Source organism: Chiloscyllium punctatum, chromosome 25 (genome assembly GCF_047496795.1).
Source record: "Chiloscyllium punctatum isolate Juve2018m chromosome 25, sChiPun1.3, whole genome shotgun sequence".
Classification (NCBI taxonomy): Eukaryota; Metazoa; Chordata; class Chondrichthyes; order Orectolobiformes; family Hemiscylliidae; genus Chiloscyllium; species Chiloscyllium punctatum.
In genome coordinates this window covers 37,300,488-37,372,380 of record NC_092763.1, presented here as the reverse complement: position 1 = coordinate 37,372,380, position 71,893 = coordinate 37,300,488, and the positions used below count along the sequence as shown (strand labels likewise).

Genomic DNA, 71,893 nt, shown 5'->3' with positions numbered 1-71,893 from the left:
TGGTAGTCATTAAGGCGTGTTGTCTGACCTTTGTTTGGCACTGGGATGATAGTGGTCTTCATGGGAACCTCACATCATAGGAAGGAAAGATTAACGTTGTCTGCAAATATGCCTGCCAGCTGGTCCAGGCAGGATGTAAGTGCAGGGCCAGGCTGTTATACCGTGTAAGCCTTGCCACAGTCGACGTGTGTTAGTGTGGTTCGTCTAGGACTTGAATTTCATCTGGTATTGTCTCTTGGCGTCCTTGATGGCTTTATGAAAGTTGTAACTAGATTTCCTGTATAGGTCAGGATCACCTGACTTGAATACCTAAGACCTTGGTTTCAGTAGGGAGTGGATTTTCTGGTTCATCCATGGTTTCCAGTTGGGGGACACTCAGATTAGCTTCTTTGGCATGCTGTCCTCTACTTACTCACTTAGGCTGGCTTCTGAGTTCTTGAATATGGACTGTCCACCAACCTAAAGCATAGGAACTTGCCAATTATATCAGACCAGCATTATATTACTTGCTATACCATTTCTTGCACTTCAGTTTCTGTTTGTAAGCTGAGAGAAGGAGCACAGCCATATGGTCTGATTTACCAAAATGTGGTGGGAGAATGGAGCTGTAGGGGTCTTTGATCTTTGTATAGCAATGGTCCAGGCTGTTTGAGCCTCTGATGGGACAGGAGATGTATTGATGGTATCTTGGCAGCACACTCTTTAGATTTGCCTGGTTGAAGTCACTGATTATGATGAACAAAACCTCGGGGTATACCATATGCCTCAGCCTATTTGTACTGGCGTATGTTTCACCAAGTGTGCTCTTCACTTCTGGCTTGAGTAGGATGTAAACTGCTGTCAGGATAGCAGAAGTAAACTCCAGTGGAAGGTAGTAGGGACAATACTTCACCATGAGGTATTGTAGGCCCAGGGAGCGATAACTCACCAGATTCATCACGCTTGAGCACCAAGAGATGTTGATTAGGAGTCAGACCCCCTCCGCCCTTTGCTTTGCCTGAGGATGCAGTGCAGTCCATCTGGTGGATTGAGAAACCCTCACGTTGTGAAACACAGGTGAAGCAGGAGTGAGCCAAGATGCTGTAAAACAGAGCATGTCAATGACAAAATAAAAAATTGCTGGAAAAACCCAGCCAGGTTCGAAGCATCTCTGGAGAGGAATCAGAGTTAACGTTTTGGGTCTAGTAACCCTTCTTTAAAACTGATTGCAGCTAGAAAAAAGATTTTTATACACTGAATATGGGATGGGGGAAGAAGCCAATGATATGTGGAGGTGGAGCTCAAAGAGAGAGAAAAATGGTTGGGCAGATAAGCAAATGGGTAATGGACAACCTGAGAAAGTGAATGGAAGCTAATGGGGACTGTTATTCGCTGATAATGTGTTGTTTATAGTAGAAACTGATGGATGGCAAGGCTTGGTGTGCGGTGGTTTGGTAAGTGCATGGGAGAAGGTCCTCAAGGTATTGAAATTGGTATTGAGGCCAGAAGGTTGCAATGTTCCCAAATGGAGAAGTGGAAAATCTTCCATCTTTTGCTGAGCTTTGCTGGAGCACTGTAGCAAGCCAGAGACAGAGACATTGGCCAGAGAACAATGTGGTGTGTTGAAATTTCAGGCAACCAGGATGCTCAGGGTCGTTCTTGCGGACAGAATGTAGGTGTCCTGAAAAGCAGTCGCCTAGTCTGCGCTTCATCTCCCCAGTGTAGAGCAGCTTATTCAATAGACTGAAGTTCTTGACAATGGATGTCATAGGCCTACTTGCAGATGCGGCTTTCAAAAGAATCTCACCCGCTGCTGATGATAGTGACACACTGGAGACTTTTCCGTCAAAAGTGCTTTCTTTTTGACATAAAGTCAGCACTGGCTTTATTCCAGAGTGCCATGGATCAGATTTTGAATGAGTTGCTATTGTCCTGTGTTATCTGGACAATGTTTTGATTTGATTTGATTGATGATTATCACATGTGCCAAGATATAGTGGAAAATATTGTTTTGTGTGCTAACTAGACAAATCATATCTTACACAAGTACATGAGGGAAATAGAACAGAAAAGGTACAGAGAAAGATCAACTCTAATATATGTCTGTTCACAAGTCTGATAACAGACTTGTTCTTGAATCAGTTGATATATGTTTTCATACCTTTGTATCTTATGCCCAATGGAAGAGGGTGAAAGAGAATATAACTGGGATGGGAAGGGTCTTTGGCTTCTGTCCTGAGGCAGCATAAAGTGTAGACTGAGTCAATGGATGGAAAGCTGATATTCATGTTGGACTGAGATGCATTCACAACTTTTTAATTTCTTGTGGTTTTGGACAGCACAGTTGCCACACCAAGCTGTGAAGCATCTAGATTGGATGCTTTCTACGGTGCATCTATAAAAATTATTAAGAATTATTGTGGACATGCCAAATTTCCTCAGCCTTCTGATGAAGTCAAGGCATTGGTGTGCTTTCTTGACTGTAGCGATGACGTGTGTAGACCAGGATAGATCGTTGGTGATATTTACTTGAAGTCTTGATCACGTCCACCTCAGTGCCATTAATACAGACAGAAACGTGCACAGCACGCTGCTTCCTGAAGTCAATTGAAGCTCCTTCAATTTGCTAACATTGAGAGAGAGAGAGAGAGAGAGAGATTGGTGTTTTTATACTATGCCACTAAGCTGTCTGTAGTATTCCTATACTCATCCTTGTTTGAGATCAACCGCTATGGTAGTGTCTTGAGCAAATTTGTAAATCACGTTTGAGCTGAATTTGGCCACATTGTTGTAAGTGTATATGAAGTATAGTAAGGGAATGAGTGTGCAGTGTCGTAAGGCACTGGTGTTGAGGATGATTGTGGAGGAAGTGTACTCACATATCCTTATTGATTGTAATCTGATTAGATTCAATTAGATTATCTACAGTGTAGAAACAGGACATTTGGCCCAACATGTCCACACTGACCCTCCAAAGAGTAACCCACCCAGTTCCCTCTGACTAATGCACTTAACACTATGGGCAATTTAGCATGGCCAGTTCACCCAACCTGCACATCTTTGGACTGTGGGAGGAAACCAGAGCACCCAGAGGAAACCCACATAGACACAGGGAGAACGTACAAGCTCCACACAGACAGTCACCCAAGGCAGGAATCGAACCCGAGTCCCTGATGCTTTGAGGCAGTAATGCTAACCACTGAGCCACCGTGATGCCCCATGCAGAGAGGCGAGCAGAGTCCAAGGTTTTGGAGTTTGGAGATGAAGGAGACCAACGAATATGTCTGTGTTATCCAGATGTTCCAGGGATGAGTGTGGGGCCAGGGAGGGGGTATCTGCTGTGGACCTACTGCAACAGTAGGTGATTTGTAGTGGATCAAGGCAATCTGGGAGGCTGGACCTTATATGTGCCATTACTAACTTCTCGAAGCACTTCATATGACGGATGTCAGAACCACTGGTTGGTAGTCATGAAGGCACATTCTCTGATTTTTCTTCGGCTCCGAGATGATGGTGGTTTTCTTGAAGCAGGTGGGAATTTCATATTGTGGTAAGGAAGGTTAAAGATATCTGCAAATATACCATCAGATGGTCTGCATAGGTTCTGAGTGCATGGCTGGGAACTCCACCTGGGCCAGTCACGTTCTATGGGTTCACACTGACAAAGGCTGATGGTCACGTTTGCAGTGGTAACTGTGAGTATATGTGGATTCGAGGCTGATGGGGCACCATTTCACTGACATTCCCTTCAAACTGAACATAGAATGCATTGAGCTCACCAGGCAGAGATGCATTGTTGTCCATGATTCTACATGACTTAGCTTTGTACTCCTTTATATCCTGTAAATCTTGCCACCGTGGGATTTATCCTGGGATACTCTGGGAAGCCAGGCAGGAGATTGCAGAGCCTTTGGCTTTGATCTTTATGTCATCATTGCCTACAGGAATATTGCCGGAAGACTGGAGTATAGCAAATATTGTTCCCTTGTTCAAGAAAGGGAGTAAAGACAACCCTAGTAATTATAGACCAGTGAACCTTACTTTGGTCGGGGTAAAGTGTTGGAAAAGATAGGATTTATAATAATCTAGAAAGGAATAAGTTGGTTAAGGATAATTAACATGGTTTTGTGAAGGGTAGGCCGTGCCTCACAAATCTTATTGAGTTCTTTGACAAGGTGACCAAACAGGTGGATGAGGGTAAAGCAGTTGATATGGCATATATGGATTTCAGTAAGGTATTTGATAAGATTCCCCATGGTAGGCAATTGCACAAAGTACAGATGCTTGGGATTGAGAGTGATTTAGTAGTTTCGATCAGAAAATGGCTAGCTGAAAGAAGACACAGGGTGGTGGTTGATGGGAAATGTTCATCCTGGAGTTCAGTTCCTAGTGGTGCACTGCAAGGATCTGTTTGGGGCCACTGCTATTTGTCATTTTTAGAAATGACCTGGATGAGGGTGTAGAAGGATGGGTTAGTAAATTTGTGGATGACACTAAGGTCGGTAGAATTGTGGACTGTGCCAAAGGATGTTGTGGGTTATAGAGGAACATAGTTAAGCTGCAGAGCTGGGCTGAGAGGTGGCAAATGGAGTTTAATGCAGAAAAATGTGAGGTGATTCACTTTGAAAGGAGTAACAGGAATGCAGAGTACGGGGCTAATTGTAAGATTCTTGGCAGTGTAGATGAACAGAGGGATCCCTGATGGCTTTGAGAAGATTTTGCTTAGATTTCCTGCAAGGTCAGGGTCACATGATGTGAATGCCTCTGACCTGGAATTCAGTAGGAAGTAGATCTACCAGTTCATCCATGGTTACTGGTTGAGGAACACTCAGATTAACTTCTTTGCGTGCAGTCCTCCACACACTTACTTAGGAAGTCTATGACAGTAGTGGCATACTAATTTAGTTTGGCTGCTGAGTTCTTGAATATGGACCAATCCACCAACTCAAAGCAGTCACATAGGAGCTCATCTGTCACCTCAGATCAACATTGCATGACTTTCTGTATCAATCCTTATGCTTCAGTTTCTGCATGTAAGCCAGACGAGGGAGCACAGCCTTATGATTTTCCAAAAGGCTGGCAAGGGATTGAGCAGTAGGTGTCTTTGATGGTTGTGTAGCAATGGTTCAGGGTGTTTGAGCCTCTGGTGGGACAGGAGATGTGTTGGTACTATCTTGGCAGCGCACTCTTCAGGTTTGCCTGGTTGAAGTTACTGGTTATGATGCACAAGGTCTTAGGGTATGCCATATCAAAGCTATTTGTAGTGGTGTATGTTCCATCAAATGTGCCATTCACTTCCACAGGTTGTAAACTCCTGTTGGGATAGCAGACATAAACTCCTGCAGTAGGCAGTAGGGATGACACTTCACTAGATATTCTAGGTCCAGGGAACAGTAATTTGCCAGGATTGTCCCATGAACAGCTGTTCATCATGATGCAGAATCCACAAACTTTACCTTGCCTGAGGATGCGTGTGGTCCATCAAGTGAAGCAGGAGTGAAAATGTCTCTGCAAAACAGAGAATATAGCAGTTTGTCCATTACTTTTGATATGTGAGTTAAACTTTAAGTTTATTTAGCTTCTTCTCAATAGCTTGAATGTTTGCGAGGTGTATGCTGGATAGGGGTCTTGAAACGGAACTGTTTCAGTCTCACACCTGTTGGCTAACATGTCTCCCACATTTCCTGAGTAAGTGGCTGCTTCTGGTCAGCTCAGGAGTCAGAGTGAATGATCTGCTGTTCCAGAAGGTACGTGAGTATGTGGTCACAGGCTCAGGTGCTCTGGAGGATCTTGTTCTTGGTCTGGTTGCACCTTTATGTTGGGACTTCATGTGTTCTGGTAGGGGATTGGATCCGCGTTGTGTCAATTCCACGGAATTGGGTCGCTGATCAACGTCTGGGTCGGGCCTTTGTGAGGGCAGTAAGTGGCTGGTCACTTTGTTGTCATGGTCATTGTTCCAGCATCAGCAGTCAGGCCCTGTTGGCTCACACTGTTGGGCACTCTGGTCTTCGCTGGGTCAGATTGGTTGTTTCTGGAGGTGGAAAGATCACCAGGTATGTAAGTAGATTTAAAAGAAATTGTCAGCAATTCTGATAGACTTACAGTAGAGATTTAAAAGAGTGGAATGATTAAACGAGATGTGAAGGGATGATCTGTTTCGGAGAGATTGGAGAGAGTCACCGTGCTCTGGCACCATCTTGGATATCCATCAATTTTGTAGATCAATTTTGATCTCTGGCTCCTTGGAAGAGGAGCATTTTGGAAAAACATAGAAGAAACCTGAAAAAGGGGAACAATAGCAACAGCAGCAATGACAAATAGATGCAGAACAGCAGCTTTCTTCTTGACCACTAGCTATTCCACAGGACAAGTTGGTGGGTACAGAGCCCTAGTTTACAGGAGATGATACCTGCAACATAGGGTATACAGACAAAGGATAGGTTTCCTGCACCTGACTGAACACCAGTGCCTCAAAAGTTACAGAATTCTTGTTGCTGATTTTGGCAGAGTTTTTAGAGAAGATTTCCTGCTAAATTAACTAATGCCTGCATTCTTAGTAGTGGTCAAGACCATCAGAATTTGCAGTCATCTAAAGTTCATGACTGCTTGCAAATGCATGTCTCTTCAAAGTTCCTCAGAATTGCATTAGTGTGTTCATCTTGCACTAATCAGGCTTCCCACAGACATTCTTCCTATTTCAAACAAAAGTCAACACAGGATTGTTGAAGACAAGGGATACTTTCCAAAGTCCATAAAAGCCAATGAGCACAAGAGTTGGAATGGAAAAAGCAATCAGGATACTGAAAATGCACTTTGAAGGACCAGACAGATCTGGAGTGCCCTCAGTTACGTACCAGCCAGATTTCAATAATGTACAACATTGTTTTTTGAACAATATTTTTCAAAAGCAAGGTGATGAGAAAGGAGTCTACCCTGGTGAAAGTCTGCATATTTGAATGCCAGAAATGCCCAGAACTGACTAATTTCAGAGAGGCTTGAGTTAACTTGAGACATTGCAATCAGCTAGTGTGATTTGAAACTCAACCAGCTCCCTCACTCACCCAGAGCCCCCAGATATAAAATAGCCCCAAAGGCAGCAATTTATTAATCTCTCACACATTCAATTCTTGTCCATAAGTCTAGTCATACTACTTTTGCAAAGTAAAGAATCATTTGACAGGTAAAGATGGGGAGGACAGACAATGAAGCTTGGCTCATAAACCTGAATTGGAAATGTGATCTTTGTCAAATGTTGAACAATGGATTCATACCCATTTGCAGCCAAAACAACTTGTTTATTTTCCAATTATTATGTGATAATTATGTGGCTTTAGCAGAGTTAGTCAGGCAGCTTACATCTCTGCTGTATCAGCTTAGATGTTCTGAAGTTCTCTGGATTCTGGAATCTTGGAGGAAGCCATCAAAGACTGTGCAGAAACTCAAGCTGATCAGTCATGAATGTATTGAATGGTGGAATGGACTTGAGGGGCCGAATGGACTACTTCTATTTCATTTGTTTGTATTCCAAGTGTACTTCTGCAAGAATAGATCCTATACTGGGAGAGGGGACAGTATGTGAAGTTCTAATTTGCAGACAGGGTAAGGGGATTGAAGTGGACTCAATTTGATTGGATCACCCTTCGATATGTTCTTGCTCCATCTTCTCTAACAATGCCAAACCACACTTCCCTACTAGCCTATGCCTGAAGAACATTTTGCTCTCAGTTCTAGGCATCTCTGGCATCCAAGTATACGGACCTTCACCAGAGTCGACTCCTTCTCCAAGACTTCAATGAGGTCCCAAGAGGTTTTAGAGTTCTAACCAAGAGTTAGAGAGAATGAAATCACTCTCAGTTGTTATAGTTATCTACTAAAATTCTTTACTATGCTTTTGCATGCAAGTATATGCAATACAATTTTAATCAAGCACCAAAATACACAGATTTATGAAGTTACAAGGAGATTATACCCACAAGCCACTCCAACTGGCCAGACCTGAAATTATGATTGATTGGTCTATTTCGCTCTCTCGAATGTAGTAACCAAACTTAAAAGTCACAGTCTTTTATACAACAAGTGCTAAGTTATTCTTCAGCAGAGCCCCTTGCCTTTGGAGGTGTCCTTGGTTTACTTTGAAGCACTTATAACATGTGCAGTTTGTTTCTAGTGTTACAACATGGCAGTGCACCCTTCTGTTAATTAAACCAAACACCTAGAAAAGCCCACTTTGTCTCATAATCTGTTAAATTATGAGTGACAGAGAACTCCCAAATTCCACTATTTAAAGAAAATAATATCAATTTATTCTTTAACTCTAAAAGTGAACATTAAACAACAACTAATCATAACTCTAAGACCTCTTTTCTCTTAACTGCTTATTACCTGCCTTAAATTCTATGACAATATCCGGTTCCAATAAAACACTTAATAAAATTACATCAACTTCATTTCAAAACCATACAGCGGCTGCCATCTTTGGTGTCTTTCGTCTTTAGGCAGAAAATCTCCCTGGGTCATCGTCTTTATTTTACTGTGAAGATGTTTCATATGAAAAGGTACCTTTGATAGAGAGTGTTTCAAATGGCAGTTGCTCTGTCTGACTTTCAAGCTGCCTGCATTTTTTATACCTCCAACTTTGGATTGTCTCGTTGGTTTGATGTTGGCAAAACAATAAATTCAAACTTCATTTGGTTTTAGTATCCTGGGGCATAGTTTAAACTGATTAGTTAAATACGAATTGTTGTCAAAACAGTAACCAACTCAGCTATCCATTTCACAGTCAAATGTTACATATTGTCAATTTTCCAGTATGCTCTGGGACTGCTAGTTAATCATATGACAGATTCTTGTAAGCTGTCAGTGCAAAACAGCATTAACTCTTTCTTAGAGGTACAGTACAAACCTTCAACTTTATAACATTAGACTGTCCTAACTTTGTGTGGAATCAAGTTGCTCCTCAAAGAATTCTCACAATTCAGCAGTTTTTAAGAAAAAAAAACAAATTGTTTCCTATAAGTTCTGATGCTTTCAGTGTTTCAAACTATATACGATCAGGTAGTTGTGCATTTATGTATGTGTAGGTACCACTATAAGCAGAAGACCCATGTAGGTTTTAACTATAACTGTGATAGTTCTTTCTACTGATTCCAGGTCATACATACATCAAATAAAATGTCTGAGGCATCATATTTACGCTAGATGTAGGGTCCTCCAATCTCTTTTTGCCAATGCTGTGCAGTGTCTCTTGAAAGCTGACAGAACCTCTCTGCTGCTGCTCCAGAATTGTTTCCTTCATTGATCACTTGTAATGTTCAGCACCTTTGTTCAGCTGGGCAAAATTTTCAGGGTCTTGTGTTCTCCTGTTGGCTTTCCATTGCAGTATCTACCTCTAGTATCTGCTCCATCCCATTTTTGATATGTGCATCACCTTCTAATAATCCAACTATCTGTTTCACTTCTTGATATCAGTTGTGCTTTTGAGTTGGTAGAGGGTGAACAATAGGCATGTGATAGTACATCCTCAGAATGAATGGCCTCCATAAGATGTTTACTTCCTTTTTCAGCACCAGCAGCAATACAGCATATAAATAAACCAGGGGAATGAAAGATATGAATTATAGCGAACAAAAGGATTCTAGGTTATTATTATGTGAATAGTTACTGACGTGACTATATAATATTTCATTGTTTCACCAGGTAGCTGGGAGACTCCCATTTCCAATGGCTTTCCTGTGGTGCTCCAACTTATCGGTATTACTGCCTTCTCTGTAGTTGTCAAGGCTTCTCTGACTGCCAGGCCATATCCTATTCTTTGCTTCTGCATGATGTTTTATGCTTTATCTTTGTGAATGGAGAGAAAGGAAAGAACATACAATTGGCAGAAGTGAATTACTTAGAGGGATGAAAGAAGATGAGGGAAAGAAAATTAATTGATAATTGTATATAATTGCTTTTTAAAAAATTTTCAGATCTGGTTCCTGCATAAAGTATTGCAAACAAGTAGCAACCAGTGCACCTAGAAACAACATGCTGTGTTTTCCATCTGCTGCAAATTATGTCATCTGAAGCCACACCATTGGCTGTTATCTGACCACTGCATACCAAAATAATGTCTGCAATATATTGAAATGCAGGGCACCAACTAATGTGATAATTGCAAAAGATTTTGATCATTCAATCACCATGAATCACTATTCTGAATCTCTACAAAATATACTCTCCTACACTAATCTAGTGCTGGCTGAGTTGTGGCAAATGTGAAGCATGTTGCTGTTATATTTAATTCAATTGACTATAATTACCCTGGGTACAAGAATTTTAAAATGGCCTCAGTTATAACTGGAGCCATGTCCAAGAAGCCACTGGCTGCAAGTGCCTGGCAACTGACTGGCACTTAAGGGAGTAGGCTAGATTTAATGGATATGGAATCACCCTGAGAAATTCTCTCAGCTAGTTTCTGCATTACTGCAGGCATATCTAAGCTCTCCTACAAGATGATGTGTTATTGATATAAGAATATTCTGAAGGATTCCATTGGGACGTAGGACTCCAGCCAAAACAGATACCTTGAACTGATTCATTGCCTATCCATTTAGGAGCAGATTAAAATGAAATCTTGATAAGTACACCTGGGAAAGTTTATGTCTGTTCTTGGCTATCCAGAATTCTCCTGCAAATGGTTTTTAAAAATGTGTATGTTCGCATTCTAGAAGTTCATTCTACATTATTGCAGCATTTGGCAGGTAGAGTGCTTCATAGTTTCCAATAAATCCATACAGGACATGCACCATCATCTCCAAAGATGACATGAAGACCTTTTGCTCATCAATAAGCTCCCTTTCATGGATGGATCCAAGTGAGTATTAATTCTTCCAACTGAGGAATGTATCAGCAGAGGGAGCTGATTCCTGTTCTTCAGCTACCACCCCTACTTACACCTCATTCCATGTTGATTATCATCCTGTTCCATCTCTTGCTAGAGAAATGTATGTAAAGGGATCCACATGGAGTACTCGGTGCCATGTCAAAAGCCACTGAAAAGTTCAGAAAACATCAACAGAATATTAAAAACACTATAATATAAATAAAAAATCTTCTAAAAGGTTCTTTATGACTTTTTAAAAGTCACTGCAATTGTCTGCCTTCTAACTTGTACCAACCATGATTTGTGGGCAGAGCACAAACAAACATCGGTGTGGCCAATTTTTAGTCTGACTCCAAACTACATATTTGAGATGCTGGTCAATATTTGGCGATGTTTTCTTGCTACCTAGATTGAGGTTTACATGAAAAATCAAAATGGCAAAATCCATGCAGTAAACCATTTAGTCAATTACTACTTAAGCCAAATATCTCAAGTTGCAAACTGTGGGACTGATGACATGAAAGAAATCCCATTATTTACCTATTCAGCTTGCATATGTTGACATTTGATATAGGAAACAGAAACATCGGATTATATAGGACCAAATTCCTGATGTGTTCCCAATTTTGTTAGTTCACACGAGCCTCTTTTCATTTTCTCTATCTAAGTCTTTCAAATAAACTTTTATTCTCTTCTCCCTCCATTCTTTTATACCATGCCCTTTAAAGCATCTCTATTATATTGCTTCAGTTGCTCCCTATGGTGGTGAGTTCCACATTCTTACCACTGGGAGAGGGGTAAATTTTTTTTTTCTAAAATCTATATTGATATTCTGAGTGACTATCTTAGTCTTGCTGGCTTATAGTTATGCTATTCCACACAAGTAAAAGCGTGGAGGTAAATTTTATGTAGATGTAAAGTGATAAAAATTTAGGGTGGCATGCACTCATCCAAAGATATGATAACATTATGTCATATACATATTTTTATCATGGTTGGGGATGGTCCAAGGCAGTGGTACTGCAATCAGAATTACTGAGAAGCCCCTTACCATCTGTTTAAGTAGATTTCCTTTCAGTTTTGAGATATTTTGAATTTATTCAGCAGAACTCAGGAATCATATGGTCATCACTTGGTTAAAGGTGGCATGACTAGCTGAGACTATATTGTCTGCTTAGCAATACAGCTTTGAAATTGGTAATCAATGCAGCAAACTGATCCTCATAGGTCTTGCAGATGTTAGCTGACATTGCTGCTGCATTCATGGTAATGGTGGGAGCAGAAGTGGTGCATGTTCATGGCAAGTCTGGAAGTAGAAGGAACATCAGCATGTACTCGGAATACAAATAACCAAAGGAAAGGTAACAACTTGGTTTTCAAGGATCAGACATGAGAGGAGAAACCAGATGACAGAAGTCTGGCACCCAGACCATGTGCTGCAAAGCAGATGCTCTCAAAGCAGACAGGGTCAGGTGCAGCCTCAGTAAGCTGATGAGCCTCAATTAGAGGAGAAACAACAGCTATCCCATTAGGAAGACCATGTCCATGCCAGAGTGTGTACTAGACATGCCTCAACTACCGGTAAATGTTTGAACAGCAGTGTAATTGAGGATTATAGAATAGAATAGCCTTTATTGTCACGTGCACTCAGTGAGTGCAATGAGAAGTTTGTAATGTCACCACTTGGCACCATCTTAGATACAGACTGCCTAGGTACAGATACTTTAAGTGTTACAGAGTGAAAAAAGTAAGCATGGGAATAGAGTTTAAAAAGTTCAGAATGATAATAAAAGTGACTATAAAGTACTTAAGTTTTATAAGTTCTCATCCTTTTCCAACATGAGTCCGTGCTTGCAAGCTTTAGAACACAAGACAATGCTACCTCTATGCACTGGCCTCGGTCCAGGACTTGCTCTGCTGCTCTGGAACCCAGCCTGCATTTGCTCTGTTCCCACTTTGGGGCTCAGCCCTTGCTTGTGTTGCTGTCTTTTCTCTGGAATTCAGTCCAGAACTTGGCCCATGCCTGCTCTGCTGCTGTCACTCTAGGACTCGGCCTTGGCCAGTGCTTGCTCTGTTGCCATCATTCTAGGACTCGGCGTGAGCTTGCTCTGTCACTGATGCAGGACTTGGCCCGCATGCTCAGGTCCTGCCCTGGCTCTGGTCATGATTGATCTCCCTTGACCTCCATTCTCTAGGTAGGGGTTAAAAGTTGTGGGTGGAGGAAGAAAAAAGTACTGCAAAAAGGAGAAAAAGAAAGGAAAAGGAACTGGTGAGTAGAAGAGTTCCAACTGGAGCATCTTACTTTGCTGTCATTTTTCAAAATCTATAGAGAGACTATCACAATGATGCCTTGCAGTGTTTGGTGAATTGAGACCCATGGCTTTGAAGATCATTGGCAGATTCCATCTTTAGCCAACTGGATTTTGTAGGGCTCGACTGCGGTTGTGTGCAGTCTCCCAGGCATCAAATCACCACTGTAGGAATTGACGAATGTGCTGTTTAGGTGGACCAGTGACTATATGTACTAATAAATGAACCTGACCCTGAGTCAGTCAGAGATGGCCATTGGCTTTGGAGCCATTGCTGGGTTTGCCAGTGCAAGATATTAATAGTCGCATGTATTTGGATATCAAGGCTCCCACGACCTAGCCAGTGGTCATCTTCAACAAAAATAGCCTCCTCTCCATTAATCTCTGATTGCCGAAAACACTGCCTACAAACTTAAGCACTGTTCTGAGAAAGCAGCTATTGCACCTACATATTCAGGCAGTCCCAGGCACCAGTGTTTTCCAGGAGCCTGCTTGCCTTCATGAATGGATCCTCAATAACGAGGGATTCTTATTGAAGTTATGTCCATTCATCTTGATGAAACTTCAAAATGCAGCATTGAACAGATACAATTCATGTCATATACTTCTATAGATGACTGTTGAGCAGATTATTTGCCTGCTGAAAATGAATCTTTGATCCTTTGATTTGGTGGAGCTATGTAAAAATCTCCACAAAAGGCAACTGTATTGTGGTGGTCTGCTACCTTCTCCGCAATCTCAACCTGCAGAAAAGGAAGGTTTTTACACTAAAAGACTATGACTGTTCAGCAATCTTCATTCAACAGGAGTGTTGTGCATGAGGATGCTAAGCAGGCAGTGCAGGGTATGAGGAAACTCAGTCAATAAAGCCAGTCAATTTTTATTATCTATCAACCTCTTTCCTGCTCCAGAAGTGGAGAGTGGGTCCTGTGCACTATCGTCTCATTTTAAGACAGAATTAAGGCAATTTATTTTTCTGTCAGGGTTGTGGAAATCTGTGGAGTACTAGAGGCTGGATCTTTAAATTTATGCAATGCTAAGTTAGAGTTTTGACAAGGGAGTCAAGGGTTATGGGATATAGACTGGAAGGTAGAGCTGAAACCACAACCAGATCAGTGACATTTTATTGAATGATATTACAAGCTAGAATCTATTCCTGCTCCTATGAGCTTATGATTAAGATTTGATAAAAAGCAACAGTATATTCAAGCTATCAAAATATTAGATATGGAGCCAGTACAAGTTTTCTCATCACCTGGCAACATAGAAGCATAAGGTTATGCATTTTGTTAGAATGGATAGAAATAAACTTTTAAAAACACATAAAGAACTGTGGATGTTGAAAATCAGAAACTAAAACTGAAATTGCTGGGAAAACTCAAAGTTGTGGCAGAACCTGCACAGAGAAATCAGAGTTAACATTTTGGTTCCAGTGACCCTTCTTCAGAATTGATTGTAGATTGGAAATGCCAGCTTTTTCCTAGCTTTAATCAGTTGTGAAGAAGGGTCACTGGACTCAAAACATTAACTCGGCACAGATGCTTCCAGACATGCTGAGTTTTCCCCAACAATTTCTGCTTTTGTTATACAGAAAGTCTTGGAGCAGTTCAAGCAGAGAGCCTCTGGCCAATTGGAGGCTGACAACTTGTGAATGAGCCTGCACTGGTTTTTCAAGGTGGAGTGACATGCTATAGTCATGAGACTGGCTTTCATGGTTGCACACCAGTAGCTTTTGAGGCAGAAGGACACACCTGACTGCAGTTAAACCAAGGGCAATTCTCCACTGAGCCAATTAAAGCCCTTGAAGTCAATTAATGACGACCAACTGCCAGTGTTGCTGTTTAACTGGCAAAGGAAATATCTCATGCCAAGTCACTAGTGACCACGAGAGGTCGTTATTTCAACGATTTGTTAAAATATCAATAGTAAGTACAGTATGGCATTGCAGTGATAGTATATTCAAACTACATGTTGGTATTGACGCTGTACGAAAATATTTTAATGCAGGCTGTTGATTTAATCAATTTCACATATAAAACGAAATAATTGCGTTTGGTCCTCACAGTACTTAACAGTAAAGTTGACATACAACGCATGTGTCTACTAAACTTCAACTTTTTATATTTGTTATTCTGAACTGTTATTGAAATAAATTATTCAATGTGTCACCGAATGATTTCGTGGAAGATAAGTTTTTTTCACATTAACCGGCTTTTTGTCTCATTTTCTGTTAGTGGGATCTTGCTATGCTAGAAACTCAGAGCCTTAAGTACTCTTATTACAATAAGCAATCCATTAGCTACGATGGATTTTGGGACATTTTCGCGATGTGAAAAGTATTCAACTTACATGAAAATGCGTTCCCACTATTTATGACACCCTAAAGAGTTTAATGAAAATTGTTGCTTAATGAAGTACATTTTAGCATGTCGGACGCGTTCTAATACTTCAATAAAGTGGTCTCATTTATAATAAAATAGATTTGAAATTGGAAGGATTGTTTATAAATCTTAAAATCAAAATATGAAATAACAGAATAAAAACCGAAAGAAGTGCGGATGCTTTTAAGTTTTGAGGAAGGGTCACTCGACCCGAAACGTTAACTGATTTTTCTCTACAGATGCTGCCAGACCTGCTCAGTTTTTCCAGCAATTTCTGCTTTTGTATATGAAATAACAATATGTTTCTACACGTAATCTTGATCGCATTACTCTACTGTGTGTACCCTCAAGTTGCATAAATTAAAATTGTACGCCAGTTATAACTAAGGAGTAAAAGAAAGATCAACATGATTAAGTTACATATATGGTGAATAATGAAAACGAGTTTTAATTTTAAAAAGTTATATAATTTTAGGCTCAATCAAATGTAAACGTATCAACACGGACGTAAATAAAAGCATGAGTCGACATTGAGAAGGTTCATAATGCGATAAGCTTTTACAGCAGGGCGGCTAAGTAACCTTGCAATATGTCACTTCCATAAATCTTCTCCAAGAGTATCATTTTGCACAATTGAATCTTGGAGTGTACTTTTTCGAATCGGAGAAAGCAGGTTCTGTTAGCAGCATCACATAGTTTAATAGTGATTTCTTAAAACTGAAAGGCTGTGCAAATGACTATGTTTTGTTGAAAGAACTGGGTTTTTTCTCATTGAAAGATGCTATACCCTTCCAGTTCTCTTTCAATTCTCTTATTGGCGTGGCAATCCTGCAGTAGGTCTCCTTTCCTTTGCCACTCAGTGACATCACTTTGGCGACCCCAGTTAGATTTGTTGTCACGTGTACTTAAGCACAATGAATAGTTTGGTTTTGCTTGCAGTACAGCCAGATGGTAACATACAAGGACATGCAAATCATAGGGTCAATGAACAGAGCCAGGCACTCAAAGTTACTGCTACATAGGTGGTGTACAAAGCAAAATCAACAGTCTAATAACAGCAGGGAAGAAGCTGTTCGTTGGTACAAGTGTTTAAGCTTTTGTATCTTCTACCTGACAGAAGAGTTGAAAGAGATTATAACCTGGGTGGGAGGGATCTTTGCCTTTTTACTTGCCTTTCAGCAGCAACAGAAAGTGTAGATGGAGTAATTGAATGAGAGGTTGGCTTAATTGATGAGCTTGGCTGTGTTCACAACTTTATGAAGTTTCTTATGGTCCTGGGCAGAGGAGCTGTGATGCATCCAGATAGAATGCTTTCTATGGTGCATCTGTAGAAGTTGGTGAGGGTCCTTATGGACATGGTAAGTTTCCTTAGCCTCTGGAGGAAGAACAGGTGTTGTGCCTTCTTGACAGTCACATCTACGTGGATGGTCTGGGACAGATGGTTGGTTGTGGTCTCTCCTGGAAACTTGACTCTCTGGACCCTCTCCACTTCAGCTCCATTGATGTAGACAGGAGTGTGACCTCCTCCTTTCTTCCTGAAGTCCATGATCAGCTTTTAATGCCAGTTGCAGTTAGATGTGGAGTTCTCCAATGTCTATTGATCCTTGGGAATTTAGAAGTTTACAGAAATAGCCCTCCTAATTTATGTCAGAAAAATAGTCTATCAGGAAGAAAAGCCCTCGTGGGCGTCAGTAAACAGTTGGTAAAATTGAAGCCAGAAGCAAAAGTCTTGTCTGGTTAAGATATTTACTCTAATTTTCTTGCTAAACTTAAGCAGTACAAAAACCATTGTTTTAACAAATCACAGTAATTGCACTGTTTCACTTAAAATTCGTATTGTTTATTTATATTTCTTAATTGACATTATCTTAGTAAAATTGAAAGATAATTAAACGGGGATACACTGTATTATCAAGAAATCGTCTAGGCAAAAAAAAGTGTTTTCGACTTGGTATAACTCCATTACTAGTGAATGAAGTTAAAGGAAAAATAAAACACTTGCATTTATAATACAGTTGAAATGAGCGCATTTAGAATGACAGTTTGAAAGGAAATTACAAAATATTTAAGAAGAAGAACGAAAACAAGTGGAAAATAACGGTTTTGAATACTTGTAACGTGTCATTCAGTGAATAAAATTGAAAATCCAAGATCAGGGTTATTGTAAATTCCAATAAATACATTAAACCGGGCTATCAAGAGCAGCAAACAAATTTTGCGAAGTATTTTATGAAATGAAAGAAAGAAAGATGAGTCATACTGCGGTGAATGGCTATGAATTTTATACGGGATAAACAAAGCCGAAACAACTGACATCATCTTATCATTCAAATCCTGTTATGTAATAACCGTTTTCTTACACCCATTATGTTTCACTTAAAGCATAAATCATGTAACACCTCAAGCGAAATGTTAACTTTTATGGCCCTGTATTGTTCAGCTAAACATTAAAAAAACGCAGTTTTAAAAAATAAGTTTTCTAAACAACATTGACATTGACTGAGCAACATAGATTGTCTACCTGGATACGGAAATTTACATTTTTGTACATATTTTGTATTTTATACCGGTTAGAAATTGCAAATACCAGTTAGAGATGTAATCGTTTCACCTGTAATGCCTAAGTCTCAATTAAGCACGGGGTGTTATTTTTAATTAACATTTGGTTAAAAAAGATCTATCATTATAAATCAGTAAAGACCAGTTTTTAAAAAAATTCATACATAATTCGTGCCAATTCCAAAGCACAATAAATAAATATTTGGATACTGAAGACTCCATTTCCGATGTGAGGCTTTGCAGTTACGAAAATGAAAAACAATGCCATATGTGGCAGTAGGTATTTGGAAAATTGCCAATATGAGTACGATCTTTAAAGCAAAGGTATGGGGTATCTCATAAAAAATGAAGTGCATTGCAAGGATTCGCAGAAAATAAATTAATATTTCAGGTCTGCTGAAACCTCGTACAGATATTGACAGACTTGCTCAGTATTCCCAGCATTTTCTTTTAATTTCAGATTTATACTGTTTTGTTTTTTGAGTGCTTCGTTTGCGCTAAGGAGCGGTAGACATAACTCCTTGCATTACTTGAGTGGCCGTGACAGTTGGATGGGCAACAGGGCAGAAGGGGTGCGTTACTCAGAATGGAAAGAGGCGACAGCGCGCCACGCCAATTGATCAGTTTGCTCGGTCGAGCCCCGCCTACTGCCTGACTTCTCAAGGCTCCGGCGGTTCTCGCGCTGTTGTTCTGTTTATAAAGTTCCCGGAGAGTCAGCGGAGGGAGCACGAGGACAGGAGAGCGCGAGGAGGCGCGGGGACAGTGACCGCTCGCCCATGGCTCTGCCGGACAACGCCAGTACAATCATGGGCAGCGAAGAGCCACCTTTCCCCGAGATCGTAGAGCTGAATGTCGGCGGCCAGGTATACATCACCCGCTACTCCACCTTGCTCAGTGTGCCCGACTCCCTCCTTTCGCAGATGTTCAGGCCGAAAAGCGGGTTGGGGCTGGCGAGAGACGGTAAGGGGCGTTTCTTCATCGACCGAGACGGTTTTCTTTTCCGTTACATCCTGGATTACATGCGGGACCAGCAGCTGGTGCTGCCCGATCACTTCCCCGAGAGGAGCAGGTTGCAGAGGGAGGCCGAGTACTTCGCACTTCCTGAACTGGTCAAAACGCTGAGCCCCAAACTCAGCAAACAGAACTCCATCAACGACGACACCTGCCCCAGCGACCCTGAGGACGGCTCGCCCAGTACGGATGCGATCCGCAGCATGGTCTCGGCCTCGGCGATGGCCAGCGGTACCGGCAGCGACAAGAGAGCCGGTTTCATCACCATCGGTTACCGGGGCTCCTACACACTGGGCAGGGACAGCCAGACTGACGCCAAGTTCAGAAGAGTGGCCAGGATCATGGTCTGCGGGAAGACGGCCCTGGCCAAAGAGGTATTCGGGGAGACTCTGAACGAGAGCAGAGATCCGGACCGGCCTCCTGAGCGCTACACGTCCCGTTACTACCTGAAGTTTACTTTCCTGGAGCAGGCGTTTGACAGGTTGGCAGAGGCTGGCTTCCACATGGTGTCCTGTAACTCCACCGGAACCTGCGCCTTCGCTCACGATCAGACCGATGACAAGATATGGACCAGCTACACTGAATATATTTTCTACCGTGAGTGACCTGTGCATCACCAACCTCTGCCTGCTCTTCCCCAAATGATTAGATCTAAACCCGATCCACCACCCTTAGAACTGCCCTAAATGCTCCTCTGTGTGCCATTGCCGCTCACCCAATTGCTCACGCTTTCCAATTCATTTGGGTGGATGAACTTTTAAAATTATGGTCTGTTACAATTTTATTTGGAAAATGATGCTGTTTAAATTGATATATCAATTTGTAAGCGAACACAAAGGTTTGTAGTCTAGGGATGTGTTTGGATGTGGTGCCCATTTGGTAATTGGCACGTCTCCCAGTGCCTTCAGCAGCCTGGTAGTGTCTGAGGTAAAAATAATTTTAAAACAAAACAAAAACGTATAGCAAGCGACAGAGGAACTTCTTCATAAGTAAACAACAATGTATAAAACAACTGATTTTTGCACGTCAGTTGAGGATTAGTGAACTGTCATTATTTCATGAAAAGCAAACTGTGTTTGTGCTCCCTACTCATAATATTTAGAGGGAAGGCTAAAGGTGGGGACAGTATTTCAATTGACTGCAGCAAGGATGCAAAAGTGAATTTTAAAGAGATTTGCCATTTTCTCACATCATAGTGTTCTGAGCTTAAAGAAATAAGGTTTGTATCTTAAAATAAAATGTTGCCAAATAACGCATCGCCTTTAAAAAAAAGATAAACACATTTAAATTTCATAGTGAAATTACTGTTGTAAAATTTTGGATCAGTCTGCATGGGCCAGGATATTTGTGCAGATATTTCCAAATGAACCTTGATGTTTCCTATGATATGCGTATGTGACATTGTTTAAAAAATAAAGCTATTTTGTGACTAAATCAAATGCCAAAGCCTTCATAGTTTAATTTGTATCTTAAATAGTGAGTTTTTGATACACAAATTTTAATCTGTTTGGAATTAATTTTTACTGCAATCATGCAGTGTTCAGTAGATTTGCAACAGTTATGAGCTAGTTGGTTTAACAATAAACTCATCTTAACCCTGATGAGCTTATAGATAGCTAGTGAACATGAAGATTTGTTTCAAAGACAGCTTATAATAAAAGTTATAGTGGGCACTTTCCTGGAAAGTACTTAAAGATCAACTCTCCCAAATGGACTATAAGGTGCCTCACATAAGCTAGTGTAATGTCTGTATATTCATGTCGTTTTTAAACCTCAAATATTTCGTAAAGTAGTTTACAAATGAATCAAAATTTAAACTGTTTTAGAACTGAAATTATTTCAAATTTCCTTTGATCCAGCACCAATGAGAATTTTATTTTGACAAAACATTGCTGCCTTGACATGGATTCACTTTGTGCTTCTTATGTTATTAATGACATAAATATTTGAAGTGACCTACTGTCACTACTGGGTTTTAGCACAAACAACACAAAAACTTTGCTTTTTCATGTTATCTGTTATTAAAAAAAAATGTTTCAGTGGTAAATGCTAGTTACATTTTTGATAACTAACTTGTAAATGTTACTGAGCCAAGCTCCATATTGATGGTTTTATTGATTTTTGGAGGGATCCTTATTAACCCTTGTTGTTTACATAAATGTAGGATAATTTGTCTTGCTCAGAAGCTGAAACTTAATTTAAAAAATCTCTTGTGTACCCAGCAGTTGTGTCCCTTTTGTATTCTGTATCAAAGCAGAAAGATTGAATGGAATACAGGTGATAGCCTTCATACATTTGTATTGTTTCCTATGCAGTTCTAAACGCCTCTTCCTCCCCCTCCCCCTCCCCCCCACCCACCCAAACATTCCATACAACTGTATTAGTGCTCAAAACTCTGTCTCTAGTATGAGACGTGAAGTTAGTTTTGTCACCTGCTAATACATGATTTCTACATGTATATTCAAATGTAATGGGTCTTCTTCGGCTCTCAACCTCACAGCAGTACTTTTATGAGATATTTGGCCATCTCAGATTGTTTGTGTAAAATAGATATCTTAGCCATGCCATTTAGACACAATGTACTAAATATGTGAGAAATGAAAAGTCAAACAAATGGGAGGTTAATGAATGGCACATTCAAAACTGCCAATGTTCCTGAGAATTCCCTGTTGAACTGATCAGAAAACATGTCTCAAGACTGATGGTTAATATGCTTCTGGCTCTGGCGTTTGTGTACTTTGTATGTTATTGGACTACAAGCTGCTTTGTTAAACATATCACTGAAACCCATTTGTAACTGTTACAAGTGTGCCAAATGGGAGTAATTAGATGTAATGTTCTTCAGTCTTCACATTCCAAACTATTTAACTTGGAAGTTTTAAGTAAAAACACAAATTGATAGATACCTGGAAAGGATTGATAATAAGGAATACAGAGATGGTATAGGAAAATGACACTGAGGTAGATGGTCAGCCCTGATAAAACTAAATGGCAGATCAGACTTGACCAGCTGAATGGCCCAACCTTGCTCCTATGTTCCCAAGCATTTTGCTTGAAAAAAAAAATTCTTTTTCAGGCACAGGCCTGGAGGGCCAGAGGGCCTGTTCCTGTGCTGTCATTTTCTCTGTTCTTTTAGTGCATTCTGTGTAACATCACATCCAAGTGGTTAATGCCTGCTTCCTTTAACATTCTGTGCTTCACTTTGAATGAAAGTTTAATAACTAAAACATTTTTTCAAGTAAGCCCGAAATATTCTAACAGCTAACTAATATAACTATTTTTGCTTCTCAATGAAAGTGTGTCTTGAAGATTTTGAATTACAAGAATTGGACTTAATCAGACAGATATTGATATGTCTTTAAGTATTTCAGAAAGATAATCTCAAGCATCATTGTCTAATTTTTTTCAAAGATCTAGTCCAACTATTTTGCTTTATTACAGACACTGATCGATTAGTTTTATTTTCCCCAGGATCAAAATAATCAGAATGAATCCAATGACTTAGTATTTCATTAATAACTCAGACCTCCATAATCGCCTTGTGTCAACCAACTTTAAAAAAACTGTATGCTCATACCATGTGTAGTTTTTGGAGTTAGCATATCAGTATAAAAATGGCACTCCCTCTCCAACAATTTTCTGTCTACTTTGTATTCCATCACAGTAATTCACCCATGTTTGTCCATATCTTCACCAACCCAAAGGATAGATTAATCTGGCTACAGATTTGTGAATACTATCATGTTTTTCAGTTGAAAATGACTAGGAGTTGATGCTATTTAGCCAGATTTGTGCTATGCCAACAGTTTGTAATTTTCCTGTGTCACTTTGTTTGCATAACTAATAGTGCAGCGTAAGCTTGTCATAGTGTATGTGCCAGAGCTTGTGGGAGGGTAATAGAAGACATATATAATCCTCATGCTGAGACATCAGCTTGCTGTCATCCTTTAATTGCTTCTTTAATATTTTACAATTTTAAAAAAACTTTGGGTCACAAACATCCTTTATCCTACAATCCCAAATGCAGAAAGATAAAATGATATAGCGCAAAGGTTTATGCAATTAATTGATGCTGATTCAGATGCTGATTTTTAGAATTGAATTGAAAAGTCAACTTTCTACTCATTAGTTCCTCCTATAGCCATTAAACCTTATTGATTTTATTTCTACATAGTTTAGTTTGCAAGACAAAGTTTTGAAGAAAAGTCATAAACAGGGCTAAGTGTGATCCATTTAAATCATGGTCTCTTTGATGAAAGTTTCTTGTAGGACGAGGAAGGAATGCAATTTCTCAGCCTCTGTGATCCAAATTCAAGTCAATTATTCAAAACAATTTATAAATATAAAGAATCTTTAACGTATCAAAACATATTAAAGTCCTTCACACAACTATCATGGCACAGCTAAATAAAGAGGTCTCAGTTATAGCAATAAAATAGGTTGGCTGTGAGGAAGGTCTTAATGGAAGGGTGAGAGGCAGATAGGTTTAGGAGGGAAATCTAAAGCATAAATGGTTGACAGCTTATGATAAGCTGAAGGGATAGGAGTACACACCAGACTTCATAGCTTGAGTTTTCTTGGATGAGGTGTTTCAGCTGAGACGGAGCAAGGCTGTGAAGGGATTTAAGCAAGAGGATGAAATTGGAAGCATTGAAGAAGCAAAAACCAATGTGAAGCTTTCTGTTTGATGTAGAATAGGGTGTGAGAAGCAAAGTTTTGGATTAACTTAACTTTATGAAAGATGAAAATTGGAGGCTGCCCAGAAGAGCATTGGAACTATCAATTCTGGAAGTGGCACAAAATGAGTGATGATTTCAACAGGTGAAAAGGGAGAATGGTGAAAAAGAGCAGTTACAGTGGTGCAAGTAATCTTATGGTGCTAGAGGATATTCAGTCTGAAACTCATGTTGAAGTCACATAGGATTTAAATGTTGTTCACAACCCCATCAAGAACATTCTTAACCAAGCTGAGAAGAGACACCTAGATAATAATTTGTATTAAGGATTGCGATTTACTATGTTTTCCCCTTGCTAACTCAGGAATACACAAATCAATTATATCTCTCATCTAGCTAGCCTAATTAACTTCAGTCAACTCAACAGAAACCAGGACTGAAACCTGGTATTCTGTAGATCAATATCAAACACAGGCTCAGTTTAAATAAGCAAGGTGTCCTAAGTAAGCTTGACACTTTAAGGTAACATTAGAATAAAAACACTAAAAATAAATTTGTGTTGCCTATTGAAATAGCTAGAAACCAGGTCATTTCTCATTTCTAAAAGATGTCACATAACTTAGATAAAGTTGAATTTTGATATAAGTTTGAGAAGATTGCCCCATAACATACGTTGTCCTAACCATCTTCAGTATTTAGGATTTTTGACAAATTTTAGATATCAACGTATCAAGTTTATCAAATTGAAAATGAACTTGATTTGTTTGTATTTTACATTCTGGATGTAAGCTACAATGCCAAAATCCTGTTTGTTCAGGTTTGCGCCAAATGTGTGTAATTTGTATATAAAGTTCTTGCAGGGCAAACAGTGGATGAGGCTGGTAACTTTCTTTCCATCTGTCATTGATGTCTAGTTGTTTTTCTGTGCTTTAATAAAGTCTCATTTCAACCCAGATCTCACTCAGTCATGAGTTAATCTGCATTGTTAGAATGGAACAAAAAAAACAGATATTTTCACTTGGTTAGAATTGACTAAGTGTTGCTGGCCCTTACTGAAAAGTATTACAACTAATGGTGCTAGTCTGTGCACTTGGGAGCATAAACAGAATCCAGCACTGCAGTTTACAAATGGTTAGTCTGTTTGGAACTTCCTCGGCCATCAAGAACAATCTTCAGCAAGAAACTTAAAGTCAGAATTGCAACTTTAAATGTATGGAGCTGTAAACATGATTGATTCTGCAGACACTGGAGTTTGAGCCTCATCAGATTTTCACTCTAATCAATGTAATGATAGTACAGTCATATAAAGATGGCATGAATAAATTGTCAACTGTTTCACCACAGAATGGAAATCAATGACATGCACATATTAGATATTTTCTCATCAACCTGTTCAGGATTATTATTACACTTCTCTAAGGTAGGTGGAACTTGAACCCAGGCCTCCTCGCTCAGAAGTAGGAATACTACTGCAATACCACAAGATCCCTCAATATATCTTTAGTCTTTAGTCAATCAAATAGCAAGATTGGTAAGAATGGTGGTAACTGAAGACAGGATGGAAAAAAAGTTATAAAACAATATTATAAACCATCTTTAACAAAATCGTAAATATGCAAAAGTGACTCCAAAGTTAGTCAGCAGAGAACAATTGGTAGAGCTTGTTTGAGAGGCAGAACAGTATGGTGAACCCTATATGAATCTGGGATCTTTTGGTACAAGACAAAAGCTGAGGTTTTTTTAAACCAGTCAAATTGAAGTCTTTACTGAATCACACAAGCTTTAATCATAGAATCCATACAGTGTGGAAGCAGGCCCTTCAGCCCAACAAGTTCACATTGACCCCTGAAGAGTAGCCAACCCAGACCCATTCTCCCTACCCGATTACTCTACATTTACTCCTGACTAAGGCACCTAACTTACACGTCCCTGAACACCATGGGCAACTTAGCATGGCCAATTCACCTAACCTGCATATCTTTGGATTGTGTGAGAAAACCAGAGCACTCAGAAAAAAACCCACGCAGACACAGGGAGAAGGTGCAAACTCCACGCAGACAGTCACCCAAGGCTGGAATTGAACCCAGATCCCTAGCGCTGTGAGACAGCAGTGCTAACCACTGAGTCACTGAGCTACCGTTGTTGGGGACACACTGGGATCAAGGTCAGGAGAGGATTTGTATAATCATGTGGAAATCTAGAAGATTAGTGTGTCTGTCAGGAGCTTTTTTACTCAACCACCACAAGCATTTCAGTTAACATATTTAATATTCAACGCACAATGTCTGCTGGATGTGATGAGGACCTGCATGATGTGATCCAAACTCCAGTCTTTACAGGGCCAATTTAATAATGCAATTTATAGGAGTTAATGATTGCAAAAATGAAGAGCAAGGTTAATATTGGAGGTGAGACAGGAAATGCCTGAGCCATATAGAGTCATAGAGATGTACAGCATGGAAATAGACCCTTCGGTCCAACCCGTCCATGCCGACCACATATCCCAACCCAATCTAGTCCCACCTGCCAGCACACAGCCCATATCCCTCCAAACCCTTTCTATTCATATACCCATCTAAATGTCTTTTAAATGTTGCAATTGTGCCAGCCTCCACCACTTCCTCTGTGTGAAAAAGTTGCCCCCTAAGTCTCTTTCATATCTTTCCCCTTTCACCCTAAACCTATGCCCTCTAGTTCTGGACTCTCTGACCCCAGGGAAAAGACTTTGCCAATTTATCCTATCCATGCCCCTCATAATTTTGTAAACCTCTATAAGGCCACCCCTCAGCCGCCGACGCTCCAAGCAAAACAGCCCTAGCCTGTTCAGCTTCTCCCTATAGCTCAAATCCTCCAACTTTGGCAACATGCTTGTAAATCTTTTCTGAACCCTTTAAAGTTTCACAACATCTTTCCGATAGGAAGGAGACCAGAATTGCACGCAATCTGATGTAATGAGTTGCTTGGGGCTCTAAGGATTTGCAAAGATATACTCAGCCCCAGTAATGCTGAAAGGAGGGAGAAATATGTGAAACCAAGAGGACAAAGCAGTGAAGACGGACTGAAGAAAGTCAGTATAACCACTTTTACCTAGATCCTGCTGTGTCCAACACCTTAAAAGCATACAACAAATCTTCAATCCGCCTTATCCTTGTTACTGTTCTCCTTCTACATATTTTATCAAATTCCCAACTACTCATGCAGCATTGCCACTCTCAAAAAGGCATCCTCTTTTATCAGGTGAAACATCTTTAGCTTATAATCACATGTTCTCTTCCTCTTTGCAGGAGAATACGAGCACATGATGAAGAAAACTGGAGATGGACCGCTACATGTTTCCCAATACTTAACTGCAGATAAAGCATTTAAGTACTTGTGTTGTTTCCTTCAAATAGCAAACAATAGTGATAGAAAAGGACAAAAGGCAAGATAAATTGGGCGTCCCAACAAAATCACATAATTCTTCCATGCCTACATTGAAAATCAACTGGGCTCCACCAGCTGCATTAAAACACAAAACAGATGACACTCTGCATGCAAGAAATTACCATCTTCAATAGTGAAGGGAAGTACACAACAAAAAGAGGCAAATGAGGTAGGGAGGTTAGGAGGTTTCTGAAAGAGTTCCAGAACTTAGGACATTGACAGCTGAAGACACTGCCAATAATTGTGGAGTTGTTAAAGTTGGGGATCCTCAAGAAGGCAGAATTAGAGCAATGCTGGTACATCAAAGGTTTGTTGAATTGGAGGAAATTACACGGAGAGGCAGGAGTGAGGCCACGAGGGTATTGAAATCATTACAAGATTGATATATTCAATCATTGACTCAGATACCTTGCAATTTACAGGGCCCACACAGACAAATATTTGGGATTTTACCTGGTGATGTCCACTTCACAAGTGACCAAATGCAAATAGTAGTGACAGTTTCAGCAGTGGAGAGCCTCACTGGCATATACAGCTCTCTCCAACTTCTCCAGAGCTAGACAGCGATGCTGTGCTCTATAGTCTGTGAATAGAAATAAAACATCATTGATCAGCAGAGAATTTTTAATGCACTGACTGGCTTTTGAAGCATACTGACCATGTCTGCAGAGAAAATGAAAGAGTTTTCGTCTAACATTTATGTTTTGGTGATGGAGGGTGCTGTGATGATGTCTTTTTTCATAAGTTCAGTGGCCAGCAACATGGACACTTAAATGCAACAATGAAATAGATGAATGCACATCTTGTCCACTGCTAAATAGACTCTGCAATGTCTATGATGTTGAAGGCAGTCTGAGATATCTTACAATGTCACATTAATCTGCACCAAAATGCATTTCAGCACAGAAATAGGAATGAAACGTAACTGACCATTGAGAAAAATACCGACAAATGGGACAAGGAAGTGGAGACTTTGCGCAGTGCTTCCACCTTTTGTCCATTTCCCCACCTCATCAATCAATAGCTATCATGCTGTCTTAGATGATTGGGTTTGCCGCTGCACAGCTGCAGTTTTAGCAGTCCTTGATGTGGTCCTTATTGTCTCCAAAATCCTGGAAGTTGCCTGACAGAGACATCTCAGCAGCTACAGCAGGAATCCGAGCAACCCGCCTCTCCATCTATTCAAGGAATAATTTGTAATTGCTGCTGGGTGTGGAATGGTGGTGCTTAAAAGCATCAAGAAAATGGGTTTCTTGGAGATTTGGGTGTTTATATAGATAGAATAGAAATGGAGATATTTATGTAGAAAATGGGAGCAGGAGTAGACCATTCATTTGATCATGGTTCATCATCTAACTCAGCATCCTGCATTCACTTTCTTTCCATACCCTTTTATCCCTTCAGTCCTAAGAACCAAATCAAAGTCCTTTTTGAAAACACCCAATGTTTTGGCCTTGATCACTTTCTATGACAAAGAATTCCACAGACTCCAAGATCACTGCATGAAGAAATTTCTCCTCGTCTGTGTCCTCAATGGCCTACTCCATATCGTTAAGTTGTGTCCCCTGGTTCTGGACTCCCCAGTCATCAGGAACATCCTATGTTTATCCTGCCTAATCCTGTTAGAATTTCATTGATTTGTATGAGGTCTTCCCTCATTCTTCTGAGCAATGGTTAACACTACTGCCTCACAGAGCCAGGGATGCAGGTTCAATTCCAGCCTCAAGTGACTTTCTGTATTGAGTTTTCACATTCTCCATGTGTCTTTATGGGTTTCCTCCAGGTGTTGCAGTTTCCTCCCACAGTTCAAAGATATGCAGGTTAAGTGGATTGGCCATTCTAAATTGTCCATAATGTCCAGGGATGTACAGGCTAGTTGGCTTAGCCATGGGAAATGCAGGGTTATAGGGTAATGAAGTGGGTCTGGGTGGGATGCTCTTCAGAGTGTCGGTCTGACTTGATGGGTGGAATTGCCTGCTTCCACATTGTACAGATTCTATTCTATGATTCTAAAGTGAACATAGTCCTAATTAATTCAGACTTAATCCCAGGAATCAGTCTGATAAATGTTTATGCACTCCCTCCATAGCCAGAACATCCTTCTTCAAGTAGGAGGCCAAAACTATACAATATTCCAAGTTTGTCTCATGAAGGGCCTGTATGATCACATCAAGACATCCCTTATCCTGCAGTCAAATCTTCTTGCTATGGAAATATAAACATACCATTTCTTTCTTCACTGCTTACTATACATGTTTACTTTTAGCAATTGGTGAAAATACACCCAAATCTCATTGCACCTCTTCCTTCTCCAATCTATCACTATTCAACTAATAATTGGCATTCCTGTTTTGTAACCAAAGTGAACACAGTTATCTGCATTATATTCAGCTGCCATGCATTTGCACACCCACTTAATTTGTCTAAATCATATTGAATCATCTCTGCATACCCCTCACAGCCTCCCATTTAGCTTTGTGTCATCTGAAAACTTAGAAATATTGTATTTATTTTCCTCATCTAAATCATTAATATATATGTTGTGAATATCTGGGATCCAAGCTGTGATCCCTGTGGTATCCCATCAATCACTGACTAACACTCCGAAAAACATCCTTTATTCCTACTCTTTGTTTTCTATATGCCATTTTTGCAATCCCATATACTTTCAATTTATATGCTAATCTCTAATGCAGAATCACACTGAAAACCCTCTGAAAGTCTAAGTAAGACGTATTCGCTGGGTCCCCATTATCAACTCAACTAGTTACATTCTGAAAACATTCCAGTAGATTTGTCAAGAATGCTGTCTCCAACACTGGACCTCAATTAGAAACATACAAACGTGGAATATCAGAAGAGGAGTAGGAATTTGAACCAGTCAAATGGTAATCTAACTCAATATTCTGTTCCGGTTTTTGCCCTTATCGTTTGATGCCTTTAGTCCTGAGAACTTGATTTAAGTCTTTCTTGAAAACATTCAATGTTTTGGCCTCAATCACTTCTTCAGGCAGAAAATTCCACATCCTTGCCACTGTCCGGATGAAGAAATTTCTTCTCATCTCAGTCCTCATATCCTGAAATTGGTTTCGGACTTGCTGGTCATTAGGAACATACTTCCTGCATTTACCCTATCTGGTCCTGTTAGAATTTTATAGGTTTCTATGAGATAACCCTCACTCTCCTAAACATATTGTCACTATTGTGGCTTTTCGCACTTGTTTTTCACATGTCCTGCTATCCCAGGAATCAATCTGGTAATCCTTCATTGCACAACCTCCACAGTAATCTCTCCATTTCCCTGACTAAGTGTCTCAATGTGTTTGATACCTTCCTGACTGAACTTTCTCAATTTTGGTTGGTCCCATGCCAAGAAACTGCATTTGTTAGTGGAGATGTTGAACTCTTGAGGGATACATTGAGAATGACTGTGATGTGTTTTCATGTTCTCCTGGGAGTTTCATGTCATGACTCAGTTCAGATTTGAGCAGGTACTTTGGGAGTCAGGTGTGAGGCATATGAATATAATGTCATGCGATCACAAGCAGTTTTGCTGATTAATACCTCAATGATGGGTTTGTTGTCTTGGGAGTGGATGCTGCTTTTGAACTGCCTTTTTGCCAATGAATTTGCAGGATCTTGCTAAAGGACCACTGTTCGTACTTCCTCATTTCTTTGAAGTACCTATCACTGATTCTTGAAGTCTCCAAAGCTTTTGGAGTGTGGAAATTTACTGTTGCCTGGTAAACCATGATCTTAGTCTTGGGTTGAGATACTGATTCTCAAGTACTCTTTTGCTCAGCTGTTTGAGCTGACATTTTAGAGGAGATAATGAATTTATGCATCGACATTTGCTTTTGTTGAAAGAAGGCTCCCCAAGATATGGAAAGTGATCCACATTTCCCATGATCTCATCTTAACTAGTGAGAGGTGTTGCAGTGTGGGAGATAATTTCTCGTTCTTTTTCTGATTATTTCTTGAAATGACCCTTTTTTTCATGCTTCAGCGAAGGAAGCGATAATGACCCAGAGCTCAATTTCTAAGTGAGTACACACTTATGTGTCCTCCGAATTTGGAGCTAAATTACTGAGTTTGGAGTAATTTTGATTTTGCAGCGACTGAGCTGTAGCTTGAACAGTTTCATGTCTGATCTATAATTACTGGATATCTGTAAGTAATTTGCCGGATATGAAGCATGGAATTGCAGCATAAAAGATGGAGAATAGGGTTGTTGCAACAGCAGACCATCTTCACTGAGATAGAATCTGTGGTTGTTCAGCTGTTGAGAATCATGGTCTCAAAGCCATCTCTGCTTCCTCGAGATTAACCGTTCTTCTAACATGCTGATTTATCATTCCGACTCTATGAGCTCTCTTATTGTATATTAGTCATTTGTGTTGCCACTCTTTTTTGTTTCTTTTTAGCATGCTAAGATATAGATAATCAAATTTAACTCAATTTATTTCCTTGGATTTCTTGCATACATTTTCTCTTCTGATAATAAATAATTACCTGCTACTTGTTAGCCCCTTGGTTGAGTTCTATTTCTGGTTTATAACTTTTATCTTCTACTGTGAAGACAAACACAAAATGCTTATTATTTGACTGAGCTGTTTTTTCATTCCCCGTGATAATTTATACTGATTCTGCTTCTAAGGGATCAATGTTTGCTTTAATTACTTTCTTCCTTTTTAGTAGTTCATTAAAACAATTACAGTTTTTTTCTTAATATTCCCAGCTAGTTTACTCTCATAATCTGGTTTCTAGAATAATTTCAATCCAGACTTATTACTCTTCCAGGCAATACTATAAGCCTATCTAATTTAATAATACTATGCTGAACATTCTTAGAAAACTACCTGATGGATCTTTATCTTTTTAAAAATGGAATGTACATTTTTAACCACTTAAACATTTTGAGTTTCATTAAATCTTTCCCAATGTTGATTTACTGCCATACCATTTAGTCTATTTATCAAATTGCCCTTAGCCAGCCCACCCCTCTTGTGATGGAATACAATTTTAGGCATCATGCAGATAATTTTAAACTAACCTGTCTAGGGGAAAACTGACAGAATTGAATTGAACATAAATTTTGCAAAACTCTTAATTTTATTCTCCATTAATCATAAAGGTTATACAATAGAGCAGGTGTTATGACGTCTGCTGATGTTGTTACTGAATAAGTAAGATCACCAGACTGAAATTTGTCTTGCTAGATTTTTTTTAATGAATTGATTTTTTTCATGGAAGCACAAGCATCCAATGTAGCAGATCTGGTTTTAATAATAAAACAGAAGTTTAAAACCTAAAAGAAAAGATAAAATATCATAAATCACACTATTAATACATAACACAATTTCAAAAGATTTTGAAACAAGCAAAAAATACAATATTCCATCTATCCCAACAGCAAATCTTTGCAGTACACAAACATGACAGATAAATCTTTCTCTACCCCCTCTGCAGCTTTGACTTAATGGTTGTTTCAATTGCCATCTCCATCCCTTGAGTATTCACAGAACTGAGCTTTGACTTTCTTGGCTTCAAATAACCTCTCAGGGTTCTAACCAAACACTTCTATTTGGAATTTGCAAACTAAAACCTTATTAATTGAGAACTGTTTTATGTAGAACATGGAACATAGAATATAGAACGTAGAATAATACAGTACAATACAAGCCCTCTGGCCTTTGATGTTATCCTATCTAAGATCAATCTAACCTGCATACCCTTCATTTTACTATCATCCATGTGCCTATCCAAGAGTTGTTTAAATGTCCCTAATGTATTTGACTCTACTACCACAGCTGGCAGAGCATTCCACGCACCCACCATCTCTGTGTAAAAAACCTACATCTGACATCTCCTCGAGACCTTCCAATCACCTTAAAATTCTGCCCCTTCATGACAGCCATTTCCGCCCTGGGAAAAAGTGTCTGGCTATCCACTCTATTTATGCCTTTCATCATCTTGCACACCTCTATCAAGTCACCTCTCATTCTTCTTTGTTCTAATGAGTAAAGCCCTAGCTCCTCAATCTTTCTTCATAAGACACGCCCACCAGTCCAGGCAGCATTCTGGTAAATCTTCTCTGCACCCTCTCTAAAGCTTCCATATCCTTCCAGTAATGAGGTGACCAGAGCTGAACACATATCCAAGTGTGGTCTAATCAGGACTTTATAGAGCTCAGCTCATAAACTCAACCCCCGCTAATAAAAGCCAACACACCATATGCCTTCTTAACAACCATATCAACTTGGGTGGCAACTTTGAGAGATCTATGGACATGGATCCCACGATCCCTCTGTTCCTCCACACTGCCAAGAATCCTGCTTTTAACCCTGTAAGCTGTATTCGAATTTGACCTTCCAATTGAATCACTTCACACTTTTCCAGGTTGAACTCTGTCTAACACTTCTCAGCCCAGCTTTGCATCCTGTCAATGTCCCATTGCAACCTACAACAGCCCTCCACACTGTCCACAACTCCACCAACCTTCATGTCATTGGCAAATTTACGAACCCACCCTTCCACTTCATCAATCAAGACATTTATAAAAATCACAAAGAGCAGAGGTCCCAGAACAGATCCCTGCAGAACATCACTGGTCACTGAACTCCAGGCTGAATACTTTCCATTTACTACCACCCTCTGTCTTCTATGGGCCAGTCAATTTTGTATACTGACAGCCAAATTTCCCTGTATCCCATATCTCCTTTCTGAACGAGGCTACCATGGGGAACTTTATCAAATGATTTGCTAAAATCCATATACACCGTATCCACTGCTATATCTTCATCAATGGTGTAGCAGTGGATATGGTGTTTTGCCACATCCTTAAAGAATTCAATATGGCTTGTGAGGCATGACCTGCCCTCACAAAGCCATGCTGACTACCCTGTATCTCTAATGAAACTATGCTTTTCCAAAAATCAACCTCAATATATGCAACATCAACCGGGACTGATTGAAAACTGAGAAAAACTGCCTAAGCTACAGGTGTTTCCCCCTAAACCTCATGCTCTTCAATGTTTATCTGGTCATAAAACTCTCCTAATGCAAACAAATTCCCATTTTCATTCCAGGAGCTATATCTGTCATACTTTGTTTGAAAAGAAAAGGCCTTCACAAAACTAAAAGTAAATCATTAAATCTCCTTATCCACACATCACAAAATCCACATGCCACTAGTTCAAAATCCAAACCGTCAACTAAATAACTCTAAAATGTATAAAAATCACACACTGCTTCTATCATACTGGTGTAAAACTAATTTTCAATCCAATCATGCAAAATAGCCGATGATGACATTTTAAGTGGTACAATTTGGATCAATTAGAAATCTCAACAATAAAATATTACGCTTGTAATCACTGCTTAAAGATCGACATAAATACACTTTACTCCACAATTTTATACACTTTGTGGATTTGGAAACTGCGCTAGAAAAAATAATACGTTGTTACAGAATTGGATTGAAAATTAATAGTTTTATATCTATGAATTCATTCTGAAAAAAAAACGAAAAGATAATCTTCATAGCTGTGGACCACAAAAGCTGTCAACTGAAAGTTGAGGCATTATTTTCTTTGTGACACTTTTCTGGAAGGTTTTTGTTTATAGTTTTAGGCAAGATTTTTTTCTGGACTGTACACTTCCTGAAGTTACAAATACGATGGAGTTACTGTTTGCAGTGGACAATTCAAACACAATAATAACAAATAGGATTGAAGCACTGATATGACCTTTGGATATTGATGCATTTTGTTTACTGCAGGAGCAAAAATCTTTAATTTAGCTGTCAAGCTGTATCTTGGGTTTTTTTTCTAAACAGGTTCTCCAAACTGTTGGAGTCAGAAGGATATCACCAATCAACTCAGCAGAGCAGGTAACAAACACAACAATGAAACAAAACTTATGCATGTGACTAGGGTGTGTTTTTATCATGTTTAATTTTTAATGCAGACTTCTTTTCTCATACCTCAAAACTGGATTTGCTTGCTGCCCTCAGTTTTCCTTCCTGCTACAATCTAAAAGACAATTAATATTAACTAACACATGTTCTCTCCTCTCTTTGTGATATTCCGTATTATGGGTAAGGTGAAAATCTATAACATTGATAGAATGGCTTACTTTTGTCTTCATTATTCTATTTTGGTTTATCTTCAACTATTTTAATTGAAAAATATCTTCACAATGCTTAACAAAGGTGCTTCAGAGAACATTATTCTTTTGTGCCTAATGGATCTAGATAACCTGTCTTAAAAACTAATTTGTTATCTTTGGATAAATGAGTTAAAATCTGCTGAGGAATGTTTAAACTATTGCTAAACACAATGCAACATGTAAAATTCCATACATGCTGTTTTTATACAGTTGTTAAACTTATTTCAAAGGGATTAACAACTTTGAGAAACAGCATAAGGATTTTATGCCTGTTCATTCATCAGCCTATTAAATCGTGCTCAAATTTAACTGTGGCTCCCTTTCTAGCTCCATTGGAAATTACACTGTTTTGAACAATATAAATGCTGAGAAAGTCATAGGTTTAATTCCTGATCTGTTCTGAGTTTATGAATTCTAACTGAGATAATTGGAACAGGAAGCATTATAATTAACAACTGTATGAGTTTCAAAAGGTGAGGATCAAATGTCAGTCATGGATCTTGCCATATGTTGCTATCTAGGCCTTTTTGCTATAATTGTACATGCTTATATGTGATAATAGCACGCTTAGACTCAACTTTAATGTTCCCAGGGATGGTTCACACATGTAGAATGATCACACAGGCTAAGTGCTACAACGATAGCACTACCTGTGGAACTATCTGAATCACCATCTTTGAAAGGGTGGTCTTTTGGGAGCACAGACTGCCCAAGACTATCAACTCAATATTCAAGGTGTAAAGATTTTGTAAGTTTCTATTCTCAGGGATAAACTATTTAATAAACTGTTGGGACTAGAGTCAAGGAAGCCATTGAGAACTGATGACCAGCATCGAAGGAGATTAAATCTGCAGAGATAGTGGAGCCATTGGTCAAAATATTTCTGAACTCATGATAGAGGGTTTGGATTTTTAGCCTGAAGGCACAGATGATTATTTGATGACTGATATCTTCAACAATATTGACCCTTGCAGGTATCTTTGAGACCTTGGTGAATGGTTGTTTCCCCAGTTTGCTTTTATATCAGGTACTGTTTTTGATATGATAACAGAATCAGGTAGGGAGAGAGAAAAGGTCTTCCAGTTCTTACCTGCAAATCTGTTTTTCTTCTACAGATCAAAAGCAGCTGTTGAAATAGCATTGATTTGTGATTTTCTAAGTCTGGCCCCATCAGGAAGAATCTATAGCAGCCTGAATGACAGGCTACATTGAGAAATCTGGCAGAATCACAGTGAAGCCTTTCTCAACTTCAAGAACAACAAGTTGAATTTTCCAACTAAGTTCCAGACAGTGAGACAAGATTCCTGCTAAAGAATAGTGAGATGCATATTAATGAGGACTATTGCTAACTACCACCATCACTTATACTGAATCTCGCCTCAAAACTTTGCAGGATCCTATTCTACCAACTGTCAGATAGAAACTGGATGCCTAGAATTCTTAATATAAATATGAGAAAGGGTATCTTGCAATTGTATCTCACTGCTTGCTCCTCTGGCCATCTTGGTCACCTGTAACCAATATCTCAAGACATGTGCTTGAGCAGTCTCTGCAAACATCCCACATCCATGGACACTGGCATCCAATATATGCCAGCCTTTTACAGCATCATGACACAGCTCCAGTCTATCTCCAGGACACTTATGCATCATAATGCTACACATTTTGCGCATACTGGCAACGATCATTGCAATGCCACTGAATGGATGCCCTGTGCACAGGAGCCCAGGTCTTGGATTCAACCATTGTATGGCTGCAAGACAGGGCTGCTCGCTTGCTTTCTTGATGCGTACTCACAGTGCACTTACCTGGATGCTCACATTATCCCTACATTGACTTGCCTTTCAGCCCTTTGTCCCTTCAGCTGCTCTTTAAAAGTGCACAATACTTCTGTCTTGCTTTGCAGTTTAGTGTAGTCACAAAGTCATGCAGTTTGTCGTGCTTGTCAGCTGTCATCAGTCTAAGGGGTGTGCATGTTACTGAATGGCATGATGCAACTACAAATTGTAACCGACAGCATGTGCCAACAAACTGCATGGCAACTGCACTGTGTGATGCTCAACCAAATGGCCATTTCTCAAAGTCAAAGGGAAGAACTCCTCAGTGATGTTGAGAGGGATATATGTCAGTCAGGGGTTCCTGGTTCAGTCAGTCTAGAACAGCATCTGCACACAGTCTGGGTGCAATCTAAGATCAGGTGCCTGCTTGGTCACTGCAGGAGGCTAATGGATCATCGACTTTGCAAATGCATGAGCTTTAAAATTTTCCTGATCTCCCCCATCATTGAACATAGAGAAGTTTGTGGATTCTACCCCTCCAGTACGTTGTTTAATTGTCCACCATCATTTATGACAGAACACACAGCACGATTGCAGAGCTTAGATCTGATTCATTGATTATTGGATTACTTAGCTCTGTTAATCACTTGTATCTTATGCTGTTTGTCATATTTTTTTTAGATTAGATTAGATTACTTACAGTGTGGAAACAGGCCCTTCGGCCCAACAAGTCCACACCGTCCAACCCACCCATACCCCTACATCTACCCCTTACCTAACACTACGGGCAATTTAGCATGGCCAATTCACCTGACCTGCACATCTTTGGACTGTGGGAGGAAACCGGAGCACCCGGAGGAAACCCACGCAGACACGGGGAGAATGTGCAAACTCCACACAGTCAGTCGCCTGAGGCGGGAATTGAACCCGGGTCTCTAGCGCTGTGAGGCAGCAGTGCTAACCACTGTGCCACCGTGCCGCCCACTATGTTATCTAGTTTTGTATTTTTACCGGGTTGACACTCCATTTTTAGGAATGCTTGGTCCTGCTGCTGGCATTTCCTGAGGTACACTTCATTTAACGAGTGTTGATCCCCTGGCATCATAGTAACAATAGGGTGGGATGTATGCCATGCCACGCAGTTACAGATTGTGTTGGAATGCAATTCTGCAGATGCCAGTGGCCCACAGCATTATGGATTCCCAGTTTTTTTGGTTGCAAGTTATTTTCAAAGTCTATCCTATTTAGCAGGGCAAAGTCTATCCCATTTAGCAAAGCAAAGTCTATCCTGTTTAGCAGAGCGATAGTGCCACTCAATATACTGGAACATATTCTCAATGACTTCAACTGTTCTATCAGCAAGTGAGACCCTTGGTAAATAGAACAAACTGTGGTTCCAAGTGGATCAAATACTCTCTTCTTAACACCACTAATAAGCTTTAAATCTTTAATAAGAAGAGCAGCTCAGTAAACGTATGTGATAACTGATGAGTTAGCTATGTTAGTGCTCGATTGTTGTTTCAGAACTAGGGATTTCAAGCCTGTTTGCAAATTCAAGCCTGAATGAGTTAGTTACTCCAGAAACAAGTTTAATGATATAACTCAAGATTAGTGGTGTTCATAAAATGATCAGAGATGATTTACAGTTTAGTTCAATATTATTGAAATGGAATCTGGGTAATCCAAGGTGGAGGAAGGGAAAAACTTGTGGCTGCTCCTTTTTTGCAGTAATTTCAGTTTGGTTTGATTTCCTCAAATTCGAAAAGCAGTAATTGCAGCTTTATAAGCTGTTGCACTGGTTTGGAACTTTTTGGAAAAAAAGATGAAAACCACGGCACTTTAAAAAGGAGAAAGGGAGGCAAAGGTAGTGATCATATAAGAAGTGATTCAGTTGGAGAAAGTAATCTGTACTACTGTCTGACACAGCAGTGAATCTCCATAGCTGCTGCTTTTGCTGTTTGGCTTCAAGTATCTCTGGATATTAGAGTTCATTCTAAGAAATTCGCAGCTGATCTTGGAGAAACCTGTGTGGGACAGTCCACAGCAGGGGAGCAGCTAAGTAGCTAGTTTTTAAGTGTAATCATATTGATTTTTGTATGTCCATAATAGTGAGTAGAGTGGATTCTTTTTTGATTGTATGTTTTTATGGAGATCTGTCTCTTGATTAAACTTTAAAAATATTAAAAACAAAGATACTAAGCTAGCATGGAGCAGTGTTTTTAAGAGTAATATGGCTGTGCTTTTTTCTGGGTACATAGATCGTTAAGGTACAAAGGTGGCTTTTAGTAAATAGATGTGCTCTTCTTGTTGGATGTGTGAGATTTGGAAGTTTCTATGATACTGATGATTATGGCTACAGGAAGTATGTTTGATTGCAAATCTTATCGGATCACATGGATAGTTTGGAGTGGCAGTTAGAGGGAATAAGGAATTTACAGGAGCTAGTGGGTGTGATTGATAATAGTTGCAGGGAGGGAAATAAACCAAAGTTACAGTAAGGTAGATGGGAGACATCCAGGAAACGTTGGAGATGGACACAGGTAGTGCAGGAGTCTCCTATGGCTATCTCCATCTCAAACAAGTATGCTGTTTTAGAAAATGTAGGGGATGATGGACTCTAAGAGGAATGTAGCACTGACAGCTAGGTTTCTGTACTGAGGTTGGCTCTAATGTAATGAGGAGTACACTTGGTTCCAAGCAAGCAGGAACAAAGCAGAGAATGAAATAGGACTGACCAATTGCATTTATTTCAGTGCAAGAGGCCTAATAGGCAAGGCAGATGAACTCAGGGCATGTTTGGGAACATGGGACTGGGATATCACGGAGACATGGCAAGTTAATATTCCAGGTTATAGATGCTTTAGGAAGTGTAGGAAGGGAGGCAAGACAGGAGGGGGCATGGTGTTTTTGATTAGGGATAACATTGTGGCTGTACTTAGGGAGGATATTCCTGGAAATATGTTCAGGCTAGTTATTTGGGTGAAACTGAGAAATAGAAACGGATGATCACCTTATTGCGAAAGTACTAAAGTCAGCAGGAAAGTGAGAAACAAATTTGTGAGGAGATTTCAGTTATCTGTAACAAGAATAGGGTAGTTATTGTAAGGGATTTTAACTTTCCAAACATAGACTGGGTCTGCCATAGTGTAAAGGCTTGGATGAGAGAAATTTGTTAAGTTTGAGCAATAATTTTTTTCTGATACAGTATGTGGATGTACCTACTAGAGAAGGTGCAAAACTTTTCCTACTCTTGGGAAATGAGGTGCCCAAGGAGTCAGTGGGGAAGCACTTTGAGGTCAGTGATCATAATTCTATTAGTTTCAAAATAGTGATGGAAAAGGATCGACTGGATCTCAAAGTAAACATTTTAAACTGGAAGAAGGCCAATTTCGATGGTATTAGGCAGGAACTTTCAAAAGTTGATTGGGAGTGGATATTCGCGGGTAAAGGGATGGTTGGAAAATGGAAGCCTTCAAACATGAGATAACGAGAGTCCAGAAACAGTATGTTCTCGTCAGGGTGAAAGGAAGACTAGTAGGTGTAGGGAATGCTGGCTTACTAGAGAAATTGATGTTTTGGTTCAGAATAAGAAGGAAGCATTTGTCAGATATAGACAGCAGGGATCGAATGAATCCCTAGCAGAGTATAAAGGCAGTAGGAGTAAGAGGTAAATCAAGAGAGCAAAAAGGAGACTTGAGATAACTTTGGCAAATAGAGTTAAGGAGAACCTAAAGGAATTCTACACATACATTAAGGACAAAGGAGTAACTAGGGAGAAAATAGGGCCCCTTAAAAATCAGCAGGGCCACCTATGTGTGGAACTACAGAAGATGTGGGGGAGATTTTGCATCAATGTTTACTGTGGAGGAGGATATGGACGATAGAGAACATGGGAAAATAAATAGCGATATCTTGAAAAAATGTCAATATTACAGAGGAGGAGGTGCTGAATGTCTTAAAGTGCATATGGGTGGATAAATTCCCGAGACTTGACCAAGTATACCCTAGAGCACTGTGGGAAGCTAGGGAAGTGATTGCTGGTGCCCTAGCTGAGATATTTGTATCATCAATAGCCACAGGGCAGTTGCTGGAAGACTGGAGGTTGACTAATATGGTGCCACTATTTAAGAAAGGTGATAAGTAAAAGCCAGGCAACTGTAGACCAGTAAGCCTGATATTGGTGGTGAGCAAGCTGTTGGAGTGAATCCTGACTGTCAGGATTTACATGCATTTGGAAAGGCAAGAACCGATTAGGGATAGTCAACAAGTTATTGTGCATGGGAAATTGTATCTCACTAACTTGATTGAGTGTTTTGAAGATAAGAGGATTAATGAGGGCTGAGCATGGATGTGATCTCTATGGACTTTGACACAGTGTTCAACAAGGTTCCTTGTGGTAGAATGGTTAGCAAGATTAGATCATACAGACTACAGGGAGATCTAGCCATTTGGATACAGAACTGGCTCAAAGGTAGCAGACAGAGGGTGGTGGTGCAAGGTTGCTTTTCAGAATGGAGACCTGTGACAAGCAGCGAGCCACAAGGATTTGGTGCTGGGTCAACTGCTTTTTGTCATTTATATAAATGATTTGAATGTGAACATAGGAGGTATGATTAGCAAGTTTGCAGATGACACCAAAATTGATGGTGAAGTGGACAGCTAAGCTAGTTACCTCAGATGGGCCATTGGTCTGAGGAGTAGTGGATGGAGTTTATTTTAGATAAATATGAGGTGCTGCATTTTGGAAAGGCAAATCAGGGCAGAACATATGCACTTAATGGTAGAGTCCTGGAGTGTGTTGCTGAACAAAGAAACATTGGATGTGAAGGTTCATAGCTCCTCGAAAGTGAAGTCACAGGTCGATAGGATAGTGAAGAAGGCATTTGCTATGCATGCCTTTATTGGTTAGTGCATTGAGTATAGGAGTTGAGAAGTCATGTTGTGGTTGTACAGAACATTGGTTACACCATTATTGGAGTACTGCATCCAATTCTGGTCTCGTTGCTATAGGGAGGAAGTTGTGAAACTTGAAAGGGTTCAGAAAAGATTTACAAGGATGTTGCTAGGGTTGAAGGGCTTGAACTATAGAGAGAGGCTGAATAGGCTGGGGGTATTTTCCTTGGAACGTTGGAGGCTGAGGGATGACCTGAAACAGGTTTATAAAAACATTAGGGGCATGGATAGGGTAAATAAACAAAGTGTTTCCCAGGGCTAGGGGAGTTGAAAACTAAAGGGTAGAGTTTCAAAGTGAGAAGGGAAAAAATTAAAAAGGGATCTAAGGGGCAACATTTTCACACAAAAGGCATTGCATGTATAGAGCAAACTGCCAGAGGAAGTGGTGAAGGCTGGTACAATTATAGTATTTATAAAGCATCTGAATGGGCATATGATAGGAAGGATTTAGAAGGACATAGGCCAAATGCTGGCAAATGGGACTAGATTTATTTAGGATATCTCGTTGGCATGGACAAGTTGGACTGAGGTTCTGTTTCTGTGCTCTACATCTCTATGATTCTATGATGTTATGTCTCTACGGATATCCCTCAGCAAATTTATGTAGCTCTGAGGCATCCAACAAAAGTTTGGCCAGCAACGGAATGCTGAACAGAGGTATTGTTTCTTCCTTTCTTGCTTTAGCAGAAGTAGATTAAGATGCTATGAACTAACCAGGTTATCCCAGAAACAGGTGGACACTATTAGAATGCAAAGATTTATTAGAAATTGTTGGTTTTATTCTTATTAATTTTGATGTTTGGGTTGAAGTATCTGAACTCTGCTTCACAGCAACCTACAGTGGACTCAGGAGCTCAATTTGTAGCAAACCTCACCACATAATGCAGAAAATTATGGTATTTCCCTGAACAAGATTTGATTGGAATCTTAGCCCTTGGTTTAGCTGTAATGCTGATATTATTAACTTATTGTAAAATATTGCAAAAAATATTTTGTAGTTCTAAAGCATCTTTAACGTAAAAAGCACAAAAATATTCTGAGTCCATATATTCAAAATGGAATCTCTTCATTGGCAGTTAATATTGTACATTCGAAATAGAAATAAAAATTGATGCTGTGAATGGTGATACCACTCCCTTGAATACATTTTTAAATTTTTAACCTGATTTTTGCTTGACCTCTAACCAAAATACTTCATTCTTTCGAATTCCCTGTAAAAGCGTTTTGGTCTCGTTCTGGAAATACTTGGTTTAACTTAAGTGTTATAGTTCTGTTCATTCATGCTAAACTTGAGAACAAGATATTCTCCTCTTCAGCATTATATCTGTACTCACCTTGAATAGACCTCTGAATGGATGGACCACTTGGGGCAGGGTAATTGGTGATGGGTTTTGTGGGAGTAACACATAAATTTTTAAAAATTAAGTTATGGAATATTACTGTCTAGGCCAGTATTTACTCCCCATCCCTGTATTTCCTTTAGAAGTTGGTGGTGAAGTGCTTTCTTGAATTGCTGCAAACCACGTGCTGGAAATAGACTCACATTGCTATTAGGGAGGGAGCTCCAGACTTTAACCCAGAAAAGTAAGCAACAGCGATACAAATCCAATTCAAGATGGTGAGTAACTTGGGGGTGGGGCAGAGCCTTGCAAGTGGTGGCATTTCAATGTATCTGCTGCCCTTGTCCTTCTATATGTAAGTGGTCATGTGTTTGGAAGGTGCTATACAAAGAACCATGGTAAAATTCTGCAGTGTATTTTGTAGAGGGTATATACTGCTGCTAGTGAGTGTCAGTTGTCGAAGTAATGAATGTCTGTGGATGTGATGCTAATCAAGTGGAGACTGTTTTGCATGGATGGTGTGAAGTGTTCTTGGAGTTGCACTCATCCAGTCAAACATGGAAATATAAAATATTGGAGTGAAGTAGGCTATTCAGCTCTTTGAGCTTTTTTAAAAATTAATATCATCCAACTCAATATCCTGTTCCTACTTTCTCCCCATACTATTTGATACATTTGGTCCATGAACTACACCTAACTCCTTTTTGAAAGCATTCAATGTTTTGGCCTTAACTGCTTTTCATGACAAAGTATTCCATGGGCTCACCAACCTCTGGGTGAAGAAAATTCTCCTCATCTCAGTCCTACAGGGCTTACCCTGTACCCTTAAACCATGATCTGGTTCTCTGCAGTCTGGTAACTGGGAGCATCTTTTGTACATTTTTTCCATCTAGTCCTGTTAGAATTTTATAGGTTTCTATGAGATCTCCCCTCATTTTTCTAATAGCAAGTAATAGTGGATATATGGTATTGCCGTTAAATAGCAACGGATCATGGTTAGATTCTATCTCATTGTTAATCATTAGTACCTGACACTTGAGTGGCATGAATGTTACTTGCCACTTTTCAACCCAGACTTGGATATTACCCAAGTCTTACTGCATTTGGACATGGGCTGTTTTAGTATCTAAGGAGTTTGAATGGTGCAGAATTTTGTGCACTCAGAGATTATCCTCACCTTTGATCTTGTAGTAGAGGAAAAATATTGAAGAAGTCACTAACAATGGTTGGGCCTAGGACAGTCCACTGAGGCACATCAGCATAGCTGTATTGGAGACAAGCTGATTGACCTCCAACAATAGTCTTTATGCCAAGTATGACTCTCAGTGGTGAAAGGTTTTCTCTCTGATTATTGACTGCCATATTGCTATGGCTTCTTGATGTTACACTACATCAAATACAGCTTTGGTATTAACTGTAGTCATTCCTATCTCACCTCTGGAATTCAACTCTTTTGTCTTTTTCTGACTGAAGGCAATAATGAGATCAAGAGCGAAGTGGCCTTGTTTGTCAATGTTCAGCTTATTTTACCAGCCTATTTACATCAGTCTGTAATCTAGAGCTTACCTTCTTACTATTTACTACACCACTATTTTCATGTTGAACGTCTTGGAGAGGTCAAGATGTATCATCAACTTGACACTTCTGGCTGAAGATGGTTGCAAATGCTTCAGCCTTATCTTTTACACTGATGTGCTGGAATATCTCATTTTTGAGGATAGGGAGTTGTTTATTTGGCCATCACCATTCACAACTAGATATTGCAGTAATGCAGAGCTTGGATCAGATTTGTTGGTTGTTGAATCACTTAGCTCTGTCTGTCAGATACCAGGTCATGAGGTAGCAGATCACATTGGTATATGATTCTGCAGCAGCTGATGCCCCAAAGTGCCTCACTGATGCTCAGCTTGGAGTTTTACAGAACCAGCTGAAATCTGCCCCATTTAGTACAGTGATAGAATCACACTACATAATGCAAGATATTCTCAATGTGAAGGCAGGACTATGTTTCTGGTAGGCCAGACAAGTAGTTCCCTTCTCTAGTGGACTTTATTGAATCAGGTGGGTTTTTTCTGACAACCAACATAGTTTAATAGTCATTATTAGATGTTTAATTTCAAATTTTTTTATTGACTTCAAATTTGGCCATCTGCCATGGTGATATTTGAAGTTGGGTCCCCAGAACATAATTGTATGACTAAACTAGTGATTAAAGTATCTGACTAACATTGAAAAGTGCTCATCTTAGCCACACCTACTCACTTCTCCATGCATTGTAATCGGTGTGTGTGAAATAGGATCCAAAACCTAATCCTAAACAAACAAGGACCTGATCAAAATGAAAAAAGTTGGGTGTTGAGTAAATTAGTCAGTTTAAAATGAATTTGACTGGACATCTCTAATCACTTTAAAATGAAACAGTAATCTAACATGAGAAAATGCTCTCCTGAAAATGAAGTGCTTCATCAAATCTAATTTTGTTTTATGCATTATACGTTCTGTGGGTTAAGCTTGCAACAGGTCTCTGCATCCTTTGCCCCTTTTCTGTTAATTAATCACCTTTTATTGTTTGCTATGTCCTTGAAATCTCCTGACTCAGTCCATTGACCAGTTCCTACTACCATTACTGCTGCTGCTTCTGGTGCTGCTGCAGATCTTAAACATCAAATGGATCTAACACATTACTATATAATCTATTGGTTAAAATAATTGACTGCCAAAATCAGTACTAGCATTTTATTCTGTTTTAATGGCTTTCTTGCTAAATCTTCACTTAATATTAAAGACAAATGCAGTGAGTCCGTCTACACACGATAAATCTGCAATTTGGATCAGTTCCAGATTTTAATGGTTATTATAGATAAAGTGCTTGAAAGAAGATCAATCATGCTTGAAAGGGAAATATGCAACTGTGATGTTGATCTACCAGAACCTCATAAATTATAGGATTACATGTAACTTGACTTGTTATGAGATCATATGACTTGATGATGCCATACCTCCACAATGCGAACAGTGATGTGACCACCTTGAGCCTCTACAACTGTCAATACTAAATTTAACAAGTTATTAGTAGTATCCTTAGTTATTAAGGCAATGTCAGGTCATTACTGGGACTCTCTGGGCAATTAGGAGTAAAAAGTGAAGCTCTGGACATGGGAAGAAATGTGTAAATGCCCAAACAGTCCTCTAAATAGGTCTCAGAAATCTGCATGTTGAACAAGCAGAGTTTTCCAAACTTGAATGTCTTTGCTCTGATATCCGTATTGGTTTGAAATCAAATACTAAACTATTTGGGCTGAATTTTGTGTGGTTGTTTGAGTCTCTTCCACCAAGGCCAGAGAGAAAGTTTATTTCATATTACATAATGATATAATTAAACTAATCCAATGAGTAGGGATTCTGACATGCTGGTACGTAAGCAGATGGTTCTTAAATATTCTGCATTCATTATAACAAGATTATTGGGTTATGTAGGACTTATAAATCTCATGGTTAGAGGAGTATATTGATTTTGTGGGATAGATTATGACCAATTATACAGTATTATAGCCAAAAATGTTGCTAACTGCATTTATATTGCATATTTAATGTGATTAATCATTCTTAGGCACTCCTCAGGAGTGATATAATGTAAAATTTGTCATTAAGTCATAGAGTTATGCAGTCATAGAGTTGTACAGTATGGAAACCAATCCTTCAGTCCAACTCCTGCATGCTGACTAAACATCCTAAAGTAATCTAGACTCGATTGCCAGCATTTGGCCCATAACTCTCTAAGCCCTTCCTATTATATACCTCGGTAAAAAGGTAAAATTCCTGATGAAGGGCTTTTGCCTGAAACGTCGATTTTACTGCTCCTGGGATGCTGCCTGAACTGCTGTGCTTTTCCAGCACCATTCTAATCTATTATATACCTATCCAGATTCCTGTTAAATGTTGTAATTGTACCAGTCTCCACCACTTCCTCTGGCTGCTGATTCCATACACATACCACCTCTACATGAAAACGTTGCCCCTTAGATCCCTTTAAAATCTTTCCCTTCTCACCTTAAACCTATGCCGTCCAGTTTTGGACTCTGCTATCCTGGGAAAACTATCTTGGTTATTCACCCTATCTATGCTTCTCACAGTTTTATAAACATTTATAAGGTCATTCTTCAGCCTCCGACATTCCGGGGAAAATAGCCACAGTCTATTTAGTGTCTCCCTATAGCTCAAACACTCCAACTCTGGCAACATTCTTGCAAATATTTTCTAAACCTTTTCAAGTTTCACAACATCCTTCCTATAGCAGGGAAACCAGAACCAGCCGTATTCCAAAAGTGGCCAAACCAATGTCCTGTATGGCTGCAACATGACCACCTAACTCCTATACTTAATGCACTGACCAATAAAGGCAAGCATACCAAACGCCGCCTTCACTATCCTATCCATCTGCGACTCGACTTTCAATGACTTTGAACCTGGACACCAAGGTCTCTTTGTTCAGCAACACTTCCCAGGACCCGAGCATTATGTGTGTAAGTCCTGCCCTGATTTGCCCTTCCAAAATGTAGCACCTCATATTTATCTAAATCGAACTCCATCCACCACTCCTCAGGCCACCGGCTCATCTGATCAAGACCTCTTTGTACTCTGAGGTAACCAGCTTTGCTGTCCACTACACCACAATTGTGGTGTCATCTGCAAGCGTACTAACCATACCTCCTATATTCACATCCAAATCATTTATATAAATGAAAAAATGTAGTGGACCCAATACCAATGCTTGTGGCACACCACTGGTCACAGGCCTCAAGTCTGAAAAGCAATCCTCCATCACCATCCTACCTTCGAGCCAGTTCTGTATCCAAATGGCTAGTTCTCCCTGTATTTTGTGTGATCTAATCTTACAAACCAGTCTACCGTGAGAAGTCTTGTCGAATGCCTTACTGAAGTCCACAGAAATCATGTCCACTACTCTGTCTTCATCAATCCTTTTTGTTACTTTTCGAAAAAAACCCAATGAAGTTAGTGAGACACAATTTCTCAAGTACAAAACCATGTTGTTTATCCCTAATCATTCTTTACCTTTCCAAATACATGTAAATCCTGTCCCTCAGGATCCCCTACAACAACTTGCCCATCACTGATGTCAGGCTCACCGGCCCATAGTTCCCTAGTTTTTCCTTAGCACCTTTTTTATATGGTGGCACCACATTAGCCAGCCTCTAGTCTTCTGGCACCTGCCCTGTGGCTATCGATGATCCAAATATCTCAGCAAGAGGCCCAGCAATCACTTCCGTAGCTTCCCACAGAGCTCTAGGGTACACTTGATCAGACCCCAGGGATTTATCCACCTTTATCCATTTTAATATGTTCAGCAGCTCCTCCTCTATAATTTGGACAGTTTTCAACATGTCACTATTTATTTCTCCATGTTCTTTATCTTTCATATCCTTCTCCACAGTAAACACTGATGCAAAATACTCATTTAATAGCTCCCCCAACTCCGGCAGTTCCACACATAGGTGACCTTACTGATTTTTAAGGCACCTTATTCTCCCTGTAGTTACCCTTTTGTCCTTAATGTATTTGTAGAATCCCATTGGATTTTCCTTAACCCTTTTTCCTGAAATTTTCTCATGTCCCCTTTTTGCTCTCCTGATTTCCCTCTTAAGTATACTTCTACTGCCTTTATACTCTGCTAGGGATTCATTCAATCCCTGCTGTCTAATTCTGACATATGCTTCCTTCTTTCTCTTGAGAAAAAAACCCAATTGCTCTCGTCATCCAGTGTTCCCAACATCTGCCAACCTTGCTGTTCACCCAAACAGGAAGGTACTATCTCTGGATTCTTGTTATTTCATTTTTGAAAGTTTCCCACTTCCCAGCCGTCCCTTTACCTATGAATATCTTTACCTACAAATATGTCCAAGATTTTTCTCCACCATATCGGACATCAAGGAAGGTAAGTACACCAAACTTTCATGTATTTACCTCCCTAAGTCGGGATTCCTCAATCATCCTAGAAGCTTGTTCTAGGTCCGGAACCACTCGGACACCATTAGCCACCACCAGGGTGGGCAATGATGACATCACTTCTGCTCCTGCTGTCCCACAAACTGCAGCCACTGCCGACTGTACTGCCTCAGTGATTGCTGCCCAGACTACCTCGGTGATCGCCTACAAGACAACCGCCTCTGTGACCGCTGCTAGATCCATTGCCGCTGAAATCAATGAGAAATCTACCCAGCATGCCAATTCTGCCCCCCCGTAACTGCTGCCGCCTCAGTCACTTTTGCACCCCACCAACATCACTCACCAGAACAACACCGACAACATTGTGAATGTCATGCAGTACATCAATTCTGCCTCCACCAATACCATCAAAGGCACTGCTTCCACCCCCCGACCCACAGGGTGAGCATCACATCCATTGGTGATGTCACCCATGATTCCCTAACCATTCCCACTTCAGAGACAGTCTCCACCCCAGCGGATGCCACGGAGGCACCATCTCTGCCCCACTTACCCCCTTGGTGAGCATTACTTCCATTGATGACATTATCCACAATCCCATAACCATACCAACCCCGGTGACAGTTTCCGCTCCACTTCCAGCTCCAGCCCCACATTAGTTCCTCGCTCCCACCCCTGCTGTGTTTTTACCATCCCCCCCAGGCCTCCCCTTCGCTGAGGATGAACGATCAGTCCTTAGCAAAGCTTCACCTTCATCCCCTTACGTTCCTGGATCAATGATTCAACATACATTAAGACATCAAACTTTTCTTCCCCAACCTCTGCCTCAATGCTTACGTTTTCCATCAGGACTATTGCTCACCCTCTGAAGACCCCTTATCCTACTTCCAACATACTCCATCCACTTGGATATCCCCTGATGGTCTGTTACCCACTCTCGATCTCTTCATTTCCAACTGCTGCCATGACGCTGACCAGCTCAACCTGTCCACCAATGTCACCCAATCCAATCCCTCACCCTCACAATACGCAGCCCTCCACTCCCTCCATTTCAACCCCAACTTCACCATCAAACCAACAGACAAGGGCAGCACAGTGGTTGTTGGCGCACCAACCTCTATACGACTGAATCCAGACGACAACTCGCGAACATTTCCTCCTATTGCCCCCTCGATCATGACTTCACCTTGCATCACCAAATCAGCATCTCCCAGACTATCCACAACCTCATTACCTTAGGGGATCTCCCACCAACAGCCTGCAACCTCATAGTCCAGGAACCCCACACCGTATGGTTCTACCTCTTACCTAAAATTCACAAACCTGGCTGCCCCCATCGTCGACCCATCGTCTCAGCCTGCTCCTGCCCCACCGAGCTTATTTCTGCATACCTTGACACCATCCTGTCCCCCTTTGTCCAAGAACTCCCCACATACATTTGCGAACGATCCACGCCCTCCATCTCTTCCATGACTTTTGTTTCATTGGCCTCCAATGCCTCATCTTCACCATGGACATACAGTCTCTGTACACATCCATCTGCCATGACGAAGGCCTCCAAGCCCTCCAGTTTTTTGTCTCCTGCCCACCCAACCAATATCCTTCCACTGACACAACTTATTCGATTGGCTAAACTGGTTCTCACCCTCAACATTTCTCCAGCGAATCCTCCCACTTCCTCCAGACCAAAGGGGTAACCATGGGCAACCACATGGGCTTCAGCTATGCCTGCCTGTTCGTCGGGTACATGGAGTAGTCCATCTTCTGTAGCTACACTGGCAACATTCCCCACCTTTTCTTCCACTACATCGATGACTATCGGCATCACCTCATGCTCCCATGAGGAGGTTGAACAGTTCATTAACTTCACAAACACCTTTCACTCCAACCTCAAGATCATCTGGACTTTCTCGGACACCTGCCTCCCATTCCCAGACCTCTCCATCTCTATTTCCAGCGACCGACTCAACACAGGCATCTGCTACAAACCCACCAACTCCCACAGCTACCTGGACTATACCTTCTCCCACCCTATTTCCTGTAGAAACACTATCCCTTATTCCCAATTCCTCCACTCCTGCCGCTCCACTCCCTGGACGACCAATTCCACCATAGAACATCCCAGATGGCCTCCTTCTTCAAAGACTGCAATTTTTCCTCCCACTTGTTTAATGATGCTCTCCTCCACTTCCCATACCTCTGCCCTTGAACCCCAACCCTCTAATTGTAACAAGACAGAACCCCCCGATCCTCCCCTTCCATCCCACCAACCTGCAGATACATTGCATCATCCTCTGCCATTTCCGCCACCTACAAACAGACCCCACCATCAGGGATAAATTTCCCTCCCCACCCCATCTACGTTCTGGAGAGACCATTCCCTCCGCGACTCCCTTGTTAGGTCCTTGCCCCCACCAACCCACCCTCCACTCTCAGCATGTTTCCCTGCCACCGCAAGAAGCACTAAGCCTGTGCCCACACCTCCCCCTCACCTCTGTCCAAGGCTCCAAAGGATCCTTCTGACAGAGATTGACCTGTATTTCCACGCATATCATCTACTGTGTCCGTTATTCTTGATGTGGCCTCCTCTGCATTGGGGAGACAGAATGCTTACTTGCGGAACATTTCAGAGGACATCTCTGGGACACATGCACTAAACAAACCCACTGCCCTGTGGTCAAACACTTCAACTCTCTCTCCCTCTCCCTCTCCGCCAAGGACATGCAGGTGGTGGGCATCCTCCACTGCCACACTCTCTAGCCACCCAACACCTGGAGGAAGAACACCTCATCTTCCACCTTGGGACCCTCCAACCACATGAGATTGATGTGGATTTCACCAGTTTCCTCATTTCCCCTCCCCCCCATCTTCTCCCAGATCCAACCTTCCAACTCAGCACAGCCTTTGAACTATCCTACCTGTCCATCTTCCTTCCCACCTATCCACTCTACTCCCTCCCAACATATCACATTCACCCCCAACTTCATCTACTTATCATAATCCCAGCTACCTTCCCCCCAGCCCCAACCTGTCCCATTTATCTCTCAGCCCCTTTGGGCCATCCCTCATTCCTGATGGAAGGCTTGTGCTCAAAATGTTGACTGTTCTGCTCCTTGGATTGGCTGTGCTTCTCCAGCACCACGCTCTTCAACTCTGATCTTCAGCATCTGCAGTCTTCACTTTCTCCTACGAATATCCGCCCCAATCAACTTTTGAAAGTTCTTGCCTAATTCCATCAAAATTGGCCTTCCTCCAGCTTAGAAATTTAAAGTTATAGATCCCGCCTATTCTTTTCCATCACTGTTTTGAAACTCATAGAATTATGATTACTGGCCACAAAGAGCTCCCCCCCCCACCCTGGCACTGACACTGCCTTGCTCCTTCTTTAATAGTTGCACCCACATACTGAATCGGAAAAATTCTTGTATACACTTAACAAATTCCTCTCCATCCAAGCCCTTAACACTATGTTGGAAAGTTAAAATACCCTACCATAACCATCCTATTTTTCTTACAGATAACTGAGATCTCCTTCCAAATTTGTTTCTCAATTTCCAGCTGACTATTGAGTTGTCTATAGTACAGTCCCAAAAGGTGATCATCTCCTTTTTCTCAGTTCAACCCAAATAACTTCTGTGGATGCATTCCCAGGAATACCCTCCCTAAGTCCAGCTGCAATGTTATCTCTAATCAAAAATGCCACGCATCCTTCTCTCCTGCCCACCTCTCCCACCCCCATGCCCCCCCCCCCCCCCCCCCACTGACTTTTTCTATCCTTCTTATGGCATTAAACTGCCAATCCTGTCCATCCGTGAGCTGCATTTCTATAATATCTATGATATCCCAATCCCATGTTCCCAAAGATGCCCTGAGTTCTTCTGCCTTATCTATCAGGCCTCTCACATTGAAATAAATGCAGTTTAATTTATCAGTCCTACCTCGTTCTCTGATTCGTTCCTGCCTGCCCAGACTATTTGACTCGCTCTTTTTCCCAACTTCACCATTCTCATATTGTCAAATAAAATAATGCTAGGAATAATTGCTAAGTGTTTGGTCAAAGGCATTGGCCTTAAGCAGAGGTCTTAAAGGAGGAAAGTGAAGTAGATATGTAGAGAGATTTATGGAAAGAATTCCAGAACTTATAACTGAGGCAATCAAAGGTATAACCACTAATGCTGGGCTGATTAAATCTGGAGATGCTTAGGTAGTTAGATGTAAATGAGCACAGATGTCTTGGAACATTGTGGGGTTTGGAGGAGATGACAGAGACAGACACGGATGAGGCCACGGAGCACTATAAGAGTTTGGGTGAAAATTTTAGAATTGAGTTAAGGCATTATTTTAGTGGCAGCCAAGGGAGTGCAAAGATAAGGCTGAAGTACTTGCAACTATCTTCAGCCAGAAGTGCCAAGTGAATGGCCATCTTGGTCTCCTCTAAAGGTCCCTAGCATGACAGATACCGGTCTTCAGCCAATTCAATTTAGTCCATGTGATATCAAGAAAAAGCAGGAGGCAATGGATGCTGCAAAAACAATGGACCCTGACAATATTCTGGCACTGGTACTGAATATGTGCTCCAGTACCTGCTGCACCCCGAGCCATGCTGTTTAAGCACAGCTACAACACTGCCATCTACTCAACGATGAGGTAAATTGATGTGGTATGCTCTGTATGGAAAAACAACAAATTCAGTATGGGCAATTACTGCTCTATTAGTCTTGTTTTGATCTTCAGTTAAATTATGGAAGGTGTCAACAGCAGTGCTATCAGACAACACCAGCTCAGCAATAATCTGCTCACTGATGCCCAGGTTAGATTCCGTCAGGATCACTCAGCTCCTGATCTCATAATAGTTCAAAAATGAACAAGACAGCTGAATTTAAGAGGCAAGGTGAGAGTAACTGCCTTTGATACCAGGGATGCTTTTGACGGAGTGTAGTATCAAGGAGTTCTAGCAAAACTGCAATCAATGGGAATCAGGGGAAAAAAAACTCTTCACTGATTGGGGTCATACCTGGCACAAAGAAAGATGATTGTGGTTGTTACAAGTCAGTCATCTCAGCTCCAGGACATCATTGCAGTAGCTCATCAGGGCAATGTCCTAGGCCCAACTTTCTTCAACTGCTTCTTCAATGATCTTTCCTCTATCATAAGGTTAGATAGTAGGAATGTTTGCTGATGACTGTATAATATTCAACACAATTCACAACTCTTCAGACACTGAAACTGTCCATGTCCAAATGCTACAAGTCCTGGATGATATGCGAGCTTGGGCTGAAAAGTGGAACATAACACTTGTGATACACAAATGCGAGGCAATTGCCATCTTCAAAAAGAGAAAATTTAACCACCTTGATATTCAATGGGTTTACTATCACTGAATCCCCCACTATCCATATCCTGGAGGTTACCATTGCCCAGAAACTGAACTGAACTAGCTATAAAAATAGAGTAGCTTCTAGGAATACTGCAGCAAATGGTTACCTCCTGACTCCCGTTCACTATCTATCAGGCTCAAGTGAGGAGTGTGGTGAAATACCCCTGACTTGCCTGAATGAGTGCAATTCCAACAAAACGTGAAGCTTGCTACTATCTCGGACAAGGAGCCTGCTTAATTGGTACCATGACCACAAACAACCGTTCCCACTGGCACTCAGTGGCAGCAATGTGTACAATCTGTAAGATGCTCTGCAGAAATTTATCACCATCCTAAAACAGCACCTTCCAAAGAACAAAAGAACAAAGAAAATTTACAACCCAGGAACAAGCCCTTTGGCCCTCCAAGCCTGAGCCGATCCAAAGGTACTGTCTAGATCTGTTGGTCAATTCCTAAGCATCTGTGTCCCTCTACTCCCCACATACTCATGCATTTATCCAGACGCATCTTAAATGAATCTACCGTGCCTGCCTCTACCACCTCTGCTGGCAACATGTTCCAAATGCCCACTACCCTCTGTGTGAAGTACTTGCCGCGTGTATCCTCCTTAAACTTTCCACCTCTCACCTTGAAAGCATGACCTCTCATTATTGAATCCTTCATCCTGGGAAAAAGTTTGTCTCTATCCACCCAGTAAATACCATTCATGATTTTGTAAACCTCAATCAGGTCCGCCTTCAATCTCCTTTTTTATAATGAAAATAAACCTGACCTACTCAACCTTTCTTCATAGCTAGCACATTCCATACCAAGCAACATCCTCATAAACCTTCCCTACACCCTCTCCAAAGTGTCCACATCCTTTTGGTAATGTGGCGACCAGAGCTGTACACAGTATTCTAAATGCGGCTGAACCAATGTCTTGTACAATCTTAACATGACTTGCCAGCTCTTATACTCAATACCCCATCTAATGAAGGCAAGCATACTATATGCCTTCTTGACCACTCTATCCACCTGTGCAGCAACCTTTAGGGTACAATGGACCAGCACGCCCAGATCTCTCTGCCCATCAACTTTTCCCAAGGCTCTTCCATTCATTGTATAATTCACTTTTGAATTAGTCTTGTCTAAATGCATCACCTCACATTTGTCTGGATTGAAATCCATCTGCCACTTTTCCGCCCAAATCTCCAGTCTATCTATATCCTCCTGTATTCTCTGACAGTTCCTTATGCTTTCTGCTACGCCACCAATCTTCATGTCATCTAAAAACTTGCTGAACAGTGCCCTCTTCCAGATCATTTATGTATATTACAAACAATAGTGGCCCCCAACACTGACCCCTGTGGAACACTACTGGTCACCTTTCTCCATTTCGAGAAACTCCCTTCAACTACTACTGTCTGTCTCCTGCTGCTTAGCCAGTTCTTTATCCACCTAACTAGAACATCCTGCACACTATATGATTTCACTTTCTCCATTAGTCTACCATGGGGAACCTTATCAAATGCCTTAATAAAGTCCATGTGTATGACATCATTAGCCCTTCCTTCATCAATCAACTTGGTCACTTCCTTGAAGAACTCTATTAAGTTGGTAAGGCATGATCTCCCCCACACAACACCATGTTGCCTATCACTGATAAGCCCATTCTTTTCTAAATTTATGTAGATCCTATCCTTCAGTACCTTCTCCAGCAACTTTCCCACCACTGACGTCAGGCTCACTGGTCTGTAGTTACCTGGAATATCCCTACTACCCTTCTTGTACACGGGGACAATATGAGCAACCCTCCAGTTCTCCAGCACTTCACCTGTATTTAGGGATGCCACAAAGCTATCTGTCAGGTCCCCAGCTATTTCCTCTCTCACCTCCCTCAGCAACCTGGGATAGATCCCACCCGGTCCTGGTGATTTGTCCATCTTAATAACCTCTAGCCTAACCAACACATCTTCCCTACTTATGTCAACGTGATCCAGACTAATCAAATTTCTATCTCTAATCTCAACATTCATCATGTTCCACTCCTCAGTGAACATTGATACAAAGTAATCATTCAGAATCTCACCCATTCTCTCAGGTTCGGCACACAGCCTTCCTTCGTTATCCTTTAGTGGACCAATCCTTTCTCTAGTTACCTGCTTGCTTTGTATATAAGAATAAAATGCTTTGGGATTCTCCTTAATTCTTCTCACTAAAGCTATTTCATGACCCCTTTTAGCCCACTTGATTCCTCATTTAAGACTTGTCCTACTCTTCTGATATTCTTCCAGGGCCCGTTCTGTTCTTAGCTGCCTCGACCTTATGTATGGTTCCCTTTTCCTCTTGGTTAGTCGTACAATTTCTCCTGTCATCCACGGTTCACAAGTCTTGCCCTTCCTATCCTTTGCCTTCAACGGGACATGCCTATCCTGCACTATCTGTAACCTATCTTTGAAAGCCTCCCACATCTCAAATGTGGACTTCCCTTCAAATAGCTGTGTCCAATCCACATTTCCGAACTCCTGCCTAATTTTGATATAATTGATTAGATTAGGTTAGATTGCTTATAGGCCCTTCGGCCTGTACAGGAAACAGTCCCTTCGGCCCGACAAGTCCACACCAATCCTCTGAAGAGCAACCCACCCAGACCCATTCCCCTACATTTACTCCTTCACCTAACACAAAGGGTAATTTAGCATGGCCAGTTCACCTAACCTGCACATTTTTGGACTGTGGGAGGAAACCAGAGCACCCGGAGGAAACCCATGCAGAGATGTGGAGAATGTGCAAACTCAACACAGACAGTTGCCTGAGGCAGGAATTGAACCCAGGTCTCTGCCGCTGTGAGGCAACAGTGCTAACCACTGTGCCAACGTGCCGCCCAGTTTAGTACTCTTCCCTTAGGACCACTCTCTTTATCTACGAGTATTCTAAAACTTACAGAATTGTGGTAACTGTTCCCAAAGAAATCCCCCAACGTAAATTCTACCACCTGTCCTGGCTCGTTCCCCAGTACCAGGTTCAATATGGCCCCTTCCGACATCGGGCTATTGACATACTGCTCTAGAAAACTTTCCTGGATGCTTCTTACAAATTCTACCCCATCCAGACCTCTGACGTTAAGTGTATCCCAATCAATGTTAGGAAAATTAAAATCTCCCATCACCACTACCCTATTGCCTCTACATCTTTCCATAATCCAATGAGGACTGCCATCTGGGAGGACCAGGGCAATAGATACATGGAATGCTAACACATGCAAATTCACCTCCAAGCCACTCACCATCCTGACTTTGAAATGAATCTCTATTCCTTCAATGTTGCTGGGTCAAAATCCTGGAATTCCTTTCCTGAAGGCATTGTGGGTTTACATCCAGTACTTGAACTGCAGCAGGTCAAGAAGATATTCCACCACCACCTTCTAAAGGGCAACTGCGAGTGGGCAATAAGTGCTTGTCCGGCCAATGATGTGCATTAAAACAAAAAGATACCTCGGCAAGTTGATGGATGAAAGGATGCGTACAACTAAGGTCAGAGACAGTAGAAATTTGATGACCTCAAACTTAGAGAAGATGGAATGCAGGAGGCTGTCTGAAAACATTAAAAACAATGTCTCTGGTGGTTACAACCAGTAGATTAGGGTTTCTGAAACAAAAATCTGCCATTTCATAATGTTCCATTTACTTGCAATGCATGTTTAATTGTAAATATATGATATACTATATAACTTGTATCAGGTCATTAACTATTTATGTGATATAAATATCAGATTACTTGGACAATGAAATAACAAATTTATGCGATTCTTACATTAAATTATTTCTTTAAAAATTCTAACCAAGGTTACTTTTGGCTGCTGCTTTCCTTGAGACGTTTTAACAGATGTAGAGATTTATTAACATTTGGAAAAATGATTTGGTACAGCAAAATGTCACAAAAACCCCCACAAATTTCTTGTTACCCCATGTAGAGCTTCTACTGTACTGCAATTTTAGTACAAATGTTGGCTTTTTATGCCAACAAATTGTAAGTCAAACATTTTCATTATCATTATCTACAAGCATCCGCTAATTAACTCTCCTTTTTCTATCAACGTTCTATTTGAGTAGTTGGCTTAGTTGGTTGGTGCCTATTTTCTTTTCTTTTGCTTTTGTCTGTTGCACCGATTAATTGTTCATTTTAGAATGACTTGGTGGTGCCATATATATTATGGACTCCGCAAATTGACTAAAATCTTTCAATACATAATGTTTTTTAACAGATATTCTAGTTCCCCAGAACTTACATTTGAAGATATGAAAGCTGCTTGCCATTTTATTTATGCTGTTGTTTCCCATCAGCTGAATCTGTGAATTTTTCCTTCTCAAGATTCTATTTATTGCTTCCTTTTATTGAATTTTCCTGTCATCCTGAAGTGTAACTTCTCTTTAGCACATGGATCTTTAGACTGAAACAATTCATAAATAAGAATTATAACATTTATCTCAGTTTTTGAACATGACTTTGTTGCATGCATCATTTGTATATTGGGTGAAATCTTATAGGGGCTTGAGTGACTTAGCAATGACCAGATTTGTGGCAGAATCAGTCAAGAAATCTGGCAAAGTCTGTCTTGATATTGGGAGCAAAATTTCTATGCTTTTGAAAAATGGCAATTTGCCAATTAAGAGGATTATTGCTTGTCAAATGTCTTGTTGACAGCTTAATTCATCTCATTAATATTTACCTTCCTATCTTACTAAATTCACCAAACAAGCTGGACCTTGAGATAACTTGACATGGAATTCAGAGTGGAGAACCTGTGAATTCAACTCACACCTTTCACCAAAGGACCTCCATGTTGAACATCTTAGATTATGCTTTATGGACACTGCAACACACATCCCATGTGCACAGACATTGGCATTCAGAATGTGCTAGTCTCTAAGAATCTTAATACCATCAATCCAATCCACTTACATGATACTTCTGCATTTCAGTGCTGCACTTTGAGCTGTACTGGCAACAACCATTACATTGCTGCAGCACGGTCGCCATGCACTCAGAACCAGACCCAGCTCATTGACTGGACCAGCGGTATTCCAGGGTCTTTGTTCACTGTCATAATGGACACTCACAGCATAAGGCCATAAGATATAGGAGCAGAGTTAGACCATTCGGCTCCACCACTTGATCGTGATTGATACCAACCCCATATTCCTGCCCCTTTATGTAACCCTTGATCCCCTTACTAATCAATAACCTATCTATCTTTATTGACCACACCTTCCTTTATTGCCAGCTGCTGATTCCAACACCTACAAGCCTTGATGGTATGTGCAAGACCATTATGTGGGTAGTATGTGGCTGTGAGTGTTACAACAAATGACACGGCCTTTTCATCAGTGATTTGCTGTTGCTTTCTTTCCACCTTCTGGGGCTGTTGTGGCTTCTTGGTCCATTATAGAAACCGAGCATCTCTCCTACTGTTTACATGCACTATTAATACCTCCATTGCTGCATCAATCACTATGGACTCCTCACCAGGTCCTGATATTTACGTTATGATAATTTACGTTGCAACAGTATTTTAGCACAGCTTCCATTTAAGACATAGCTTGTTTTTAAAAGGGAGTAGCTTAGCTGTACAATGTGAAGACAATGATGCCAAACCTACTGATGCATCCAATAGAAATATTCGGCTCAAAAAGCTCTCAAAATGTTTTGGCTTCACATCAAAGTGTTATCGTCACTTGCCTATTGTACTGCTTGTACATTCCTGAGGTCTGGACAAAGTAATAACTCCTCATGTTGTTGGCAGATGCATCTGAATTTATATTTTTTATTAATGCTGTAAGGTTTTGTACTTCTTCCTCAATACTTTATCTCTGCTACTGTTCTTTTGATTCGCTAGCATTAAAAATGCTGACAAAAGTTCTGATTGCCACTGATAATTAAAACCCTATCAATTTCCACTTTAAGCATATTCAAATACTAAGCCTTCCTCTATGGTACAGAATTCCAAAGATTCACAACCCTCTGAGTAAAATAATTCCTCATAATTTCAAACCTAAATGGCATCTATCTTATTTTTAGATTCCCTGAGATGAAACATCTTACCTGCAACCACTATCTGTATTTCTTTACATATTTTGTTGATTTCAATGAGATCACCTCTCATTCTTTGAAACTCAAGAGAACAGAGACCCTGTTTGCCTAATCGCTCTTCATAGGAGAGCTCTGATAATCCGCAAACAGGTCTGATGAACCTTTGTTACAACCTCTAGGGCAATAATAAATTTCCTGACATAAAGAGAACAAAACTGCAGAAGACAAAACTGGCAGCCTAGTGGAATGATCAGCTTCCTCAAATCTACCTGCTTGACCTCCGTCTTCTGAGAAACATCTGATGAGCAGCTTATTGTAACGGCTCTGCAGCTGGCAGGGAAAAAAATGCCCCAGTCTGCTGGCACTAAAATATTGCAGGAGACCAGGCACCTGATCAGCTCCAGCTGGGAGAAGACTCTGTAATGTTGGTAATCAAGGACTTTGACCCATGCACAGGGAGGAACAGGAGTGGCAGATGGGCATGTGGGAAGATGAATCAGTGCAGTGAGTTAAAAGAATCTGGCTACATCTCTTTGGACAGGTTGGTGACTGCCATGGAGAGTCAGGACCAGCATCATCAGGGTCTGCTGGAGAGGCACACATTCCTGCACTCCAGTGCCCTAGGCATAGGTATTTGTGAACAAAGACATGACAACTGGGAGGGCAGGGAAATTGGTAAACATTCCAGGTGACCCTTCTTCACAAGGAAACAGGGCAGTACCTGGAGTCACTGAGGCAGAGGAAGAAACATGCACAGCTCCCTCACATCTCCAGTCAGAACACTGCAGTGGTGACTGGGCCATCTAGTCTCAACATGCCTGATGGACAACTTAAAGATACGTGTGACAGTGCACATTTGATTATTTAATACTTTATCTTATAAGTGGCACTGCTCTGCTTACTTTTGGTTATTTGCCTCCCTGTGTAGTCCTGAATGTAACTGTTCCAGCATAAGGCATAACTTAATGGCCATGCAGAATGTATCATGGATTGATCTGTGGTAATAGCCTGCTGCAATATCTGGAAGCAGAAGGGATAAGGCATACAGAGGATAATAGGTCATGCTGATATCATTGATCTTTTTCCCTACAACATTCCCATTCCGTTCATAGCCTCTGTACCCAAATTAATTAATTGTTCAATGACGTCTGGGACAGGGAAGTGCACAACAAACAGTCGGGCAATACTTTCAGATGGCCAGGGATTAGGGATCCAACAGGTATTTGTCCTGTACAATTCTTGAGTCTATGTGTAATGTTCTTTTCCTTCAAATATCCTCACTTCAATGAGTCTTGCAACACCTTCCTTCACTGGGTGAAATACCTAGCCTACCCACTTTGACTGTGGTTGCAGCTATTTTCTTCTCCCTTGTGAACATTTGATTCCCAGCATGGTAGCAAGTGAGTTCTCCAAGATCAATAACTTCCAGCTTCCACCGTTAGTGTTGGTGAGCCCCAAATTACCAAGTACCCTTCTTGGTAGCCTTGATTCTCACTCTCATAGGCTTCATGCCTCCCCAGATCCCACACAACCTATGTACATTAGCCTGGGCCTGCACATTTTTCCCTCTTAGCCTCTGGCATATCAGGTGACCCTGGCAAGTGTAGTCATACACTGTTACCCCTTTGAAGCAAGGTACTTTTTATTGTGGACAAATCTCCTTTCCAAATTGCTCTATTTCATCCATTCTTTACTATATCGCTCCCTTTGCAGATACTATTGTCTCCTTTCACAATTGTCATCCATCCCCACCAGCAGTCCAAACAAAAACTTGCCAAGTATTTTTGCTGCAACAACGGATCCCTTCATACCCTCAGCTCCACCACCGCACCACCTGTTCTTTAGTTTCCATGGATGGATCCAACATCCATGGCCCACTGCCTTGAGCGTCGCGATCTGATGGCCCAAGGCAAAAAATGTTCACACACTTGCCTGGTGGTTCTATATGTCTCTGACTGTGTTCACTCTATCCACTGGACTGGCTGCTATGGAGTCACAGAGTGATTGTGCCTCACTCCCTGATCTGCAGAGGTGTGGACCCCTGACTGACCCGGCCAATTCCCCTGGAATGGTATTGGGGGCTGTCCTTGACTCACTCTGCCAGGACTGCCTAATTGTCATTTGCTTCCATTGACTTCAGTGAGGACTACTCTCCTCAGTCATCAGAATTTCAGACCATCATAGGGATCTTTGATTTGAATTCTAATCTTACTGAAGTTGTGTTTTAGGATTTGGAAGAAGCATGAATCGCTTATAAGGTTGTTGCATGACAACATGTCAGTAAATGGAAGGGTTGAAGAAGGTGTGCAGAGAGTGATTAGTACAGTCGCTAGATGTGTTAGCCAGGAGTTCATCTCCCATACCATTATGGTATAAATATTTATTGTGGCGAGCAAAATATTTTCTGCAGTCTTTTTAGAGGGCATAAGTTTAAGGTGAGAAGCAAGTGATCTACAGGAGATCAGTACATAGATCTTTTTCACCCAGAGGATGATAGATATACAGAACGTGCTGCCTGAGAAGATGGTGGAGGCAGGTGCCTTTGCAACATCTAATAAAATGCCAGGGAATTGTAGGCTATGCACCAAGTGCTGGTACGTGGGATTAGTATAGTTTGGTGTTGGTCAGCATAGACATGGTGGACCAAATGGTCTGATTTTATGCTGCAGGACTCTATAGCTGCTGCTTCTCTGCCAAATGCAGATTTGAACACAGCTTCAACCCATTTCACTAGGTGTACTAGAGACAAGTAGAGAAGCAAAAGACAGAAATCACTCATTGCACAGGTTGGGGACCAGGAAGGCAGCTCCAAGACTCATTTCAACAGGAGGGTAATGTAAATATAGCTAATAAAAAAAGACCATGAGTAAGTAAAGATGCTACAAAACTTTAACGATTTCTTTCTAGCTCTTTATATTTAATTTTCTCCTAGTTTTCTAATCATTAAGCATCATTTGGAAATTTGCCGAATGAGCAAAATACAAATAACACTGTATAAGTAAGAATGGACAAATATAGCATGTACTAAGAGGCCGCTGATAAATGAGGGAAAATAAACAGGATGAAAATAATCTTGGACAGTAGTGCAAAACAAATGTTAGTGCAATGGCAGCCATTTTATTCAACACCTGGGTTTCTTTTCTATTGAAATCAATTATGTGTAATCAAAATTACATTTTAAAACAATTTCAAGGGACAAAGTGTTTTGTGGGTTTGCTGTTCCTAGCAAACAGATATTTTCAGCTTTCACATTTTCACTTTGAGCATTTATTTATAATTTTCAAGCCTAACCAAAATAATTCCATTCAAAATTTCCAAAAATATAGACAAAAAATAACTATCCTTTGACAATGTGGTTTATTTCTCCTTATTAATCATATGTGTTATACTTGTGTTTTATGATAGTTGAAGAAACATCACCTGATCTGACTATTGTCACAGAAGAACAGAATGAAGTCATTGAAACTATTAAGGATGCAGAGAATGTAATCAGCTGTAATGACATGTCTACTTCTAGTATGGACTGCTGTTTTGAAGCAAATACTGGGTCAAAAGTGTTAAATGAAAGTTCCCATGAGCCCTCACTGCAATCACAGACTCAAGAACTGGATGACATGCAAGAAATACTGGGAGATGAAGACAAAATACACATGGATTGTCATCACTCTGAAGAAGGTGAGATAATGAGCATTTGCAGTAAATCCTCACACAGCCAAGTCTGTTACAAATTACAATAACAGTAAATTGTGTTTTTCTCAACAATGTTGTTTTTGAACAAATACTTATGGATTTCCAATGGAAAGATATTCTTTATAAATTCTTCAAAACTGGTGTAGACAAAGAAGGGAATATTTTACAATTTTTCATTTCAGTGAAGAATTACCCTCTAAAATAAAGGCTGTTCTAATTTCTGTACTCATTAGCACACGGTACTGGGAGAAATCCCAAGGTTACTGCCTTGGATTTTCAATAGCTTGCCTAATTTCTGCTGAAAGGACCTCATGCTTCTTTTTATTTATATTGTTTATGCTAATGTAGACCATGAACTCTTGGTCTTAGCCATCTCCTGAAAGAAAGTCCTGTTGCTTTTTGGCATCTTTAATCCTAGCACTAAGGAAGAAACATACAATTCTGGAGTCACATGTATGACCACAGAAATACCTGCACATTCCTCTATCGAATCACCTCCTATTAATGCCAATTCCATCTTCTCCTCCTCACTTTGTGCAGCTGAACCACTTGCAAAGCTACAGACTTTGCTCTTGCTACATTTCTCTAATGAAACATTGCCCTCACCAGAATATAGAGTAGGAAACCACTTAGTGAGAACATGAAGCTCAATGGGCTCTTTCACTATCTTTACAGTATTTTTAAACCTAGCAGTTACCCATTCCCTCTCTGGTTGCCTAGTCTTAATCTGTGATGGGATCTGTTGTCAAACACACTATCCGTACAAATATTGGCTTTGTTGATGCACCACAGTGACTCCAGCCAATGCTTGAATACAAAAACCACGAGCTCAAGTTTTTGTAGGTGGAGACATTTCTTATAGATGTCACCATCTGAGACATGTGGAAACATACAGCTTTTACAGCATGGAAAGAGACCCCTCAGACCATCATGACCAAACCAGACATCAAGCATCTGTCTATTCTAATTTCATGTTCCATAGCTTTGTATGCGATGACATTTTAAGTATTCATCTTGAGGGTTCCTGTCTATACCACTCTTTTAGGCAATGAGTTCCAGATATCCATCACTCGCTGGATAAAAATATTTTTCTTCAAATCCACTCTAAACCTCTCAGTCCTTATCTTAAAATTGTGCCTCTTGGTATTGATCTCTCTACTAAGGGCAAACATTTATCCCTGTTCTACCTGTCTGTGCCCCTTGTATATCTCCTCTGCACTCTCTCCTGTACTGGGGGAAGCAAGGTGATACAGTGGTTAGCACTGCTACCTACCTGGGTTCAGTTCCAGCCTCGGGTGACTGTTTGTGTGGAGTTTGTACATTCTTCCCTATGTCTGCGTGGGATTCCTCTGAGTGGTCTGGCTTCCTTTCAAATCCTAACTAACATTATACACAGATCCATCATAAAGGCAAGTATCCCCTATGCCTTCTTATTGATCTTATTTATCTGCCCTGCTGCCTTCAAGGATCTTTGGACATGCACACCAAAAATCTCGCTGATCCTGTGATTTTCCAATCCCATTATTTGTGTTCTTTCTTGTCTTGATAGTCCTCTCAAAATGGCATCACCTCACACTTTTCAGGATTAAATTCCATTTGCCACTGTTCAGCCCATCTGACCAGCCTATCTATACCATTCTGTAACCTACTTACCATACTACTAATTTTCATGTCACTGTGAACTTATTGATTATGCCTCCTACATTCATGTCTAGATCATTAATGTGCACAATGAAAAGTATGAAACCCAGCATTAAACCCTATGGCACGTCACTTGGCATAGGCTTTCAGTCACAAAAACATCCTTCGACCAACAGCCTTTGTTTCCTGCCAATAAAATGATTTTGCATCCAATTTGCCAAATTGCTCTGAAGCATCTATTACTTTCTACATGGGACCAGAATGGGAATTCCATGCACTGAGCTGTCTTGTTATGATGTAAGCTTATTTTCAGACTATAGATTTTAAACTGGAGTTGAGAAAGCACAACTCACCAATTAACTGTAAGGAATCCAGCACTGTCTTTGAATAACCATTTCAGGGTCCATTTCTCACTTGCTCATCTAAATGGTGCTGACTACCTGTATCAGGATCCTTGTCTCACCCATTCCTTTAGTTATTGCTGTCTAGTTGTCTTGAGGTCTTTCCCTTGCTTACTTCATTGGATGCTCCTGAGTGCCTGTCTCAGTATCTCCTCTTGCCTAGGTGTTGCTTTAGGTCTCCTTTAGGTGTTGCTGACTTCCCTCTCAGGATCCTTCCCTTGTCTGTTGCACTTGGCACCACTGATTGCTGCTGTTAAATTCCTCCTCTTACCTGCTATTCTCTGATGCTATTGTTTCCTTGTCCCTGGATCCTTTTCTTGTCTGTTCCTCTAGATGATACTGACTACATTTTGGAGGGTCTTCATCTCTCCAGCTCCTCCAAATGCTACTGACTTCTTACAGTATTCCTACTACCCACTGTTTTAGGTGATGGTTACTGCCTGACTTGGTTTTCTCCATGTGATTACTTCAATTCAATAACATCCCCTCTCTAATGCATTTAAATTTTGTGTTTTACTGCAGCTGAAGCAACATTACTTGATTTGACTAGAGCGACAGAAGAACAGAACATAGTCATTGAAGCTGAGAAGGACACAGAGGACACAATAAACTGTAATAACATTGTGATATCTAGCTCAGAGAGCTGTTCCAAAGTAAACTCTGGCTTAGAAGTCATGAATAAAAATCTCCACATGCCCCTACAAAGAGCAACCACTTTAAGACTCGTTGATGTGCAAAGAATGGAAGAGGATGAACGAAATACTGGATTAGAAGCCATTTACAAAGGTCTCCAGGAGCCCCTCCAGCGAGCAACCACACTAAAACATGATGATGTGCAAAGAATACAAGAAGATGTGATGAACACTGGGTCAGAAGCTATGACCAAAAGTCTTCAGGAGCCTCCACAACGAGCAACCACCCTAGAACTTAATGATATGCAAAATACGCAAGAGAGTGATGACAAAAAGGTGCAGAAGCAGGACATTAACAAAGAAGGAAACATAAACCAAAGTAGCTTAGACAAAACCACAGAACATGATCAAAATAAAAATAATGATGAGAAACAGACATTGGAAGCAGAACTACAAAAATGTATTGATGATTTGAAAAAACTTAAAATACCCTCTACCTTCTTAAAGAAACAGAGGCACTGGCAAAATGAACTGCTAAAGAAATATGATATGTAAACCAATGAAAAATAAGCTGAATATTGGAATAAGTATAATGTATAGCTTGCTTGCCAACTCTGTCCTGGCAGAGGTGAAAAATGAAATGTTGATAGTATAAATATCACTACTTTCAAATGTTAGCATTTGTCAGAATAGCTAGACATTACCTATTGAAAAATAAGTAGGTTGATAGACCATATATTAATATTTCACTTATCATAATTTTCTCACTTACCCCTTGATGTTCACTTACACTTTATGTTCAAGTCCAAATGCAAGGTATAAGTGGCAATGTACTAATTCACTTGGCTGTAGTCTCAGCTTGATTCACTGTACAGATTCCATTCATGTTTAAAATTAGTAAACTAGTAAGGTAAAACTCAGAAAATCCTGTTTTCATTTCTAATGACTAGGCTTATCAAGATATAGATGTGATTTCAGCAAATTGTCAAGACATGGCTTATGTCATTTCCCTTAGTAATTTATTAAAAATAAAACATTGAAATTTACTACAATGTTTTAACCTGATCATTTGAAGATTACATGTTACTGATAGAATTTAAGCATTTAATGAGCACTGCCAATAGGTTGAGTATTCAAAGTTTTCAAAGAGATGTGAAGTTTTTTGTGATTCATGAAAACAACAATACACTTCCTTGGTTTAAATTTTGCTGGCATCTTTGAATGCAATTGATTGACCAACAAAGTCAAGATCATAAGAACTATTTAAAGGTATGAAGAAGCCTCTGGTTCATCAAATGTGGTTCCACAGTATATTAGATTACTTACATTGTGGAAACAGGCCCTTCGGCCCAACAAGTCCACACTGACCCTCCGAAGAGCAACTCACCCCCCTACATTTACCCCACCACCTAACACTACAGGCAATTTAGCATGGCCAATTCACCTGACCTGCACATGTTTGGACTGTGGGAGGAAACCGGAGCACACCCACACAGACACAGGGAGAATGTGCAAACTCCACACAGTTGCCTGAGGCGGGAATTGAACTCAGGTCTCTGGCGCTGTGAGGTAGCAATGCTAACCACTTCACCAGCCAGGAATCCAACACTCTATCATCTACACACCTACGGTCTATCCCTAGGACCAATGGCATGTTTAAAAGGGCATGGGAAAGTTGACCCAGGTGCCTGAAGCATTACTTGATTTGACCAGAGAGAGAGATGAACAGAACATAGTCATTGAAGCTAATAAGAATGCAGAGGCCGTAAGAAAGTCCAAAAACACAGGTTGCTGGAAAAGTTCAGTAGATCTGGCAGCATCTGACAGAGTTAATCTTTCAAAACTGAGGAAGACTCACTGTAACTGAAATGTTAACTCTGATTTCACTTTACAGATGCTGCCAGACCTGCTGAGCTTTTCCAGCAACTTCTGTTTTTGTTTCTGATTTACAGTGTCCACATTCCTTTGGCTTCTTACACATCAAGTCCAAGTGTCCCATCCTCACAAGGAGACAGATTGATGTCAGGAGGCAACTAGCTGGAGGTGGAACCACACGTCGGCTGATTGTAACCCCCCTAACATGACCAGACAACCCTGGGTGAGACACCCAACTGGTGCTTGCAAATGTCACTGGCTGCATTAATCCTCCTCCTCAGAAATACTGTGAGCAAACAGGTAGCCACTAAGAGGGTGACAGGGAGATTCCACTACCTGTCCCATAAGTGCACATGTGGAGTCTACCAATTGCACATACCAGACTATCAATCCTCCTATGGACATTATTGTTACCTTCAACATCCCTGGGATTCATCTGTAGTGCCTTAGCTTTTAGTTTTATTCACTTATGGAATATGGGTGTCACTGACTGGGCCAGCGTTTATTGTTGATCACTGGAGAGAAGGTGGTGGTAAGCTGCCTTCTTCAGTCCATGCACTGTAGGTAGACCCACAATATTGTTAGGACTGGATGCTCAGGATTTTGATCCAGTAGCACTGAAGGAATCACGATATATTTCCAAGTCAGAATGAGTAAGTAGTTGGAGGGACAATTTGAAGGTGCTGGTGCTCTCATGTATCCACTGCCTTTGCCCTTCTGGATGGAAGTGGCTATGGGTTTAGAAGGTTGCAATCCTCATGTCAAGATTCCCTGATGGATGAGTTTACTTCTTTGCCGTTGTGAGAGATACCAAACTCCAGCAATTACAAAAATACAGATTTTTTTTTCTGTTGAAGATGCTCCACATCCTTCACATCATTTTAATTGACCTTTTTGGGATAATAAGACTACAGCAGAGTATAAGCTCATTCTACCTTAAAGCACTGAAGGGATAATATGGTTTCATACTTACAATGAACATTCTCAGGGTGAGGGTCTTAATCAGGGAGTGGAATCACTGATGGGACTCATTTAGAGTTTATATCTAGGAGCACAAGGTAACTGAAGAGCTCACGTATCATAGCTGTTTTAAATGTTAACATTGGTCAGGGAAAGTTTTGTGCAGGCATTGAAATATTTGCAGAGGTGAGGACATCAGAACCCCAGTTACAAGAAAACCTCAGCATTTTATTGTGTACATCAGTCAAATACAAAAACCAGTCAACCCTTAAGAATGTAGTGACAGAGGGTTTTCTTTAAGCTGTGCAAATCATGATGTTACTTGTAATATTAAAGTCACAAACCAGCTCAGTCATCCTGCAAGTTGGTGATTATACAGTTCTCACTGTCCTCTAAAGATCTCCAGAGAATTGTGTCTCACCTTCATCTACGTCCTCAGTGGTTTCTTCTCACTTGTATACCTCTCCTGAAGAATACATCCCCCTTTTGATGATTGTGATTGTGGAGAATGCAGCACAACACCCTGATTCAGGACACAGTGTCTGGGTGTATTATGTGGTACCACCTTACTGATCCAACAATCGGAACAACATTTTCCGTAGGTCAATGATCTGTTATATAATACATCTGATTGAAGTATGGGCAACTTTGTATCTCTGTGAAAGACTGAGAGTTTCTTGGAGATGTTATCAGCCTGGTATGGAAAGGGTACCCCTTGAGTGCAGCAGCCATTCTTGTATGGGCTGAGGGCCTTTGACAGAGGCTGGCATCTGTGACTTGCCCAGAATGTATAAGTTATGGAAGCATCCTTGAGATAGAGCAGAAAGCCGCAATATTTGGCTGTCATGGTCACAAATTAATTGAACAAGTAAATGAAATCAATCTCTATCTCAACTTTTCTGGTTGTTGGCACTTTTACGGCTATGTAAGTGTAATTAATTGCGTCATGTACCTGTGAGAAACCAGTAATCGCTGAGAATCCTAATGCTCTAATACTGCTTAACTAGCTGTATCAAGGAGGTTATGAATATGTTGGCACTGGAGAATACAGCAGCGGTGATTTCCTAGATGCACTTATCAGTTGAGTTCTGTGTGAAATTCCACAGAGGTCCACAGTTACTCCTTGAAACAATCTACTTCCAAAAGCAGCTGTAACCTTTATGGCTGCTGGAATGGTACATTCCCCCAGTCATTGTGATGGCAAATCCACATTCAGCACTAGCCTTGGTTTGTCATGACAGGTCAGAACATCGTTCATTATCTTCCTCAATGGGTTTCAGTCATTTGTAGATAGCTGCGGGAGGTCAGTAGATCTGTTTCTGCACTGAACTCTCCTTCTCTTTGGCAGATCTTGTCTTGCTGCTTCTCCTCTGGAGGCTGTGAGGGAGCTGGTGACTGCTTCTGATCTTGTTGGACCTGCAGAAGCATCCTCCCTGATGTCTTCTACACCAGTTTTGTTTCAATAAGAACATAACAAGAAGAGCAGCTATATTAACCACTGTCATTGTGCCTGCAGTTGTAGCAGATCTGTGAGAGCATTTAAAGAAACTACACAGCCTTCACAGAGGGATGCTTCAGTTGTGACATCCTTCTCCATGAAGCTCCTGGTTATATCCTCATACAGGATAGTGCTGTGTATTTGGAAGGAACCAATTAGAATGTGCTGCTACCAATTTAGTATTTCTGCTTAAATACAGAGGAGAGATTCTCACTCATGGTTTCAAAACAGCTTTGGAGGTATTTAGGAATGCAAGATTTCCATCATCTCTGATAATAACCCTTCTCACCTTCATTAGTTATCATGCATCATGTAAGATTTCCCTTTCAGCCATAAGTTGC

At 40.6% G+C, this 71,893-nt stretch overlaps 1 protein-coding gene across 2 annotated transcripts; it reads left to right on the top strand.

Moving 5' to 3' along the window:
- The first annotated feature begins 18,504 nt into the window (after nucleotides 1-18,504).
- kctd12b (potassium channel tetramerisation domain containing 12b) lies at nucleotides 18,505-68,265 on the top strand. Of its 2 annotated transcripts, XM_072595052.1 has the most exons (4): nucleotides 18,505-19,700; nucleotides 35,040-35,093; nucleotides 64,261-64,530; nucleotides 67,110-68,265. In XM_072595052.1, the coding sequence occupies exons 1-4, from the start codon at nucleotides 18,869-18,871 to the stop codon at nucleotides 67,772-67,774; spliced, it is 1,821 nt and encodes a 606-aa protein (XP_072451153.1). In that variant the 5' UTR covers nucleotides 18,505-18,868; the 3' UTR covers nucleotides 67,775-68,265. The 2 variants fall into 2 exon arrangements, with proteins under 2 accessions (XP_072451153.1, XP_072451154.1); XM_072595053.1 differs by lacking the exon at nucleotides 35,040-35,093.
- Nucleotides 68,266-71,893: the final 3,628 nt, after the last annotated feature.

Coding starts and splice junctions, on each gene's coding strand:
- kctd12b (XM_072595052.1), top strand. CDS start 18,869: ATGGCTCTGCCGGACAACGCCAGTACAATCATGGGCAGCGAAGAGCCA. Junction 19,701..35,039: donor CACTGAATATATTTTCTACC/GTGAGTGACCTG, acceptor TTTTCTAAACAG/GTTCTCCAAACTGTTGGAGT. Junction 64,531..67,109: donor TTGTCATCACTCTGAAGAAG/GTGAGATAATGA, acceptor GTTTTACTGCAG/CTGAAGCAACATTACTTGAT.